Source organism: Mustelus asterias, chromosome X (assembly GCF_964213995.1).
Source record: "Mustelus asterias chromosome X, sMusAst1.hap1.1, whole genome shotgun sequence".
In the NCBI taxonomy this organism is placed as follows: domain Eukaryota; kingdom Metazoa; phylum Chordata; class Chondrichthyes; order Carcharhiniformes; family Triakidae; genus Mustelus; species Mustelus asterias.
The window spans coordinates 17,316,712-17,378,133 of NC_135834.1; the positions used below are offsets into that span (position 1 = coordinate 17,316,712).

The 61,422-nt window shown below is 44.8% G+C and overlaps 1 protein-coding gene across 1 annotated transcript; it reads right to left on the reverse strand.

Annotated features, from left to right (window-relative positions):
• Positions 1-12,905: 12,905 nt before the first annotated feature.
• Positions 12,906-58,042, reverse strand: LOC144481863 (immunoglobulin lambda-1 light chain-like). Its single transcript, XM_078201010.1, has 4 exons — positions 57,912-58,042; positions 19,586-19,699; positions 19,333-19,449; positions 12,906-13,275 (listed from the first exon to the last, which is right to left on the reverse strand). Exons 1-4 carry the CDS (start codon positions 58,040-58,042, stop codon positions 12,906-12,908), a joined length of 732 nt encoding a protein of 243 aa, XP_078057136.1.
• Between the last annotated feature and the right edge of the window lie 3,380 nt (positions 58,043-61,422).

The window sequence follows — 61,422 nt, forward strand, 5'->3', positions numbered from 1 at the left end:
AAACTCATGCCGCGGCGACATCTGGTAAATGCAGCTTTGCTGCTACAGATCCATGTCAGCCTTCAGAAGCTGAGAAATACCTGGCAATCTTGCCATCTTCTGCTTATGTGTCGACGTATCTGCCACAGCTTCCGTGAACTGACACGAATGGATTTGACCCCGGATTAAACCAATGTCAGTAACCACTAACTTCGCTGTATTCGAGTTTCGAGGTGGTGTGTGTTCTGGAAACTATTTGATTGCTGCATTGAAAGTCAATTTCTCTGCCGCATTTGGAAGGCTACTGCGCCGGTCCAGCATTTGGCTGCATTTCTTAATGTCCTTTCATAGAGATAGAGGTGTAATGTGTTGGCGGCATGTTCACTTGACTACTCATTTGGTGTTCCATATGAATTCTGGTGCGCAAGTGAAGAGTATATTTTTAGCTACACAACGGGAGCTTGCCCCTTTATGGCCTCTCTTTCAGTATTTGGAGCTTTGAACCCGCCCAACCATTCGTAATGACGTGCCCTGTCTCTTTGCCACCCGACTCAAACGTCTCTCTATTCACGCGCTGCAGGACGTCCATGCAGAACATCTCCAATCCGGTGCTCGGCCTGTCTCTGCGTTAAATCTCTCCTTTTCACCGGGAATTCCTCAATTTCCAGCAGTTATAAATCATAGATTAGATCATAGATCATTGATCCCCTAAAGTGCAGAAGGAGGCCTTTCGGCCCATCGAGTCTGCACCGACCACATTTCCACCCAGGCCCTATTCCCGTAACCCCACATATTTACCCTACTAATCCCCCTAAGACTCGGGTCAATTTAGCATGGCTAATCAGCCTGACCCGCACATCTTTGGACTGTGGGAGGAAACCGGAGCACCCAGAGAAAACCCACGTCGACACGGGGAGAACGTGCAAACGCCACACAGACAGTGACCCGAGGCCGGAATTCAACCCGGGACGCTGGTGTGGTGAGGCAGTAGTGCTTACCACTGTGCCACCGTTCTCGAAATTAAAAATAAACACACAAGAGTTCAATGATCGTAGAGGCCCAGCTGAGGATCATGGTGCCACAGATATGACTCCAACTTGAGGATATTCACTTATGAATGTGCAGGGCTCATACATGCTTCACCAGCGCCTTCCCAAAGAGGGCAATACAACTTTGACTGCCAATACGTCAGCCAGGCCAACTCTCTGTGGGACGTCCTCTTAAATCACCGCATTTAAGGCTAAAAGATCAATATTTTGCGCTGAAATGACCAGTCATTGAAAGGGAGATTCAGGTGACGGATCCAGTTTCAGCATTGCAGGCAGTGAGTCCAGCACAGATTTTCTGACCTACTCTGCTATAACAATCCAGCTTTTCACGTCTTGTGTCGAATATTTCCCCAAGAAACCCCTCTGACCGCTGACAACTTGGAACAACACATCATGGGTCACACCAGTCAGCCTGGACGTACCATTACTTCAGCCGTGTGTTAGGTTGCTCGTCCTCTCTGCTGTTTAGGCATTACTCTTTTTGAAACTAATCCTGATTGCAATTTCATTGTGACAGCAGACATGCGCTCAGCGCTACGGTCCTCGCCCACATTGCCTAAATTTCATGACATGTCAGCCCTTGATTAAAAGTGCTTGAAGAATCAATTAGTAACTGCAATGCCGCTGCCAGGCCACAAAGTTTAGTTTCGGCCAATGGGGCATGAGCAATGGGGAAAATCCTGGTCCAATTTCATTTCCAACGCCCACTCAAAAGAGCGCTGGTGTAATCTGAGTTGTTCGTTAGTTAATCTCTGAGATTAGGATCACGCACCTCCTGGGTCTGCTGAAAAACTGGTGTGTTAATATCGGGGTGAGGGCATTTGCTTATCCAGAGTTGTATCGAGGAATTGCCCCAGTCCTCCAACCGGCGAACGCACAAGCAAATCTACACAGATGGGAAGGTTGGAGCGACTGCTGTTCTATCCCCAATGTCTCTAAGTAGGAAAATACTCAAACGGGGAATTAGAAGAGCAAAAAGGGGTCACGAAATGTTCTTGGCAGACAGGATTAAGGAGAATCCCAAGGCATTTTATTCATACGTTAGGAACAAAAGGGTTGTTAGGGAAAGAATTGGACCTCTCAGGGACAAAAGTGGGGACTTATGCTTGGAGCCCAAAGAAGGAGGGGAGATCCTAAATGAATACTTTGCGTCGGTATTCACAAAGGAGAGGGATGTGTTGACTGGGAGTGTCTCGGAGGGGAGTGTTGAACCGTTGGATAAAATCTCCATTACAAAGGAGGAGGTGTTAGGTTTGTTAGAGAATATAAAGACTGACAAATCCCCAGGGCCTGATGGAATCTATCCAAGGCTGCTCAGGGAGACGAGAGGTGAAATCGTTGGGCCTCTGACGCAAATCTTTGTCTCGTCACTGGACACAGGTGAGGTCCCAGAGGATTGGAGGATAGCCAATGTGGTCCCGTTATTTAAGAAGGGTAGGAAGGATAACCCGGGTAATTATAGGCCGGTGAGCTTGACGTCCGTGGTGGGGAAGTTGTTGGAGAAGGTTCTGAGAGATAGGATGTATGCGCATTTAGAAAGGAATAAACTCATTAACGATAGTCAGCATGGTTTTGTGAGAGGGAGGTCATGCCTCACTAACCTGGTGGTGTTTTTTGAAGAAGTGACCAAAATGGTTGACGAAGGAAGGGCCGTGGATGTTGTCTGTATGGACTTTAGTAAAGCGTTTGACAAAGTCCCTCATGGTAGGCTAGTGAAAAAGGTTGGATCCCATGGGATAAAGGGGGAGGTGGCTAGATGGGTGGAGAACTGGCTTGGTCATAGTAGACAGAGGGTGGTAGTGGAAGGGTCTTTTTCCGGCTGGAGGCCTGTGACTAGTGGTGTACCGCAGGGCTCTGTATTGCGACCTCTGCTGTTTGTGATTTATATAAATGATCTGGAAGAAGGAGTAACTGGGGTGATCAGTAAGTGTGCGGACGACACAAAACTGGCAGGACTTGCAGATAGTGAGGAACATTGTCAGAGGCTACAGAAGGATATAGATAGGCTGGACATTTGGGCAAAGAAATGGCAGATGGAGTTCAATTCTGATAAATGCGAAGTGATGCATTTTGGTGGGAATAATGTAGGGAGGAGCTACACGATAAATGGAAGAACCATAAAGGGTGTAGAGACGCAGAGGGACCTGGGTGTGCAAGTCCACAGATCTTTGAAGGTGACGTCACAGGTGGAGAAGGTGGTGAAGAAGGCATATGGCATGCTTGCCTTTATAGGACGGGGCATAGAGTATAAGAGTTGGGGTCTCATGTTGCAGATGTATAGAACGTTGGTTCGGCCGCAATTGGAATACTGCGTCCAGTTCTGGTCGCCACATTACCAGAAGGACGTGGAGGCTTTGGAGAGAGTACAGAGGAGGTTTACCAGGATGTTGCCTGGTATGGAGGGGCTTGGTTATGAGGAGAGATTGGGGAAACTGGGGTTGTTCTCCCTGGAAAGACGGAGGATGAGGGGAGACTTAATAGAGGTGTATAAAATTATGAAAGGCATAGATAGGGTGAACGGTGGGAAGCTTTTCCCCGGGTCGGTGGTGACGTTCACGAGGGGTCATAGGTTCAAGGTGAAGGGGGGGAGGTTTAACACAGATATCAGAAGGACATATTTCACACAGAGGGTCGTGGGGGCCTGGAATGTGTTGCCGGGCAAGGTGGTGGAGGCGGACACACTGGGAACGTTTAAGACTTATCTAGACAGCTATATGAACGGAGTGGGAACGGAGGGATACAAAAGAGTGGTCTAGTCTGGACCAGGGAGCGGCGCGGGCTAATTGTTCCTTGTTTCTCGTTTCAAGGCTTCATTCTATGATCATCTTGCTGGTGCCAGTACAGAGCGAGACTGCGGATAGTTGGGAACCTGTCTCGGGGGCCGGGAATTCATATGGTGTACGTGGAAGTGGAAATGACTAGGGTTGGGAAGCATTTCCCGATCAGGGCCATTGTGATCTCCTGGACTCGTTTCGATCGCCTCAGGGGGTCGGAGAGGAATTTCCCAGATTTTATTTCCCCATATTGGCCCTGGGGTTTTTCACTCTGGGTTTTCGCCTCTCCCTGGAGATCACATAGTCTGGAATGGGGGGGTGGGGGTGAGTTAATAGGTTGTAGTGAACAAAGCATCGTAGCTGTGAGGGACAGCTCGGTGGATAGGATATTGGTATGTAGATAGGCTGGAAAATTGGGCGGGGATCCTGGATTCAGGATTCAATCCTGGACCGGGGAGCGGCGCGGGCTTGGAGGGCCGAAGGGCCTGTTCCTGTGCTGTAATTGTTCTTTGTTTGTTCTTTGTCTCTAAGTGAGCATCCAAAACGTCCACATCCTGATTCACCCACAACTCCACAACAATCATTCTCCTGCTCCAACGGGTTACATCGTATGTTTCTCATTTCGGTGACAGAGCCACAAGGAGTAGAGGCCATTCACCTGTATGGCTTGCAGTCAGGTTTGTCATTTTGCTTAACCCTGCCCTTGGATCGTGCGATCCAGTTGATGATCGGTAACACACCTGCCTGATTTATGCGTGAAGTTGAAACACGCTGCAGGAAAAAGGCATTCACCTGCTCGAGTTCTCTACACGGCTGCTCGTTATACCTGTTGAAATAAAAACATATCCACACCATAGGCAGACCATTCACCTGTTCCGTCTGTGGTAGGGGCATTCACCCACTCCGTTCCAAAAAGTCATCTAAAGGGCTTTGTTACCTTGTAAACATATTGGACTATAAAAAGATGGAGGAACTTGTAAGGTCATTCCTCTTGCAGAGAGCATCTCAGGGGTTCCTTATCAGTTTGAATATTTCAATCAAGGTCCACTTTATGTCCCTTCGGCAATCATAGCTTTGGAATTATTTCAGGAACTGGGGGTAAGTCAGCGGGTATCTCACCTCGCGGTTCCTGAAAGACTGCTTTAAGACAAAAAAGCTGATGGAAAACTCTCATCTTACCTGTATGGATACAGCTCGAGAAATACTCGACCCACAGTGGGAGCAGTGACTGCCATCGACAAGATGCACTTCAGGAACCTAGCATGGCTCCTCGAGCAACACGTCCCAAACCCACGATTGCTATCATGTTGAAGGACAAGGGCAGATGACAGACGGGAACACCACTACCTGGAAGGACACCTCCAGCACAGTCACTATCCTGACTATGAAATATATGTCGCCTGGTCAAATTCCTGGAACTTCCTTCCTCGCAGCACTCTGGGTGCCAGAAAAACACAGGATCGGAAGTGGGTCAATGACATCGCTCATCAAGACTTTCTGAATGGCAATTTAGGCTGTGCAATGAATGTTGCCCAGCCAGAGACGCACACAATCCCAGAAAACAATCATTAGCGTGTCTCACTGTCTTTACTGCCAAATTGACCCTTGAAACTTAATTCCAATGACTGCACGTGTGAACATTTTTCCTCCACGCCTTTTTCTATTCTATGCTTTGTTCTATTTTACACTGTTTTGCGCTCGTTTCTGTTGTGTGTTTTCCAAGTCTCCTTTCATGTTCTGTCATGACGGAGTGACCTATGACAGCAGCGGGAGAACCTACCGTGCATTGAGACAACGCTGTCTTTTAGAGTGGTCATGGATATTCTATATATCATCACCGGAAAAAGTCAACAGATCTGATGGATTTGATGTATTTCAGAATTTATCAAATGAGGGCAAAAAGAATTGATTAAGAATGGAAACGTAGAGTACAAGATTAAGTTTGCGGATAACTTTTCAACTGACTGTAAATGCTTCTATAGGAAGGTGAAGAGAAAAAGATCGGTAAACTCAAATGGAGGCCACTTCGGTTTAGTGACAGAGAATTTATAATGGGGAATAAAAGATTGTTTACCAACAAAAAACGTAGTTTTGTTCTGTCTTCTAAGAACATAAGAACATAAGAAATAGGAGCAGGAGTAGGCCATCTAGCCCCTCGAGCCTGCCCCGCCATTCAATAAGATCATGGCTGATCTGAAGTTGGTCAGTTCCACTTACCCGCCTGATCCCTCTCACCCCTAATTCCCTTACCGATCAGGAATCCATCTATCCGTGATTTAAACATATTCAACGAGGTAGCCTCCACCACTTCAGTGGGCAGAGAATTCCAGAGATTCACCACCCTCTGAGAGAAGAAGTTCCTCCTCAACTCTGTCCTAAACTGACCCCCCCCCCCCTTTATTTTGAGGCTGTGCCCTCTAGTTCTAGCTTCCTTTCTAAGTGGAAATAATCTCTCCACCTCTACCCTGTCCAGCCCCTTCATTATCTTATAGGTCTCTATAAGATCCCCCCTCAGCCTTCTAAATTCCAACGAGTACAAACCCAATCTGCTCAGTCTCTCCTCATAATCAACACCCCTCATCTCTGGTATCAACCTGGTGAACCTTCTCTGCACTCCCTCCAAGGCCAATATATCCTTCCGTAAATAAGGGTACCAATACTGCGCACAGTATTCCAGCTGCGGCCTCACCAATGCCCTGTACAGATGCAGCAAGACATCTCTGCTTTTATATTCTATCCCTCTTGCGATATAGGCCAACATCCCATTTGCCTTCTCAATGGGTTACGCAAATAAAATGCCGGAAATGTTGGGGAATACAATGTTTACTGACACGGTGGAACTGCAGGAAACCTGCATTGTTCGGGAAAGTGTGTTGGGGAAATTTTTGGGATTGAAGGCCTAACAATCTCCAGAGCCAGATAATCAACATTCCAGGCTACTTAAAGAAGTGATCCTATAAATAATGGATGCATTGCTGGTCATCATCCAAAATTCTATTCACTCCAGAACAGTTACTAAGGATTGGTGGTTTGCTATTGTAACCCCAATAATTTTTTAAAAAATAGGTCGAGGAAAAACAACGACTTATAGGCCAGTCAGGCTGAAATCGCTAGTGGGGATCATGCTAATGTAAATTATAAATAGTTACTAGCGGAGCATTAGGAATACAATGGCGGCATCGGCAGGGTCAGCATGGATTTATGAAAGGGAAATCATGCTTGACAAATCTACAGGAATTATTCGAGAATGTAACCAGGGGAATCATTGAAGGAAGCCAGTGGATGCGGTTTATTTGGACCTCAGCATGCTCTCGACAAAGTGCCATATTCGAGAAGAGTGCGTACAGTTAAAGTACATGGGATTGGGAGTAATGCATTGGGATCGATAGAAAACTCTTGACAGACAGGAAGCAAAGAGTAGGAAGACACTGACATGACAGGGAGTGACTAATGTGGTAAACAAGGATCGGTGCTAGGACGAAGTCATTCACAGGGTATATTCATGATTTAGATGAGGGAATTAAATGCAATATCTCACATTTACAGGTAACACAAGGCTGGAGCTAAGCTGTGAAGAAGACGTCGAGATAATTCACGGTGGTTTGGGCAAGTTGAGTGAATGGGCAAATGCATGGTAGACGCAGCACCATGTGGATAAGTGTGAGGTTATCCACTTTGGCAGCAACAACAGGAAGGCAGATTATCATCCGAATGGACATTTTGAGATGGGAATGTGCAGCGAGACATTGGCGTCCTTGTGCACCAGTCGGTGAAAGTAATCATCTTGGTGCAGCGGGCAGTGAAGGAGGCAAAAGGTGTCTTCTCATTGATAGCGATGGGATTCAGTATCGGAGCAGAAATCTCATGCTGCAGTTGTGCCGGGCCTTGGTGAGACCACATCTGGAATAAGGCAGCAGTTCTGGTCTCCTTGTTTGGGCATGTATGTTTCTGTTATGGAAGCGGTGCAGCAAACGTTTAACAGACTGATTCCTGGGATGGCAAGACTAACATATAAGGCGAATTGAGTCGGTCAGAATTATATTCACTGGAGTTCAGGAGACTGAGGGGGAATCTCAGAGAGACCTATAGAATAATACAGGACTAGAGAGGGTAGATGCAAGAACGATGTTCCCATTGCGGGGCAGTCCTGGAGGATCGTTGTTTTTTCAGAGTAAACATTGATCTCTGCAACCATAAAATGTTTCCGAATTAAACTGTTACATGACAATGGAAATGACAACAACGTTCCCAATACACGGAAATGCTTCCAACTCCAGTTGTGCTGGGAGCAAATACGATTCAAAAGTTACAGTTTCTGTTCTGCTCGATGAGTGAGAATAAAGAGTTCTGTGACATGTTGCGAACACTGTCAAATTACGCCCTCTGCTGTTGGGATATATGTTAACGAATTGATTTTCTTGCTGAACGGAAAATAATTAAAAACTGTGGCCAATGCGAAACTACAGTAAAATCGTCGTGCAGGAACCGAACATTAACGGCATTGAAGTGTTTCCAACCTCTGTGAGAAGATTAAAAATTTAAATTTGAGATGAAAAAATCGATTATCGAAAACTAAAGAACACCATACTAAAATGAGTACAGAAAAATATGGCCAACGCCGGTAGCACACAAAGAGAAGCATATAAAATTAAACAATGGGATATATTTGAGTGCTGCATAACAAACTGCACACGTGGAACTGTCCTGGAACTCCAACTGTCAGGGAGATCAGGCGTTTTATCAGGGGACGTAGCAGAGAGAATATTCAGGACATCCATCCAGCAGGTAGGTCATGGACTGTATCATGGAATGTACCAAACAGAATGTCCTGGAACTTCACCAGATTTTTGCAGGTTACAAAAGAATTGTTGAAATGATGGGAAGAGATAGGGGGCTGTGAAGATTGTGTCTTATTCATGAAACCCAATTTTTGGAATGGCAATATGGTGATATCAGATCATTGAGGTATTATGGAGGATGGGAAGCAAAAGTTAGAAACATAGAAACATGGAAGAACTACAGCACAAAACTGGCCCTTTGGCCCCACAAGTTGTGCCGAACACATCCCTACCTTCTAGGCCTACCTATAACCCTCCATCCTATTAAGTCCCATGTACACATCCAGGAGTCTCTTAAAAGACCCTATTGAGTTTGCCTCCACCACCACTGACGGCAGCCGATTCCACTCGCCCACCACCCTCTGTGTGAAAAACTTCCCCCGAACATCTCCCCTGTACCTACCCCCCAGCACCTTAAACCTGTGTCCTCTCGCAGCAGCCATTTCCACCCTGGGAAAAGCCTCTGAGAGTCCACCCGATCTATGCCTCTCAACATCTTATATATCTCTATGAGGTCTCCTCTCATCCGACGTCTCTCCAAGGAGAAAAGACCGAGCTCCCTCAGCCTATCCTCATACGGCATGCCACTCAATCCAAGCAACATCCTTGTAAATCTCCTCTGCACCCTTTCAATCTTTTCCACATCCTTCCTGTAATGAGGCGACCAGAACTGAGCACAGTACTCCAAGTGGGGTCTGACGAGGGTCTTATATAGCTGCATCATTATCCCCGGACTCCTAAACTCAATCCCTTGATTGATAAAGGCCAGCACACCATACGCCTTCTTAACCACCTCCTCCACCTGCGGGGCCGATTTTAGAGTCCTATGGACCCGGACCCCAAGGTCCTTCTGATCCTCTACAGTACTAAGAGTCTTTCCCTTTATATTGTACTCCTTCATCCCATTTGACCTGCCAAAATGGACCACTACGCATTTATCTGGGTTGAAGTCCATCTGCCACTTCTCCGCCCAGTCTTGCATGCTATCTATGCCCCTCTGTAACTTCTGACATCCCTCCAGACTGTCCACAACCCCACCAACGTTCGTGTCGTCGGCAAACGTACCAACCCATCCCTCCACTTGCTCATCCAGGTCATTTATGAAAATGACAAACAGCAAGGGTCCCAGAACAGATCCCTGGGGCACACCACTGGTGACCGACCTCCATTTAGAAGAAGACCCATCTATACCCACTCTCTGCTTCCTTTGGGCAAGCCAGTTCTGGATCCACAGGGCAGCAGCCCCTTGGATCCCATGCCCTCTCACTTTTTCTAGAAGCCTTGCATGGGGGCCCTTATCGAACGCCTTGCTAAAATCCATATAAACCACATCTACCGCTTTCCCTTCGTCAATGTGTTTAGTCACATTTTCGAAGAACTCCACCAGGCTCGTAAGGCACGATCTGCCTTTGACAAAGCCATGCTGAGTATTCTTGAGCATACTAAACCTCTCTAAATGCTCATAAAACTTGTCCCTCAGGATCTTCTCCATCAGCTTACCAACCACTGAGGTTAGACTCACCGGTCAGTAATTTCCTGGGCTATCCCTATTCCCCTTCTTGGAAATAGGAACCACATCCGCAATCCTCCAATCCTCCAGCACCTCTCCCGTCTCCATCGACGACGCAAAGATCATCGCTAGAGGCTCTGCAATCTCTTCCCTCGCCTCCAACAGTAACCTGGGGTTACGGACCCGGCGACTTATCTATCTTGATGCCATTCAAAGATTCCAGCACAACCTCTTTGTTAAAGTCTACATAATCAATCTTTTCAGTCCACCGCAAGCCCGCAGTACATCACCCAGATCCTTCTCCTCTGTGAAAACCGAGGCAAAATACTCACTAAGCACATCTGCCATTTCTACTGGTTCTGTGCAGATTTTCCCGCCTTCACCTTCTATCGGCCCTATTCCTTCACGTCTCATCCTTTTACTCTTCACATATTTATAGACCGCCTTAGGGTTTTCCTTAATCCTACCTGCCAAGGCCTTCTCGTGACCCCTTCTGGCTCTCCTAATTTCCTTCTTTAGTCCCTTCCTACAAGCCGTATACTCATCTAGATCCCGATCTTCGCCAAGGTCTCTGAACCTTTTGTATGCTTTCCTTTTCTTCTCGACTCGGTCCCGCACAGCTTTCGTGCACCACGGTTCCTTTAACCTACCAACTCCTCCCTGTCTGCTCGAAACGTTGTCCTGTAGAACTCTAGACAGACATTACTTGAAAAACTGCCACCTCTCTTCAGTACATTTCCCCGAGAATACCTCCTTCCAATGTATTCCTCTAATTTGCTGCCTTATGTCTTCATATTTCCCCTTACTCCACATAAACGCTTTCCTAGCTTGCCTGATCCTCTCTTTTTCCAATAAAAGCATAAAGGAGATAGAGTTATGATCGCTTTCCCCAAGATGCTCTCCCACTGAGAGATCTGACACCTGTCCAGGTTCATTGGTCAGTATCAGATCAAGTACAGCCTCTCCTCTTGTAGGCTTGTCCACATGCTGTGTCAGGAAACCCTCCTGAACACACTTAACGAACTCCTCCCTATCCAATCCCCTTACCCTCGGGATATTCCAATCTATCTTTGGGAAATTAAAGTCTCCCATCACAACAACTCTGCTATTATTGCAACTCTCCAGGATCTGTTTCCCTATCTGCTCCTCCACCTCCCTGTTACTATTGGGCGGCCTATAGAAAACTCCCAGCAAAGTGATCGACCCTTTCCCACTCCGAACTTCCACCCACCGAGAATTCTGGAAAGATTTACCAGGATCCATGTTTCACTAAATGCTTGAAGCGGATAAAGCGGTAAACACGACGGGGACTCAATATCTTTAACCGTTTGCATAAAGACGCAGACACAGGTGGATTATTGTCTCTGATCTCTGAAGGGTGGATAGCTTCACATTAACATCCAGAATATTTAATGTCAGTTTTAAGGCAATAACGAATGAAGGATAGGGAAGATAGATACAAACTGAGGGTCTACATAAATGGTTAGTGCAAAGTAAATGAATTAATTGCAAAATAAATTTAGTATAGTTGGTTGAGAAAAGTGGCACATTCAAATGTTTAAGACAGTGGAGAGAAAAAGAAAACGGTCTCTGAGCTCAGAAACATGTTAATGTTTCAGACAGATCTGACTAAGACCAAGGAATCAAGGTCAATATCGCCTTATGGCTGGATCCACACAACGTTTGCATGAAAATTTGGCAACTTGGCAACATTTCGACATCTGATTGATGCGTACAAATTATTTGAAGGAGATTCATTGTATGATTTCACTGGGACCAGATAAGCTGCTTTCACAGTACTGACGTTGTCACTATTGTTCCTTCCGTGTTGTGCCCATTCTATTCCATAACAACATTCCCAGAATAATTTCCATTTGCTCATTTGAAATTCAGGGTTTTATCTTAACGTTATGGCATTCGCGAGGACACTTTGCCTCATTTATTTCGAGCTTGTTTATCTTTAACCCCAAGGCAGTGAAGCACGAATGCTACCTCCATTAAAGATTGAAGCTGTGAGAAATGGTGGATTTTAATCACAGAGGTGCCATTCCCTTGAGTGGCAACGGGGGAGGTGGAGCCGTGGAGTCGTGGAGATGTGACAGGCCCTAGACTAAGAACGGGAGCGGGATGATTGGAGTATACGGGGTCGCTCTGATACCTCTGCGAAGCAGTACCCTCAACAAATTCTAAACTTATTTCCATCTTTCGTGGACGTAACAATGGTTAGGTTTCCCACTGTTTTCTAAAACCAGCTGATGATTCTGTGTGTATAACACCATGTTAAGAAGAAAAACACGAAAATGTCGATAATCGTTCCCCACAACGAGTAGGAATCTATACACAGCCCATCAGTTTTACGATAGAAGTGTTAAGAAATCAGAATATTTCCAAGAACCGTAAAGCACACATATAATTCTGCTAAAGGTGATGAATATCGATACTGGCATTTTAAACATTTCCAGTTAAATACAGTTTAGTCAATCGAACTCCATTCGTTTTCAAAATACAGTTACAATTCGCATGCTTAGAAATAAGCAATCATCAGCGCCTTGGTAACACCGTGGAACATTCTGACTTTGTTGTTGCAACAAAAAAATCAAAAGCAAATCAAAAGTTTACAATGTCACTAATACCCATCAGGGAAGAAGAAATTCCTCGTCAGTCTGATGCGACTCATCAAATCTGCCGAGATTACCGCTATGCTTCACTTTAAATTTGAACTCCGGTGTTATTGCTTTGAACAAACAAACAGTCCTTAGAGACCACAAGTCTCCAAGCTGATGGATGTGTGGACCAGCGTGTCCTGAGACTTGTATCTGAAAAGACACGAGTAATGTTCATTCGAGTTCCATGCCCCGATAGGAAGATTCAAGTAGCTGCTCACGCTGTCGCTGTTGTCGCTCTCAAGATGAGGTAGGTTTGCATACACTCCGCTCTGTGTCTCACTCCCCCGCACTTTCCACAGGATGACCCCGAAAGCTGGATAGAAGCCGCGGATCAGACAGCTCAGCGTCACTGTTTCAGCTGAAGTCACTTCTTGGCGTGAAGGCGGAAACAATTCCAGTGATGGCGCCTGCCGTTGACGGTGTGTAACAGCCTGTACCTGGATGTCAGTAAAGCTCATTCTAGAATGCGTCATCACAATAACATAACGTTATGGTTATCACAGAAACAGAAGACGATGAAACACAAAATGTAGTTGCCATCAGTACTTCCCGCCAGCTTTTCAAACATTTATTGATCTTTCCTCACAGAACTGTCCTTTCCCATTCGCTGCATAATGTTTTCTCCCACTGCTGTTTGTAATATTTATTAATGATCTGGATGAGGGTCTCGTTGGGTGGATTAGCAAATTTGCTGATGACACCAAAGTCGGTGGTGTGGTAGACAGTGAGGAAGGGTGTCGTAGTTTGCAGGAAGACTTAGACAGGTTGCAAAGTTGGGCCGAGAGGTGGCGGATGGAGTTTAATGCGGAGAAGTGTGAGGTAATTCACTTTGGTAGGAATAACAGATGTGTTGAGTATAGGGCTAACGGGAGGACTTTGAATAGTGTGGAGGAGCAGAGGGATCTAGGTGTATGTGTGCATAGATCCCTGAAAGTTGGGAATCAAGTAGATAAGGTTGTTAAGAAGGCATATGGTGTCTTGGCGTTTATTGGTAGGGGGATTGAATTTAGGAGTCGTAGCGTTATGTTGCAACTGTACACAACTCTGGTGCGGCCGCACTTGGAGTACTGTGTGCAGTTCTGGTCCCCACATTACAGGAAGGATGTGGAGGCTTTGGAGAGGGTGCAGAGGAGGTTTACCAGGATGTTGCCTGGTATGGAGGGGAGATCCTATGAGGAGAGGCTGAGGGATTTGGGATTGTTTTCGCTGGAAAGGCGGCGGCTAAGAGGGGATCTTATTGAAACATATAAGATGATTAGAGGTTTAGATAGGGTGGATAGTGATAGCCTTTTTCCTCTGATGGAGAAATCCAGCACGAGGGGGCATGGCTTTAAATTGAGGGGGGGTAGTTATAGAACCGATGTCAGGGGTAGGTTCTTTACCCAGAGGGTGGTGAGGGATTGGAATGCCCTGCCAGCATCAGTTGTAAATGCGCCTAGTTTGGGGGCGTTTAAGAGATCCGTAGATAGGTTCATGGACGAAAAGAAATTGGTTTAGGTTGGAGGGTCACAGTTTTTTTTTTAACTGGTCGGTGCAACATCGTGGGCCGAAGGGCCTGTTCTGCGCTGTAATGTTCTATGTTCTATGTTCAAACATATATCCATCCCCATTTGAAAACTGGTAATGAATCGGCTTCTACTGTCCTCATAGTCAGTGCACTCCACGTCATAACAACTCGTTGCATCAAGTATCTCCTCAAGACTGCTGTTTCTTTTTTCAGTGAACATAAACATTTCTTGTGTGATAACAAACTTTTCTCTCGGTGGTAATTGTATTTGCCTTATCTACGCTATGAGTCATTTACACTCTAAAAATGGGCAATGAATTGACTTGTGAGGCTGGAACTAGAATTTCATATTAGTTTTTACAGCCAGGTCCCAAACCCACAAACCTCTGCCTCCACCGCTACAGAGCTACCACTGAGCCATAGCTGTGACAACAGAAATGATACCGAGTTGGAATGTAACAGCTCACTAGATAGACATTGATATGACACTCGTTATTCCAGTAGAATAATATAACTGAATTGCAGAATTCACTCCCTGCCCCGTACTATCGTGAAATTTGTAATATAATTAGCCCTCGTTTATTTTTGTAGATACTGATTGATAGCGTTGAGTGCTTCCTTATCTCTGATAAACACGATCCGCATTTTGATTTAATATTTTACCACGGAGGTCTATGTGTTCACTTTACTTATGCCCAAAATATGGCGCCAAAATGTAGGTCTGCAAAGCCAATAAAAATCGAAAATTCAAATCCTTAGACTTGCTGAAAAATGGCCGGATCTTCTCGGCCGTTCACGCCGACAGAGTTCTCTCGTCCCGTTGCAGGGACCGGAGATTTGGCTAAGCACCAAATTCTCCATCCTCGTTTGCAGAGGCGGCCAGGTGTGAACGGCTGGAAAATGTCTGTTCCATAATGCTTAATTTCGAACATTTTCTTGGTATTCAGATGTTCAAATATACAGGTTGCCAATAAATGAAATAAATTCTGTCAATGTTTGATTTCAAATAACTGCATTTGCTCAGAATTCAAGATTCTATTGCTTCAATCGTTTTCGCTATGTTTGGTTCGCTTTGAATTGAAATCAGTGCGTTAATTCTGGAACAGACAGTCGTTGAATGTACTGTGAAGTATTGGTTATAAATCCTGTACCCACATACAGTAAATACCCGCTCACACTGCTGCCAGCAGGCTCCAGAGCAAAAACTTGCATCATTTACTGAGCATAATTTAACGACGATTTGTAGAGCGATTGTTGCATGATGGATCTCTCAAACGTTAAGGTCTTCAAAGTTTTGGTTGGAGGTCTTCAAAGTTTTGGTTGGAGGTCTTCAAAGTTTTGGTTGGAGGTCTTCAAAGTTTTGGTTGGGGAACATGTGGCAAATAGTGACCACAATTCTGTTAGCTTTAGGATAGTGGTGGAAAAGGATGAGTGGTGTCCCAAGGGTAAGGTGTTGGATTGAGGGAAGGCTAACTTTATTGGGATCAGGCAGAAATTGGCAGCTCTTGATTGGGAGAGGCTGTTTGAGGGTAAATCCACATCTGGTATGTGGCAGTCTTTTAAGGAACGGTTGTTAGGGCTACAGGACAAGCATGTGCCTGTAAAAAAGAAGGATAGGAAGGGTAGGATTAGAGAGCCGTGGATAACCAGGGAAATTGAGGGACTGGTCAAAAAGAAAAGAGAGGCGTATGTTAGGTCCAAGCAGCTAAAAACGGAGGGAGCTCTGGAGGAGTACAATGAAAGTAGGAAAGTACTCAAACGGGGAATTAGAAGAGCAAAAAGGGGTCACGAAATGTTCTTGGCAGACAGGATTAAGGAGAATCCCAAGGCATTTTATTCATACGTTAGGAACAAAAGGGTTGTCAGAGAAATAATCGGACCTCTCAGGGACAAAAGTGGGGACTTATGCTTGGAGCCCAAAGAAGTAGGGGAGATCCTAAATGAATACTTTGCGTCGGTATTCACAAAGGAGAGGAATGTGTTGACTGGGAGTGTCTCTGAGGGGAGTGTTGAACCGTTGGAGAAAATCTCCATTACAAAGGAGGAAGTGTTAGGTTTGTTAGAGAATATAAAGACTGACAAATCCCCAGGGCCTGATGGAATCTATCCAAGGCTGCTCAGGGAGACGAGAGGTGAAATCGTTGGGCCTCTGACGCAAATCTTTGTCTCGTCACTGGACGCAGGTGAGGTCCCAGAGGATTGGAGGATAGCCAATGTGGTCCCGTTATTTAAGAAGGGTAGGAAGGATAACCCGGGTAATTATACGCCGGTGAGCTTGACGTCCGTGGTGGGGAAGTTGTTGGAGAAGATTCTTAGAGATAGGATGTATGCGCATTTAGAAAGGAATAAACTCATTAACGATAGTCAGCATGGTTTTGTGAGAGGGAGGTCATGCCTCACTAACCTGGTGGTGTTTTTTGAAGAAGTGACCAAAATGGTTGACGAAGGAAGGGCCGTGGATGTTGTCTATATGGACTTTAGTAAAGCGTTTGACAAAGTCCCTCATGGTAGGCTGGTGAAAAAGGTTGGATCCCATGGGATAAAGGGGGAGGTGGCTAGATGGGTGGAGAACTGGCTTGGTCATAGAAGACAGAGGGTGGTAGTGGAAGGGTCTTTTTCCGGCTGGAGGCCTGTGACTAGTGGTGTACCGCAGGGCTCTGTATTGGGACCTCTGCTGTTTGTGATTTATATAAATGATCTGGAAGAAGGAGTAACTGGGGTGATCAGTAAGTTTGCGGACGACACAAAACTGGCAGGACTTGCAGATAGTGAGGAACATTGTCAGAGGCTACAGAAGGATATAGATAGGCTGGAAATTTGGGCAAGGAAATGGCAGATGGAGTTCAATCCTGATAAATGCGAAGTGATGCATTTTGTTGGGAATAATGTAGGGAGGAGCTACACGATAAATGGAAGAACCATAAAGGGTGTAGAGACGCCGAGGGACCTGGGTGTGCAAGTCCACAGATCTTTGAAGGTGACGTCACAGGTGGAGAAGGTGGTGAAGAACGCATATGGCATGCTTGCCTTTATAGGACGGGGCATAGAGTATAAGAGTTGGGGTCTGATGTTGCAGATGTATAGAACGTTGGTTCGGCCGCATTTGGAATACTGCGTCCCGTTCTGGTCGCCACACTACCAGAAGGACGTGGAGGCTTTGGAGAGAGTACAGAGGAGGTTTACCAGGATGTTGCCTGGTATGGAGGGGCTTGGTTATGAGGAGAGATTGGGGAAACTGGGGTTGTTCTCCTTGGAAAGACGGAGGATGAGGGGAGACTTAATAGAGGTGTATAAAATTATGAAAGGCATAGATAGGGTGAACGGTGGGAAGCTTTTCCCCGGGTCGGTGGTGACGTTCACGAGGGGTCATAGGTTCAAGGTGAAGGGGGGGAGGTTTAACACAGATATCAGGAGGACATATTTTACACAGAGGGTCGTGGGGGCCTGGAATGTGTTGGAGGCGGACACACTGGGAACGTTTAAGACTTATCTAGACAGCTATATGAACGGTGTGGGAATGGAGGGATACAAAAGAGTGGTCTAGTTTGGACCAGGGAGCGGCGCGGGCTAACTATTCCTTGTTTCTCGTTTCAAGGCTTCATTCTATGATCATCTTGCTGGTGCCAGTACAGAGCGAGACTGCGGATAGTTGGGAACCTGTCTCGGGGGCAGGGAATTCATATGGTGTTCGTGGAAGTGGAAATGACTAGGGTTGGGAAGCATTTTCCCATCAGGGCCAGTGTGATCTCCTGGACTCGTTTCGATCGCCTCAGGGGGTCGGAGAGGAATTTCCCAGATTTTTTTTCCCCATATTGGCCCTGGGGTTTTCACTCTGGGTTTTCGCCTCTCCCTGGAGATCACATGGTCTGGAATGGGGGGGGTGGGGTGAGTTAATAGGTTGTGATGAACAAAGCATCGTAGCTGTGAGGGACAGCTCGGTGGATAGGATATTGGTATGTAGATAGGCTGGAAAATTGGGCGGGGATCCTGGATTCAGGATTCAATCCTGGACCGGGGAGCGGCGCGGGCTTGGAGGGCCGAAGGGCCTGCTCCTGTGCTGTATTGTTCTTTGTTCTTTGTTAAGAAAATAAACATCCTGTGACAGCAAGCATCACTCAATGATACAATAACATTCCCGAAAAACGTGTTTCACACAGCAATATAAATTATTTCCTCGTTATTTATTATTACTGGGCAGTGTTGTCATTATGAGGAAATAATTTACATTGCTGTGTGAAACACCTTTTTCGGGAATGTTATTGTATCATTGAGTGATGCTTGCTGTCACAGGATGTTTATTTTCTTAATTGATTAGCACCAATAAACATTACCCAGTAATAATAAATACACAATAGAATCAATAAACATCACCCAGTAATAATAAATACACAATAGAATCAATAAACATCACCCAGTAATAATAAATACACAGTAGAATCAATAAACATCACCCAGTAATAATCAATTGAGATTCGGGTCAATTAACATCGCCAAGTAATAATAAATGGAGATTAGCATCAAGAAACATCACCTAGTAATAATTAATAGAGATTATGGTCAATAAACATTACCTACTATCAATGAATTTATCTCAGTAATAATCCCCGTGGGGGTAAAAAGTCGTAACGGGTATTGACGCCAAACTAGCGGTAATGTGACTGATTATCGGATGCTGTGTCTCAAGTGAGGCTTAACTGATAGAGTCCATTAATATAAGAACCATTGGTTCATGATCAGAAGAAGTCGAAATTGCCTGGGGTTTGTCACAAACCTGACAATAATTCAACATGGGGCACTTGCCCCGTTGTCAGCTGAACGATCACTGAGCCTATCTTTTTTCCTCAACCGATAAAATGATAGTTGCTGAATGTTATAAAGTGTAAAAGGACATGTCAATGCTGTCATGGCGTAATTGCAAGTTATGGTCTCTTGGGTATGATAAAATTATGAAATATAAAATATGCTCTCAATACAAATAATTCCTTAGTATTGACTTACCTAATACGTACAACTCTTTACCATTATAAAAAAAGACACCAGAATCATCAATCGAGCAGTAATAGACAGCCGAGTCCTTCACCTCCACTTGGTTGATGGTGAGGAAAGACTTCTTCTGCGCATCGTCGCTGAAATGGGCGAAGCGATCTGAGACATTGAGCCACTTTGCAGTGTTCCTTCAGGAGCGGTGCTTTTATGGGTCAGGATCCCCGGTGTATGCCTGAACCAGTGGAGCCATCCGTCCCAGATATCTATGTTCTTTACCGAGCAACGTAAGGTGACGGACCATCCTGGGACGCCAGAGGCAGTTTCCGGTTGGAGCAGTTCGGGAAACGGACAGACACCTGTTGGAACGGAGTAAAAGTGATGAGTTCAGGTCTGTGATAAAGGATGAGAACAATATAAGTGCATTCATCAATACACTTGTGAAGTTTTACTACAAATTCAGTTTAAGATTTCTACTCACTGGAGAAAGATATAAACAAGAGCATCATCATATCCACCGTGACCATGGTTACACTGAGACACGGGCACTGATTGACAAACTGTTGATGGGCCTGGGCTTCTGGCTGTCTACACAAAGGTGAGGACTAGATGTTGACTATCTATACCTTAAATCCTTATTGGTTGTTAGTAACACGTCTTCAACAATGCAAATTATTTTGATAGGAAGAAGTCTCGATAACTGACTGACGTCCGTCGACACTTACAAACATAGATTTCTGCCGATTTAAGAAAAAAATGCAGTCCAAATTGTGAGAATCCAACACAGGTAATAAATATTAGGATCCCTAACCCCTCCCCCCCCCCAATCTCCCCGACCACCCCCGCCATTGCCTCCCTTGTAAATGCCCCACAATGTTTATATTCACATGATCAACCTACTGTTCATCTAAGTTGCACTTTATGCTCTCCTATGTAAAATCAGTGAGTGTAACTTGTTAATTTGTATCGACTGCAGAGCTGGAGGAGCATGAATCCCCGGCGCTGAGGCTCCTCCAGTACAAACTCTGAACCTCCTCGTACCATAGAAGCCCTCGCCTTTAGCTGCTACAGATTGGTTTTACAAACTCGTTGTTTACTCTGTGTCCTGGAAATTGCGTTTTCTATTGTGAGATGAGCGCCTTCTCTGTTCGAGTGAAAAAATCTAAATGCCGCTCCTGTACTGTTCACATTAGCACAAAATGTTTTGGTGCAGAAACAATGCTGCTTGTGTTTGAACTAATTGTTCTCTGAACTGAGTTAACCCACCAACAATTAGAAAATGAAAAATTGAATCATTCAGTAGAGATGCCTGAGCTCCAATCTAACAGCTGAATTGTTTGTAGTTTGTAAGTTTGCCCAACTTTCCCGTCCAGAGAATTGATTCACAAAATGATACAATGCAGCAGGAATACGGTCCTGATGTATTTCTGGTGTTGGCCACTTGACATATCTTTTTAATTTACGCATTTACCTTGCTCTTTCTTTGTATACCTGCACAAGTTCCCTTCCAAGATATTTTTCGTTTAATACCACATCTGCTTCGAACAAGTTTACATGGAGTAAATTCCAGATCATAACAAACATCCCCCCAATGGATAAAAGAACAAGAATCAGTTAGCGCACTATTTCTGAGGCCTTGACATCCACCCCTAAAGCGTAATGCCCAGAATTGACCTGAATACCACAACTGTGATCCAACTCGTATTCTATCACGTTTTAATTTAGATTACTATTTTGTGTCAAATAAGTATTCACTTTTAAATCTTTTTTTTTCTTTTATCAGCCTTCTCAATCGTCTTTTCACCTTCAGGAATGTGTTCACTTTTACCCTCTAATCTGAAGGAAAGAAATCATTCGCTATTGCTCTCTGCTTTTTGTCCTTTTTCCGGTCTGTGTGCAGTCTGATCCCAGCTGCTTCAATTTCGAAACAAATTGAATATTTAATCTCAGTAACGATGCCTGCAGAGATGGTGTGACGATCAGGAAACATCGATTCTGTCACTAAGAGTGGAAAGTTGCGGGTACAGGTATTTTTTGTTTCGCCATCTTCTGCTTGAATTAAACACTTTGTGATAACACACATACATCTTCCGAAACATATTTGCAATGCAGAGTAGAATTCTTCGGTACAGCCAGCAACTGTGGTGGGGAATAATCCCTATTGTAATGTTTATTCAAACCAAGTAAATTGAAAAAAACAGGAGAACCCGGAGGGAACCCACGCAGACATGAGGAGAATGTGCAAACTCCACAAAGACAGTGACCCAAGACGGGAATTGAACCCGGGCCCCTGGCGAGGTGAGGTGCCATGTTCCCATCTAAGCAGAAGAAGTTACAGCAAAACAGCATTGTGGAGGTAAAATCATCGGGAAGGTAAAATAGTCAAAGGGGCTCATTTAGGTTTGTAAACGATGCCACAATGTGCTCTTTCGGTACAAGGTTTGGTGCAAATAGCAACAAATTGGCTTCGAATTTGCAGAGAAAACGCTGACACCCTGATTCAGGTTGCCATGCGGCATACAGTTGTGTCCGTCTTTCTGGCGCAATTGGTCAGCGCGTTCAGCTGTTCACCGGAAGGTTGGTGATTTGAAACCACAGTCAGAAGCCTCACAACACCAGGTTAAAGTCCAACAGGTTTATTTGGTAGCACAAGCCATCGCTTTCGGAGCGCTGCTCCTTCATCAGGTAAGTGGGACTCCCAATTACCTGATTGTGAGACTTCTTACTGTGTTTACCCCAGTCCAACGCCGGCATCTCCACATCATGATTTGAAACCATCCAGAGACTGAGCTTTCGCTGTTTTTTTTTCCGCATTAGCATTCATTGCCACACATTTTTCTTTGTCACCCAGTCCTTGGGCAACACTAAAAATATCTCTCATGTGTTTCCAGCTCTGCTGTTAACCGGTATTTCCGACAATATTAAGGCATGGAATATATGTCGCAAACATCTATGCAACAATTGATATATTTCAAATACCATTAAACTTAATAACTGAACGCGAAACCTAACTCCTGGTAAATCTTGGGTTTCAATTTCATTTTCCCGCCCACTCCCCTTCATTCCAGGATAAACCCGAAATCTGTCTATCCCAGCCTGAAATGTGGTAAATGATGGAGCTAATCTCATTCCGAACCTCCTGCTAGAAACATTGGAGAATAGAGGAATGAAAGGGGATCTCATTCAAACGACTATAATTATGACAGGGCTTGACTGACTCGATACAAGGATGTGGTTTGCTCTGGCGGCAAGGTGGGGCCTGGTAGGAGGGTTCTAGAACAAAAGTTCATAGTCGCATGAAACGGATCACCATTTAGGGCTGCAATATGGAAAAGTGTCTTTGCACAGTGGGTGGTGAACCTGTGGAATTCTCCATCACATGAGGTTCTGGAAGCCTTGTTTGTGCATAGGCACTCTAATGAGGTTACAAACGTCAGCAACTTATAAATGTTAATGCTCAAGGAAATTTGCGTGTGCCGATTTCCGGCTGGACATTTGTGAGTAGCGTTGACAAGTGATGCAAATTCAAGTTGGCAGCTTTTGTGTAGACGTGTAAACGGTTGTGAAACGCTTGATTTATGTCAACCTGCACTAAACACCTTTGCTTCAACATTATATGGGGGCTCAGATTTAATGCAGCATAATGTATATTATGCATTTTCACAGGAGGAACCAGCAGAGAAAATGTAAATATATATTGCTGGGAAGAGTTGACGGGATTGTGGAAATAGACGATTTTTCCCCCCTAACGTTCAAGCTGGCACAAGTATTCCTTCTATTTTCGACCAGGAGTTAGTTCCAGCTCCTCCTAATTCATGTGGTGCACGAGAGCAAGAAACTGGCATTCCCTACCAGGAATTGAACCTTGGTTGCGGCGGAGAGAGTGCCGAATCCTAACCACTAGATTACCATCGAAGATGCGATCAAGCGTTTTAATCTGACTGATCCATTGCAGCATTTCTCAAACACCCGAGAAACGTTTGTCGGACAAATGTCATGTTTAAATAGAACACGAGTGAGCCCCTTCACCCAATCAAACACCGATTGCTGTGTTCTGGAACACGAAATCGACAGTGAGGTGAAATAGTCCCACCAGCTTCTCATGTGTAACTTCCAAGTTCCAAAACTCATCAACCTCATCATTGTTGATCCTGTGAAATTTATAAGCTAAAACGTGGGATACATTCATCACTGAAAAGTACTGACACACGACAAATTTGAAATTCCTACTTTCCATCTCAGAATTTTACAGTTCTAAAATCAACATTCTCGTGAAAGTTTAACGTTGTCTTCATTCCATTGATAATTGCCGACTTGCTGTGTAGTTTATGTTATGATAAGACCTGTTTTTTATAATAGAAACAATAGGTGGTGGAGATGCTCAGCTGGTTTGGCAGCATCTGTGGACACGCACCAAATTTTAAACACTTCAATGCTTTATCTATTTTTGAAGTGTAGCAATTATTGAGTTTGAAAAGCTGCAAAAATATATTTTTTTTAACTAATTCATCTCCAAGTGTTGTTGTTAATGTTGCAGCATTAAATAATCTCACAGTAGATGTGACATTTACACTCCCCAAGTTTTGAATGGTAATCTGCAAATCCATTAATGACGAAAGAGATAAAATTTCGGACAAATATCATTTTATGGTGCTTATCTTAAATCGATTTCACTGCCTGGTGGCTAAGGTTTTCAACTGAATTGTACTTCCAGAAAACAAGGTTCTAAAGTTCAATCAGACTGCATGGCTAGGCCGGTCACTTTGGTCATGAGCAGAGTTTCTGTAGTGTAGCGATTATCATCTTCATTTCTTACACGCAGGTTCCCCGATTCGAAATGGGGTAGAAACATCATCAACATCATCATCTAAGCTCTCTGATTCAAGTTTGCTGTTAAATGTTAATTGAATTTACACTCGATCAAAATTTCACCTTTTATTAAAAATACAATCGCACGATGGTATATTGGTTAGCACTGCTGCCTCACAGCGCCAGAAACGCGGGTTGAAGTCCAGCCCTGGGTGACTGTCTGTGCGGAGTTTGCACATTCTCCCCATATCTGCGTGGGTTTCCTTATGGTTATCAAGTTTGCTCCCTCAGTGCAAAGGTGTGCAGATTAGGTGATTGGCCATGCTAAATTGTCCCTTTGTGTTCAAGGACGCGTAGGTCAGATGGATTAGTTATGGTAAATGTCTGGGTTGAAGGGGAAAGGGTGGGGAGATGGCCCGGGTAAGATACACTGTCAGAGAGTCGGTGCAGAATCGATGGGCCGAATGGCCACCTTCTGCACTTCAGGGATTCTGTGATTAAAACTGCAAATGATTTCAGCTGGCAGTGGGTGTTTAGAAAGTGTGGAGCTTGAATATTGCTGTTTTTCTGGATTTCCCTGTCTCATTCACTGTGGGGCGCGAGAAGAGAGAATACTTAATATGTATGTTTTATAGCAAAAATTCTATGGATTTCTAATGGATTAGATGCAGATACATGTTCAATCCAACAACACATTTGATATGAATGTATTATGTATAATGATACATATCGTGTTCAGACTAAACAAAACATTTAGGTCGTAATATGGGAAACAATTGAGGCACCAGAGATTGGAGATTTTTCTTCTTTCATAAATCCCGTTTAATAACCTGGAACTATGTGACACTGAATACTGACGGGGAGAAAACATGAAAAGCTCTGCCCCGAAAGGTTTCGAACCTACAATTGTTTACTTCATAGCTGATCACACTGAGACTGACTGGAAATTTCATGTCCAGTCATGAGGAAGTTCTAGTTCTTTGAGTGGACTCCTTGATGTCAAGGGCAGCCAGCCTCACCTCACCTCTGGTGCTCAGCTCTTTTGACCATAATTAATGTCTTTAAATATTTGAGCAGGGTAATTCTAAGTAAATGTGCCTTGATACACTGTCGATGTTCAAGAGTCGACTGCTGGTAATTGACCGGGATGAATTTGTCCTGATTTTACGTACCAATCATACTTAGCCGATTTTCCAAATTGTCAGGTCCATGCGAGTTTTGTAAATGTTCTCGAACAGCTTGGCTCGGGGCGCAGCAAGTTCTGAATCACAATTTTGCAGTTGAATTGCCGGAATATTGCCAACGCCCAGAGCTTTTGTATTTTCCAATGCCTTCAACACTTTACTTGAATGGGTGAAACGCACTGTCCTTTTCAGTGTTTACACCACTCTCTGTCTCTGTCTATCTGTCTGCATAATTGTCTCGGACGATCAGTCTATCAATCTGACTTGCCTGTGTCTCTTTCTCTGTCTTCTCTATTGCTCTTAGTTCCTTGTGTTCTCTCACTCTGTCTGCATAACCAAGGTTCACTGAGATGAGTCGGTTGTTCTTGGAGGAGAGATTCAGTGGGATGAATATGTTCTCTCTGGTGATGTTATTGAAGACTGACGTGAGGAGACATTTATTGATTCGAAGTTTTGCATATTTTGTATTCCTGTAGTCCAGAAGCCTGTCGATCCTCCGTTGATGAGGTTACTGAATGCCGAGATGGACAAATTGTGGATGAAGGGCTATTAGGATCGCACTTGGAATTGGTATTGGGACAGGGAATCCGCCATGATGCTCTTAAGTGGTGGAGGAGGCTCAATATGACAAATGACCGACTGAAGTGAATTTGTTCACTGGCAACAGCAGCTCAGATCACAGTCGCTCCTGTTGGCAACTTTAATCAGTGATCCAAGGCAATGAATGTAGGGTAGCGAAATTTTGTAGAAAATTTGTTCAGTTGATTTTTTCTAAACGTCATGAAATAGCTTTGGTCGGATATGTTATCGCTCAGATTTGATGCAGCAGAACATTTCATTATTCATTTTGACAGGAGGAACCAGCAGGGGGAATGTAAATATACATTGCTGTGAGTTATTGGGTAGTTTTTGGAACTAGATTGATAAAGGAAGTGATTGTAAAAAATGTTCACCCCTTCAGGAAACTCAACCACAGTGACGCACAAAGGTGAGAAAACAGACGCCCACACCGAGAGTGACAGTGGTCTGGCTGGAAGCAAAGACAGCAGACCACTACCTGAGGGGGTATAGCTCAATGGCAGAGCATTCGATTGCAGATTGATCGGTCTTTGGTTCCAATCCAAGTGCCCCCTTCTGCGAAGTGTTTTCACTTTTACATGTCCTTCATTGACTGGAAAGCAATTTCTGATGTCCGTTGATCGCGAAAGGTGCTATATAAATAGAAGTCTGTCTTTCTCTTACTATATTCAATCCCAGTTTTCTTGTTACTGACCTCCGTCAGTGAAAACATTATTTCCCTATCTCCTCTACCAAACGCCCTATTCTCATGTCCTTCAGTCTGCAGGTACAACAGGTGATCAAGAAGGCAAATGGGATGTTGGCCTATATTGCGAGGGGGATAGAATATAAAAGCAGGGATGTCTTGATGCACCTGTACAGGGCATTGGTGAGGCCGCAGCTGGAATACTGTGTGCAGTATTGGTCCCCTTATATGAGGAAGGATATATTGGCATTGGAGGGAGTGCAGAGAAGGTTCACCAGGTTGATACCGGAGATGAGGGGTTTGGATTATGAGGAGAGGCTGAGGAGATTGGGTTTGTACTCGTTGGAGTTTAGAAGGATGAGGGGGGATCTTATGGAGACTTATAAGATAATGCGGGGGCTGGATAGGGTGGAGGCGGAGAGATTCTTTCCACTTAGTAAGGAAGTTAAAACTAGAGGACACAGCCTCAAAATAAAGGGGGGTCGGTTTAAGACAGAGTTGAGGAGGAACTTCTTCTCCCAGAGGGTGGTGAATCTCTGGAATTCTCTGCCCACTGAGGTGGTGGAGGCTACCTCGCTGAATATGTTTAAAGCGCGGATGGACGGATTCCTGAGCGGTAAGGGAATTAAGGGTTATGGGGATCAGGCGGGTAAGTGGTACTGATCCACGTCAGATCAGCCATGATCTTATTGAATGGCGGGGCAGGCTCGAGGGGCTAGATGGCCTACTCCTGCTCCTATTTCTTATGTTCTTATAGAAAGGGGTAACCATTACATCACAGCGACACTGTGGGAGAAACATAGCCAAAGGGACTTGTTTAGACTTGCAAACGTTATGATCATGGATCAGGTTTTTCATAAAGGGAATTGGAATCGCATTTGCACAGAACTTTCTGACAGCCTGCTTTAGGATATCATATGGAATCCAGGTGCCTAAATCGCTGTGGTGCAATTTGTTGGAGCATTCGGCTGTAAACTGAAAGTTGATGTTTTGTGACGGAGAGCGGAGCTCTCTTTGTTCTCTCCCATTCATTGCCACACAATTCAAAAGATTCACAAACCTTTGAGTGAAATGATTTCTCCTCATCTCAGTCCTAAATGATCAGCCCTTATCCAGAGACTGTGTCCACGTGATTTAGATTTTCCGCATGGCGGAATCAATCTCTCAGCGTCCATTCTGTCAAACCCTCGCAGAATTGTGTTGGTTTAACTGAGATCACCTCTCATCCTTCGAAACGCCAATGAATTTCATCCTAATTTACACATTTACACCATCATCACAGGAGAAATCCCTCACCCAAGGGATGCCATCACTGTATTGTCATCAATATCATCGTGGAATATCATAGAATACCTACAGTACAGAAGGAGGCCATTCGGCCCATCGAGTCTGCACCGACCATAATCCCACCCAAACCTTATTCCCGCAGCTTCACGCATTTTACCTTGTTAATCCCCCTGACACTAAGAATCAATTTAGCATGGCCAATCCACCTAACCCGCACATCTTTGGAGTGTGGGAGGAAACCGGAGCACCCGGCGGAAACCCACGCAGACACGGGGAGAACGTGCAAACTCCACACAGACAGTGACCCGAGGCCGGAATTGAACCCGAGTCCCTGGCGCATAGCCCCACTTAGTTGCCCTGGTAGTGCGCCTGACACTAAGGGTCAATTTAACATGGCCAGTCAACCTAACTCGCACATCTTTGGACTGTGGGTGGAAACCGGAGCACCCGGAGGGAACCCACGCAGACACCAGGAGAATGTACAAACTCCACAAAGACAGTGACCCAAGACGGGATTTGAACCCGGATCCCTGGCGAGGTGAGGTAGCAGTGCTGACCACTGTGCCACTGTGCCGCCCATATTGGCTTTGCCGTGAAGGATAAACATATCATTCACTTTCCTCATTGGGTTCTGCACGTGCATGGTGACTTTCTGTGCTCCTTGTACAACCAGGTCTTTTTGAACATCAACACTTATCACTTTCCCTCCTTTAAAACATAATCTGCTCGGTATTCTTACGAAAGAATGAATTTCTTTGCACACTACACTCTGCCATTTGTGTCTCACTCACCAAACCTGACTCTATCTCGTTCCAGCTTCCTTCTGTCCTCCCCGTAGCTTAACATTCTGTCTAACATACAAAAAAAACTAATTACAGGCACCAATAAGAAACGAACTCGGGGCACCTGGTCTGCAAGATCAATGTTGCAACAATGGGACTATGGAGCCAACTGCAAGCAAACACGTACAACAAATCGACTGTAATCAATGGAACCAAGTTGGAAAATCTTGGAGAATCCTGTTCATACATCAGAATGTGGAGATGCCGGCGTTGGACTGGGGTGAACACAGTAAGAAGTCTCACAGCACCAGGTTAAAGTCCAACAGGTTTATTTGGTAGCAAATACCATAAGCTTTCGGAGCGCTGCCCCTTCGTCAGATGGAGTGGTTATCTGTTCTCAAACAGTGCAAACAGACACAGAAATCAAATTACAGAATACTGATTAGAATGCAAATCTCTACAGCCAGCCAGGTCTTAAATGTACAGACAATGTGGGTGGAGGGAGCATTCAACACAGGTTAAAGAGATGTGTATTGTCTCCAGACAGAACAGCCAGTGAAATTCTGCAAGCCAAGGAGGCAAGCTGTGGGGGTTACTGATAATGTGACATAAATCCAACATCCCGGTTTAGGCCGTCCTCATGTGTGCGGAACTTGGCTATCAGTTTCTGCTCAGCGACTCTGCGCTGTCGTGTATCGTGAAGGCCGCCTTGGAGAACGCTTACCTGAAGATCCAAGGCTGAATGCCCGTGACTGCTGAAGTGCTCCCCCACAGGAAGAGAACAGTCTTGCCTGGTGATTGTCGAGCGGTGTTCATTCATCCGTTGTCTTAGCGTCTGCATGGTTTCCCCAATGTACCATGCCTCAGGACATCCTTTCTTGCAGCGTATCAGGTAGACAACGTTGGCCGAGTTGCAAGAGTAGGTGCCGTGTACCTGGTAGATGGTGTTCTCACGTGAGATGATGGCATCCGTGTCGATGATCCGGCACATCTTGCAGAGGTTGCTGTGGCAGGGTTGTGTGGTGTCATGGTCACTGTTCTCCTGAAGGCTGGGTAGTTTGCTGCGGACAATGGTCTGTTTGAGGTTGCGTGGTTGTTTGAAGGCAAGAAGTGGGGGTGTGGGGATGGCCTTGGCGAGATGTTCGTCTTCATCAATGACATGTTGAAGGCTCCGGAGGAGATGCCGTAGCTTCTCCGCTCCGGGGAAGTACTGGACGACGAAGGGTACTCTGTCCACCATGTCCCGTGTTTGTCTTCTGAGGAGGTCGGTGCGGTTTTTCGCTGTGGCGCGTCGGAACTGTTGATCGATGAGCCGAGCGCCATATCCTGTTCTTATGAGGGCATCCTTCAGCGTCTGGAGGTGTCTGTTGCGATCCTCCTCATCCGAGCAGATCCTGTGTATTCGGAGGGCTTGTCCGGAGGGGATGGCTTCTGTTACGTGTTTAGGGTGGAAACTGGAGAAGTGGAGCATCATGAGGTTATCCATGGGCTTGCGGTACAGTGAGGTGCTGAGGTGACCGTCCTTAATGGAGATGCGTGTGTCCAAGAATGCAACCGATTCCAGAGAGTAGTCCATGGTGAGTCTGATGGTGGGATGGAGCTTGTTGATGTCATCATATAGTTGTTTCAGTGATTGCTCACCATGACTCCAAAGGAAGAAAATGTCATCGATGTATCTAGTGTATAGCATCGGTTGAAGGTCCTGTGCGGTGAAGAAGTCTTGTTCGAACCTGTGCATGAAGATGTTGGCATATTGAGGTGCGAATTTTGTCCCCATACACCATGCATACATCAGAAAGCAGGGATTTCCTCTTCGTTGCACTGAGTCTTGGGTTCTTCATCTCTCTGAGAGGTTGCCTAGTCCGCTGATATGAAGATCGGCAAAGTGTGATTTTGAGTCTGACCTTATATTCAGTTAAAATTCAACATTCAAGGTGAACTACAGAGCTTCCTTCAAACTGATATTTAGCAATGTTTCTGCCTGGTTTCGAAGCGAGGACCATTTGCACGCAAACCAAACGTGATAATCAATACACTGCAGGAATCATGCTGCCACGCCCTGTTTTGCTGAATATAATTGGGCTGAAAACGTTATCAAAGCGGCAGAGATTTTGACCTAAGATTAAAATTATAAAATAGCGGCTCATTAGCAACCATTGGACACTCCAAACATGTGTGAACTACCTTCCTGCAATTCGTCTCAATCATGATCTGCCTCTTTCACCGAACATTTTGCAGAATATCATTCAAAAGCTGAGAAGTTTGCACATGTTACATAGCTGTAAGATCATGCGTTCAGTTACTGTTCAACCGCAAACGGTGACAATATAATTTATTTCATACTTAGCTGAGTGAGTTTTAATAATGTTGCTGCTAGGATTCCAACCGGGGACTTTTTCTTTGTGAGGTGAATCTGTTCCCCACTCCCCGACAGAAACTCTGCGCCCTGATGACCCAAATATTTTATTGAAGACAGTTTCCCTTGTCCAGTGACTAGAAGAGTTGGATTTGGATTCTTCATACTGTTTTCATAATATATACTTTCTAAAATGTCTTTATGCAATTGATTTCAAAAGCAGTTTATTCTGATCAAACACATCCTCATTATTTCTTTCACTCAACAAAACAATCTAATTCCACGTGGTCTACGAACTGGAAAGCTGAGTTCAATTTCCAGTCTCTGGAGGAGGGGTTCATAATCCCACCATTGCCAAATTTTCAATGGAGGCAGATCAGAATTGGGACTAATTTCCGGAATATAGTTCACACATATGTGAAGTGCCCCTTGCCTGTTAATGAGCTGTTATTTTATAATCAAAATATTAGATCAAATTCTCTGCCGCAATGTTAACGTTTTCAGTCCAATTTCAGGGGCAGGTCTCCTTCCGGACACTTTAGAAATTTCCTTTGGGTGAACAAGAGGCAACTCCCTTCTTCCGAAGGCAGCTCAGAGTCAACCACATTGCTGTGGCTCTGGAGTCACAAGTAGTCTAGACAGGGTAAGGATGGCGGATTCCCTTCTCTAAATGACACAGTGAACCAGATGGTTTTTTTTCGACAATTGACAATGGTTTCATACTCATCAGTAGATGCTTGATTCCAGACATTTTTTATTGAATTCAAATTCTGACGGGATTCGATCCTGGGTTGCCACAACATTACATCTGATCCTGAATTAATAGGCTAACGATAACACTAGGCCATCGCTTCATAAGGAGGAATAGAATCGGAGGCCAGAAAGGGGGACGGGGCCTGTGACGACTGTGTGGAGTTGTTAGCCAATGCCAAAAAGTTCAGCCCCAAACAATATTAGCTACGATTTGATTTTTTGACAGCAGAGCCTTCACAACCAATGCACTACAATGTGTAGATAAACTATTTGATAAGAACGTTTTGAGTGCAACTGTCACATTTTTTTCAACAAGTTGATTCAGATTTCCAACAGAGAGATCATATGAGCAATGTATATATCAAATGGTGCAGTGAGGTTTCTATAACTGTGTGATCGCTTGTGGAACAGTTTATTCTTCAGCCTTTCCCCTGCTTGTGAACGAACAGATAAACAACAGATGGACGATTATGAGAAAGGAATTATCTAAATATTTCACGGTGTAAAATTCTCCATTCCCAGACAGCTGGAATTATTTCCACCAAGAGGGGGAGTTAGATAGTCAATGTGGATCACAGGGAACTCTTGGACTGTCACTAAACAAATCAGTCAATCTGCTACCCATACGCCCATCTTTGCAATTCTGAAGCTCGATGTTGGTCCTCAAGTTTAAGTTAAGTTTATTTATTCATCACAAGTAGGTTTACACTAACACTAAGTGTACAGAAGGCTAAATTCTCCTTCTGTGTACCCAAACAGGCGCCAGAGTGTGGCAACTGGGAGATTTTCACAATAACTTCATTGCAGTGTGAATATAAGACTACTTGTGACTAATAAATCAACTTTAAGTAATAGAAGGCTCTAACTATTACAAGGGAGAGTCAATTGATAACGAATTAACCTTGTGTCAATAATATCTCTAGATCGATAAAATTGCACTCACAAACACAGAAAGGCATGACGTAAAAGATCTGATGCTGAGGAAGGGGGACGTGGCACATCTTCAATTATCACCAATGATACAAAGGATTTAACGTGTGTTTGGAATGCAGGTTGCAGAGGTGATTAAGATTAATTTCGAACTGGTCTCCAGAAGACAATATCAGTGATTAATGTGAGGTTAACTGTCCGGTTTCATGGAATCTAAACCTCGATTTTGCTGAATAGCAGCTGTGTAATATTTGCAATCATTCTGTTTCTGATATGTCTCATGTATCAACTGAAGGATCAACCTTATTCCCATAATCCCCACTAAATTCACACTTACAAGCAGATCGGAATGTTGAAATTGTCGGCTGGCATTACTTAACAGAAATCTTCGTCAAGATTTTAATTCACTTTAGATCAGTAACACTGTGTGATCCAATATTCTTCTTTTCGTGAACCTGCTTGGGCACATTTGTTGGCATTGGGTAACATCGTCCAAAATGAATGCAAAGTTTTTTCATAAACATGTATTTTGCAAGATGAGTTTAAATCATCTTGTTTGCTCAGTGATTGTGATTAATGTCAGTCAGCACATAGTTTAATTGTCTCACTGGGGTATTCCTCACTCTAAATAGGGAATATTTTCAATGGGTGTAGCAATGTTTAACTGAGAGTGGTCTCCAGAACAGACAGCGATCATTGAATCTCCGAGTCAGTGCAACCATGTTCTGGACTTTTCCACTTGAGCTTCATATTCTTTGGGTACTTTGGGATATCCAAATGATTTACCACCCGCTCCTCGCTGCAATTGGTGTCTCTGGTGACCGTTATTTCACAGCATTTATCACCCGTTCCATGAGATGTAGTTATTAATAGCATTCTGTAACCTTCTTGGTCTGTAACTACGAATCCATTGGAACATTTCATGTAACATTTGATCACTATCAGACTCAGAAACAGTTTACAACAGCTACAATGCATGGCCACTATTATTTTGTTTTAGATTTGATTAAATTCGGAGATCACCACACAAAACGCTTTCAACGTCCAGTTCCCTTTCATGGGAAGATGCAGATTGCTTTCTGCACTAAATCGCAGTATGAATCAGGAACATGTATGGTTAGAAACATTTCAAAGCTGACTTATGTAGTTAATGATGCTGATCTGTGAAAACTGGTGCTGGCAGGCAGATAGATCACAAATACACTCTGATATATGAAGCAATGTCCAATACAATTCATCTTTTCCCACTCTGCCTCATGATTACGTGATCTATACCTCAGGACAGAAATGGAACTTAAATGCTTGTTCCAGTAAAATGGTTATTTCAGTTGCGGTGCATTGTTGAACCTCGAGGGGCTTTATCAAAGTTTTTCGACTTACACATATTAGGAGAGCTTGAAATAAATGACCAACTCTAACAGGGGGACAAAACATCAGATTGCATGAGAAGATAGAGTTGATTAGGTGGCAAGTGGACTCTGATTGCTGGAGGTTTAAACTTATAAAGAAATTTCCAGGAGCTGACCCTGGAGAGATCCCATGGCAACACCATATATTTTGGCCTTGATTGTATTGCTCCCTCACCCAAACGAGTTGCTAAATTCACCATTTCATCTAGTACAGACACAGTTATCCATTGTGCACATGGAACACCATACCAGGGGGCAGCACGGTGGCACAGTGGTTAACACTGCTGCCTCACAGCGCGAGGGACCCAGGTTTGATTCCCGACTTGGGTCATTGTCTGTGTGGAGTTTGCACGTTTTCTCCATGTCTGTGCGGGTTTCCTCCAAGTGCGCTGATTTCGCCCCATAGTCCAAAGATGTGCTGGTTAGGTTTCGGAGCACAAGCTTTCGGAGTGTCCCTCCTTCTTCAGGTGAGTGAGGAGTTGAGTTCACAAACAGGGCATACATAGACACAGACTCAGTTTACAAGATTTTGCTTGGAATGCGAGTCTTTACAGGTAATCAAGTCTTAAAGGTACAGGCAATGTGAGAGGAGAAAGGGTTAAGCACAGGTTAAAGAGGTGTGTATTGTCTCCAGCCAGGACAGTTAGTGAGATTTTGCAAGCCCAGGCAAGTTGTGGGGGTTACAGATAGTGTGACATGAACCCAAGATCCCGGTTGAGGCCATCCTCATGTGTGCGGAACTTGTGTGCGACAGTTCCGACGCGCGACAGTTCCGACGCGCCACAGTGAAAAATTGCACCGACCTCCTCAGAAGACAAGCATGGAACACAGCGAAGAGTACCCTTCGTCGTCCAGTACTTCCCCGGAGCGGAGAAGCTACGACATCTTCTCCAGAGCCTTCAACATGTCATCGATGAAGACGAACATCTCATCAAGGCCATCGCCACACCTCCACTTCTTGCCTTCAAACAACCACACAACCTCAAACAGACCATTGTCCGCAGCAAACTACCCAGCCTTCAGGAGAACAGTGACCACGACACCACACAACCCTGCCACAGCAACCTCTGCAAGACGTGCCGGATCATTTACATGGATGCCATCATCTCACGTGAGAACACCATCCACCAGGTACACGGTACCTACTCTTGCGACTCGACCAACGTTGTCTACCTGATATGCTGCAGGAAAGGATGCCCCAAGACATTGTACATTGGGGAGACCATGCAGATGCTACGACAACGGATGAATGAACACCGCTCGACAATCACCAGGCAGGAGTGTTCTCTTCCTGTCGGGGAACACTTCAACATTCACGGGCATGCAGCCTCTGATCTTCGGGTTCTCCAAGGCGGCCTTCACGACAAACGGCAACGCAGAATCGCTGAGCAGAAACTGAGAGCCAAGTTCCGCACACATGAGGGCGGCCTCAAACGGGATCTTGGGTTCATGTCACACTATCTGTAACCCCCACGACTTGCCTGGGCTTGCAAAACCTCACTAACTGTCCTGGCTGGAGACAATACACATCTCTTTAACCTGTGCTTAACCCTCTCACCACTTACATTGTCTGTACCTTTAAGACTTGATTACCTGTAAAGACTCGCATTCCAACCATCATCTTGTAAATTGAGTTTGTGTCTATATAATGCCCTATTTGTGAACACCAGGGAGACTAAAGGACAATTTAGTTTGGCCAATCAACCTCTCCTTTGCATCTTAGGAATGTGGGAGGAAACCAGAGCACCAGGAGGAAACCCACGCACACACGGGGAGAACGTGCAAACTCCACACAGACAATCTCCCAAGGCTGGAATATGATCCAGGGTCCCTGGTGTTATGAGGCAGCAGTTCAAACCCCTGTCCTAACCACTGTGCCACTCATAAAACTTTACAAGCGACATCAAATGTTGGAGTGGCGATCAGTTTGGACATTAGCTTTCATATTTTGCTCAATTACCATTTCATTATCACTGATCCAAAGGTGAGGTTCACATTGAATTTAATGATTTGTTCCACTGTTCCTGAATGTTGGATCACAGAACATGAAGGTGGTATGATTCTTGACGGATGTCACATTTGCCAGAAGTTGTATCAATGTGTTGGATTATAGGAGTGATCATGTGTGGTTGTAATTGCAAGAGCCGTTGTAAAGGCTGCAGCTGTAGAAGTGAGAATAATTTTGAACTTGTGGGTACAACTGATGTGAGGATGATTGGCTTCAGAAAGGAAATGTATTTCCATTAGCACAGATTAATTATCTTGTTTAAATAAAAAGAAGAACTATATTAAACATACTCTTGGTTGACACGACTGATTGCGGCCTGAGAAGTTATTTTCCCTTTATGGATATTCTGGAAAAATATCTCATACTTGTCGAATAATGAAACGACCATTTGGAACTGAAATGCTGAGCATTTCCTTCCCTGAATCCAATTGACCATCAATGCTTACAATTTCAATATAGTTAAGAGTTTTAGTAGTTAGCATTCGGACAATCATGTTACAAATGGATAAGTGGATATGACGTACAAGTAGAGTTCCAGTAGATAACCTGCCACAGTGTAACTGGATGGTGGAGCATGTTCAAAGGGCTGCTGCATGGCCTAGACTAGCCCAAGTAATATTGCCCATGTGTATGGGACTCACATTTCAACTAACTGCTCATTTACTCCTAACATAAAACCCACAAGTAACATTCACATATTCACTGAGCTGTGATAACCACAATAATTCACATTACATATACATACCAAATCTTTCTCTTTCTCAAACACACAGGCGTATTTATTCACTTCCCATCTATTCATGGAATACATGAGGGTAAGTGGCTGCGAGGCTTTGTGAAATCTGAAGCTGGGAGTGAACGCACTGTTCACCTCACAAACACTTGATAACTCTCTCTCCTTCACACAATCCCTTTCTCTCTATAACAGCCAACGTATATTTCTCTCCCACACACGAACCCTCTCTCAACCACACAATCTCTATCACACGCACAATATTGCTATCTCTCAAATGTTCTCGCTTTCACACACAATCAGTCTCTGAAACACACACATGGGCCGAGATTCTCCAACCTCTCAGACGCTGGTGGGAGGTGGCGCGTTGTTTGCTAGGGGCGGGAATCTCTGTCCCCACCACTGTCAATGGTAATCCCATTGACGTCTCCCCACACCAGCAGAGGATGACATGCTGGCACAAGGCAGGAAATGCACATCATATCTGTTGGCTTATTTTATTTCTTGCTCCGTCAGTTCAGTGCTTTAACCTCTGTCTCCAACTGCAACAGAGGTTACAAGTGAAGTCATTCTATTCTAAGTCTGGATTCAGTAAAAATGCTGTAGCTGTTCCCCCAGAAGCCTGACAGACCGTTGCTCCTATTCTTAGTCTGAAATATGAGTTCATTGTGTCTCTCTTCCTTTCAGTGAACTTATTGACGATTCTCATCCTGTCTCGAGGAAGGTGTGGGCTTTCCAAATATGTCACACGTTACCTCATTTCCATGTCAGCAGTAGACCTACTGATCGTTATCATTGACTTCATCTTGAGGCAAATTGCTATCTCTTTTATTGACCAATTTCTGTTAATTGCTCACATTAAAGTATGTAATATCCATGCCGTCCTGCTTTACGCGGTCACTGATTGTTCTGTATGGTTCACTGTCACTTTCACCTTTGATCGATTCGTGGCCATTACTTGCCAGAAACTGAAAATAAAATACTGCACAGAGAAAACGGCAGCTGTGGTTCTCGGAACAGCGAGTGTGTTGTTCAGTAGAAAGAACACTTTCTGGTACTTCATGTGTAAGGGTACATATTATTTGAGCAATAGTCCTTGGTTTTGTTATGTAACTCATGCTGTTGCCGAATCAAGAACATGGGCAGCAGTTGAAATTCTACATTATATTTTAACCCCGTTTGTTCCTTTCTTGTTGATTCTGCTCCTCAATGTTTCAACCATTAAACACATTCTAGTCTTGAGCAATGTCCACAGGAGACTTTGGAGCCACAGGAGTGGGTCAAAGTGACCCAGTGATAGAGAAGAGAAGGAATTCCATTACCTTATTGTTTGTTGTATCGGGAAATTTTGTTTTGTTATGGTCAGTTTTCCTGATCTATTCTTTTTGTGGCCGATTAGAAAAAATTCAAAATAATCCATTTATATGTTCCCGGATTTGTGCAGGAACTGGGATTTATGCTCCAACTCCTGAGTTGTTGCACCAACAAATTCATTTATACCATAACCCAAACACAATGCGTTGGGAGTGGGCAGCGGTGTGAGAGGGAGCTGAGTGAGAACTGAGGGGCTTTGGCTCATCGGGCTTAGGCAGAAAGGGCGAGCAGGGGTGAGTTTCTTATTTTTTTATTTATTTCTAATTTACTCTTCTCTGTGTACCTTGGAAGAAAGGGTGAAATATGAGTGTTAAGCCAGTGTGGTGCTCGCAGTGCAGTATGTGGGAGGTCCTGGAGGCACCTGGCCTCCTGGACATGCACATCTGTGAGGGGTGTGTCGAGCTGCGGTTCCTGAGGGCCCGTGTTAGGGAGCTGGAACTGCAGCTTCACGATCTTAGGCAGGTGAGGGAGAATGAGGAGGTGATAGACAAGAGCTATCATCAGGTGGTCACACCAGGGACACGGGAGGAGGCCAAGTGGGTGACAGCCAGGGAGGGTAAAACACGGGTGATTGAGAGCACCCCGGTGGAAGTGCCCCTACATAACAAGTACTCCTGTCTGACTACTGTTGGGGGGGACAGCCCATCTGGGGGAAGCAGCAGTGGCCGTGTCTCCGGGGTGGAGTCCGGCCCTGTAACTCAGAGGGCTAAGGAAAGGAGGAGGAAGGCGGTATTAATCGGGGACTCGACAGTCAGGGGGACGGACAGGGGATTTTGCGAAGGCAGGCAGGAGTCTCGCATGGTGGTCTGCCTCCCTGGGGCTGGGATCCAGGATGTCGCTGGGCGAGTCCCAGAAATCCTGAGGTGGGAGGGAGAGGAGCCGGAGGTAGCGGTATATATTGGTACCGCTGATGTGGGTAAGAAGGGGGAAGGGAACATGAAAAAAGGGTATAGGGAATTAGGGAGACAGCTGAGAAGGAGGAAAGCAAAGGTAGTAATCTCGGGATTGCTGCCTGTGCCACGGGAAGGTGAGGAAAGGAATGGAGTGAGGTGGAGGATGAATGTGTGGCTGAGGGAATGGTGCAGGGGGCAGGGATTCAGGTTCCTGGACCATTGGGACCTCTTTAGGGGCAGGTGTGACCTGTATACTAAAAACGGGTGGCACTTGAATCCCAGGGGGACCAATATCCTGGCAGAAAGGTTGGCTAAGGCTACTGGGGAGAGTTTAAACTAGATAGGTTGGGGGGAGGGGATCAAAGCGACGTGACTGAGAGTGAGGAAGGTAGCTCGCAAACAGAGAAGGGTTATAGGCAGTGCAAGAGGGCAGGTGGACTGGGAACAGAGAAGGGGAGAGGTCAGACCATAGGATTGAGAGGTGTCTACTCTAATGCCAGGAGTATAGTGAATAAACAACTAGCTAAAGGAGGAGAGGGCTTGGGGGATGTTAGTAGCGCTTCAACAGACCGGGTCCAGATAAAGGCTGGCATAAAGACACTTTGCCTGAATGCACGAAGCATTCGAAACAAAGTAAATGAGTTGATGGCACAAATCCATACAAATGAATATGATCTAGTGTCCATCACAGAAACGTGGTTGCAGGGTGACCGGGACTGGGAACTGAATATACAGGGTTATCAGGCATTTAGGAAGGATAGACAGGTAGAAAAAGGAGGTGGGGTAGCTTTGTTAATAAAGGATAATATCAGGACGGTAGTGAGAGACGACATAGGCTCTAAGGAGCAAAACGTGGAATCGTTGTGGGTGGAGATAAGGAATAGTAGGGGGAGAAAGACACTGGTAGGCGTGGTCTATAGGCCCCCAAATAATAACTTAGAGGTGGGGAGGGCGATAAACAAGCAAATAATGGATGCGTGCAAAAGTGGAACGGCAATAATCATGGGGGATTTTAACCTACATATTGATTGGTCGACTCAAATTGGACGTGGAGGGCTTGAGGAAGAGTTCTTGGAATGCTGTCGGGATTGTTTCATTGAACAGTATGTTACAGAACCTACGAGAGAGCGAGCTATCTTGGATCTGGTTCTGTGCAATGAGACAGATAGGATTAAGGATCTTCTTGTGAAGGATCCTCTTGGGATGAGTGATCATAATATGGTGGAATTTCTGATACAGATGGAGGGTGAGAAAGTAGGGTCCCAAACCAGTGTCCTCTGCTTGAACAGAGGGGAGTACGATAGGATGAGGGTGGAATTGGCTAATGTAGACTGGGCGAGCAGACTGGTAGGTAGGACAGCTGAGGAACAGTGGAGGATTTTTAAGGAGATTTTTTTAAGTACTCAGCAAAAATATATTCCGGTGATAAAGAAGGACTGTAAGAAAAAGGATAACCGGACGTGGATCACGAAGGAAATAAAGGAGAGTATTAAAATAAAATCAGATGCGTACAGAGTGGCCAAAAATAGTGGAGAATTAGTGGATTGGGAAAGCTTTCAAGAAAAACAAAGAACGACTAAGAAAGCGATTAAGAAAGGAAAGATAGATTATGAAACTAAACTAGCTCAAAATATAAAAAATGATAGTAAAAGTTTTTACAAGTATATAAAAAGGAATAGAGTGGCTAGAGTGAATGTTGGACCCTTGGAAGATGAGAGGGGGGATTTAATAGTGGAAAACGAGGAAATGGCTGAGACTTTAAATAAGTTCTTTGTGTCGGTCTTTATGGTGGAAGACACAAATAGTTTGCCGAATATTTGAGATCGAGAGTTGGTGGGAGGGGAGGTCCTTAATACAATTACTGTTACTAAGGAGGTGGTGCTTGGTAGACTAATAGGACTGAAGGTAGACAAGTCCCCGGGCCCGGATGGAATGCATCCCAGGGTACTGAAAGAAATGGCTGAGGTAATAGCAGATGCGTTAGTAGTAATTTATCAAAATTCGCTGGACTCTGGGGTAGTGCCGGCTGACTGGAAAACAGCTACTGTTACGCCGCTGTTTAAAAAAGGAAGTAGTCAAAAGGCGGGTAACTACAGGCCGGTTAGCTTAACGTCCGTAGTTGGGAAGATGCTCGAGTCCATTATTAAAGAGGAAATAACAGAGCACCTGAATAAGAATGGTTCGATCAAGCAGACGCAGCATGGATTCATGAAGGGAAAGTCGTGTTTGACGAATCTACTGGACTTTTATGAAGATGTCACTAGTGCGGTTGACAGAGGGGAACCGGTGGAAGTGGTGTTTTTAGATTTCCAGAAGGCGTTCGATAAGGTGCCTCACAAAAGGTTGCTGCAGAAGATTGGGGTACACGGAGTTAGGGGTAAGGTGTTGGCGTGGATTGGGGATTGGCTATCTAACAGGAAGCAGAGAGTTGGGATAAATAGGTGCTTTTCTGGTTGGCAGTTGGTGACCAGTGGCGTGCCGCAGGGATCGGTGCTGGGGCCTCAATTGTTTACCATTTACATAGATGATCTGGAGGAGGGGACTGAATCTAGGGTATTCAAGTTTGCTGATGACACGAAGGTGAGTGGGAAAGCGAATTGTGTGGAGGACGCGGAAAGTCTGCAGAGAGATTTGGATAGGCTGAGTGAGTGGGCGAGGATCTGGCAGATGGAATATAACGTTGGCAAATGTGAGGTTATCCACTTTGGAAGAAATAATAGTAAATTGGAATATTATTTAAATGGAGAAAAATTACATCGTGCGACTGTGCAGAGGGACCTGGGGGTCCTTGTGCACGAATCGCAAAAACTCAGTCTGCAGGTGCAGCAGGTGATCAAGAAGGCGAATGGAATGTTGGCCTTTATCGCGAGGGGGATAGAATATAAAAGCAGGGAGGTCTTGCTGCAACTGTACAAGGCACTGGTGAGGCCGCAACTAGAGTACTGTGTGCAGTTTTGGTCCCCTTATTTGCGAAAGGATATATTGGCCATGGAGGGAGTGCAGAGAAGGTTCACCAGGTTGATACCGGAGATGAGGGGTGTAGCTTATGAGGAGAGATTAAACAGATTGGGTCTGTCCTCGTTGGAGTTTAGAAGGATGAGGGGTGATCTTATAGAGACATATAAGATAATGAAGGGGCTGGATAGGGTAGAGGTGGAGAGATTCTTTCCACTTAGAAGGGAAACCAGAACTAGAGGGCACAGCCTCAAAATAAGGGGGGGCCCGGTTCAGAACAGAGTTGAGGGGGAACTTCTTCTCTCAGAGGGTAGTGAATCTCTGGAGTTCTCTGCCCATTGAAGTGGTGGAGGCTTCCTCGTTGAATATGTTTAAATCACGGGTAGATAGTTTTCTGATCGATATGGGAATTAGGGGATATGGGGAGCAGGCGGGTAAGTGGAACTGATTCGCTTCAGATCAGCCATGATCTTGTTGAATGGCGGGGCAGGCTCGAAGGGCCAGATGGCCTACTCCTGCTCCTATTTCTTATGTTCTTATGTTCAATTCAGAGAGAATCTGAAGAATTTGGTGAAACTTCCATTGACTGGAATTTTGCAATTTATTAAACTTTGATCCGACATTGAGTCACCACAGCTTGCTCATCTTGTGTTCTGAATAAAACTACCTTGCAGTGAGACTCACACAGTGACGTCACTTTTCCGTTTATCAACCAGATTAAGCAATGGACACGAATAGTAAACTTTGAAAAAGAAAGTCCAAAACTTTTACACTAGATTTCAGTCATTAGATCCTCTAATTCAGCATGGACTGGACACACTGAGTTCCAGTGCAGATTCTCCTGTTAATTTGGGAGGGAGGTTACTGACTGCAGCATTTTACTTCAGCTCTAACCCATCTCCATGCTCCAACAGAAAGAGAGAACTCTGTCCTAGCCTCAGCACTACCCACCATCCACCCAACTCCTCTCCGAACTCCCCAACACCCAGCCCAAACCACACCTTCCACCATCCACTCCCATTCACCATCTACCAGAACGCTTCCCCAAACTAAATAATGGGGGGAGGGTTCAGTTGTATGGAGAATTAGGAAATCAAAGGGAAAGGAGAGGGTAGGGGTTCAGGTTAATGATGAGGACTTTCAACTAGTTAAAGGAGCCGAGGGCTCAGGAGAGGTTAGCAAAGTTTCCAGACCACGTAATAGAACAGAGAGTAGAGAAGGTGGGAGGAATCTAACCTCAAGCAGAGTAAAAAAGGTGACAAGCATGAGAAGGAAGGTGGACAACACAGTGCAAGGAGATGGTCTGGGGAAGGGACAGAGCATGCAAACAAAGGATTGCACTAACAAATCGGGTCCAACTAAGAAAGACTAACATAAAGACACTTTACCTGAATGCAAGTAGCGTTCGAAACAAAGTGAATGAGTTGACGGCACAAATCAGTACAAATGTGTATAATCTAGTGGCCATTAAAGAAACGTGGTTGCAGGGTGACCAGGACTGGGAACTAAATATCCAGGGGTATCAGACAATTCGGAAGGAGAGACAGGAAGGAAATGGAGGTGGGGTAGCTCTGTTAATTAAGGATATCAGGGCAGTAGTGAGAGACGATTATAGGCTCTCAGGAGCAAAATGTGGAATCAATGTGGGTGGAGATAAGGAATAGTAAGGGGAAAAAGTCACTGGTGGGTGTAGTCTATAGGCCCCCAAATAATAACTTCAAGGTGGGGCGGGCTATAAACAAATAAATAACAGATGCATGTAAAAATGGAACAGTAATAATCACGGGGGATTTTAACCTCCATATTGATTGGTCAACTCAAGTCGGATGCGGTGCACTTGAGGAAGAGTTCTTAGAGTGCTGTCAGAACCTACGAGGGAGCAAGCCATCTTGGATCTGGTCCTTTGTAATGAGACAGGTAAAATTAATGATCTCCTTGTGAGGGATCCTCTTGGAATGAGTGATCACAATATGGTTCAATTTCTAATACAGATGGAGGGTGAGAAAGTAGGGTCCCAAACCAGTGTCCTCTGCTTGAACAAGGGGGATTACAATAGGATGAGGGCGGAGTTGGCTAATGTAGACTGGGAACACAGACTAATTGGTGAGACCGTTGAGGAACAGTGGAGGATTTTAAAGGAGATTTTTCTCAGTACTCAGCAAAAATATATTCCAGTGAAAAAGAAGGAATGTAAGAAAAGGGATAGCCAGCCGTGGATAACTAAGGAAATAAAGGAGAGTATCAAATTAAAAATCAATGCATACAGAGTGGCCTAAATTAGTGGGGAACTAGAAGATTGGGAAGGATTTAAAAAACAATAAAGAACTACTAAGCAAGCAATAAAGAAAGGCAAGATAGATTATGAAAGTAAACGAGCACAAAATATAAAAACTGATAGTAAAAGTTTTTACAAATATGTAAAACAGAAAAGAGTGGCAAAACTAAATGTTGGTCCCTCAGGAGATGAGAAGGGGGATTTAATAATAGGAAACGAGGAAATGGCCGAGGCCTTAGACAAGTTTTTTGTGTTGGTCTTCACAGTGGAGGACACAAATAGCTTACCAATAATTGACGGTCATGGGATTGCAGGGGGTGAGGACCTTAAAACGATCACTATTAATAAAGAGGTAGTGCTGGGTAGGCTCATGGGACTAAAGGTCGACATGTCCCCTGGTCCGGATGGAATGCATCCCAGGGTACTAAAAGAAACGGCAGAAGAAATAGCAAATGCATTAGTTGTAATTTATCAAAAATCACTGGACTCTGGGGAGGTGCCAGCTGATTGTAAAACACCGAATGTAACGCCACTGTTTAAAAAAGGAGGTAGACAAAAGCCAGGTAACAACAGGCCGGTTAGCTTCACATCCGTAGTTAGGAAAATGCTGTAGTCTATCATTAAGGAAGAAATAGCAGGACACCTGGAAAAGAATGGGTCAATCAAGCAGATGCAGCATGGATTCATGAAGGGAAAGTCGAGCTTGACTAATTTACTGGAATTTTTTGAGGATATAACGAGTGCGGTTGACAGAGGGGAACTGATGGATGTGGTGTATTTAGATTTCCAGAAGACATTCGATAAAGTGCCTCACAAAAGGTTGCTGCATAAGGTACACGGAGTTGGGGGTAAAATGTTAGCGTGGATTGAGGATTGGCTATCTAACAGAAAGCAGAGAGTCGGAATAAATGGGTGCTTTTCCGGTTGGCAATCAGTGACTAGTGGCGTGCCGCAGGGATCGGTGCTGGGGCCTCAACTATTTACCATATACAAAGACGATCTGGAGGAGGGGACCGAGTGTAGGGTAACAAAGTTTGCGGATGACACAAAGATGAGTGGGAAAGCAAATTGCGTGGAGGACACAGAGTCTGCAGAGAGATTTGGATAGGCTAAGTGAGTGGGCAAGGATCTGGCAGATGGAGTATAACGTTCGTCAGTGTGAGGTTATCCACTTTGGAAGGAATAATAGTAAAATGGACTGTTATTTAAACGGTGAAAAATTACAACATGCTACTGTGCAGAGGGACCTGGGGGTCCTTGTGCGTGAATCACAAAAACTCAGTTTGCAGGTGCAGCAGGTAATCAAGAAGGCAAATGGAAAGTTGGCCTTTATCGCGAGAGGGATGGAGTATAAAAGCAGGGAGGTCATGCTGCAACTGTACAGGGTACTGGTGAGGCCGCACTTAGAGTACTGTGTACAATTTTGGTCCCCTTATTTAAGGAAGGATATATTAGCTTTGGAGGGGGTATAGAGAAGGTTCACCAGGTTGATTCCAGTGATGAGGGGGTTAGCTTATGAGGAGAGATTGAGTCGACTGGGCCTGTGCTCATTGGAGTTTAGAAGGCTGAGGGGAGATCTTATAGAGACATATAAGATAATGAAGGGGCTAGACAGGGGAGAAGCAGCGAGGTTATTTCCACTTACAATGGAAACAAGAACTAGGGGGCACAACCTCAAAATACGAGGGAGTCAATTTAGAACAGAGTTGAGGAGGAACTTCTTCTCCCAGGGGGTAGTGAATCTTTGGAACTCTCTGCCCAATGAAGCAGTAGAGGCTACCTCGCTAAATGTGTTTAAGTCACAGATAGAGAGATTTTTAACCATTAAGGGAATTAAGGGTTATGGGGAGCGGGCGGGTAAGTGGAACTGAACCCACTATCAGATCAGCCATGATCTTATTGAATGGCGGAGCAGGTTTGAGGGCCTAGATAGCCTACTCCTGCTCCTATTTCTTATGTTCTTATGTAACTCCAACCAACCCCACTCCTCCCACCATTAACTCCGACTCCCCACCTTTCACCATCCACCCAACTAATCCCCCAAACTCCCACCATCCAAACCAAATCACACCTCCCACCATCTACCCCAACTCCTCCCCCAAACCCCCACCATCCCACTCAACACCACAGCTCGCACCATCCGCTCCAACTCCCCACTCTTCACCATCCACCCATCCAAAACCTCCACTGCCACGCCCATCCCCAACACGTTCCTGGTGACTTCACACTTGGAAACTTTAAGCTGACTATTCCGGCCTCAACTTTTAATGACAAAGGTTTTCCAATGGAAAGATTATGTCCCATTATCATGCAGCAAATGCAATTTCACTTTGAAGGCAGCGTTTTCAGAATGGAAATGTTGTACTCTTCCTTTCAACAATTTGTGCATTCAAAAAACAAATAATAAAGAAAACTACATCACAGGAACAGATCCTTCGGCCCTCCAAGCCTGCACCGACCATGCTGGCCATCTGAACTCAACCCTTCCGGGGACCATATCCCTCCAATACCAATGTATTTGTCAAGACGCCTCTTAAAACTCACTATCATATCTGCTTCCACTACCTCCCTGGCAGCAAGTTCCAGGCACCCACCACCCTGTGTAAAAAACGTGCCTCGTGCATCTCCTTTAAACCTTGCCCCTCACACCTTAAACCTATGTGCCCTCGTAATTGACTCTTCCACACTGGGAAAAAGCTTCCGACTATCCAATGTCCACCATACTCTTGTGGACTTCTATCAGGTCGCCTGTCAACCTTCATCGTTCCAGTGGGAACAAACTAAGTTTCGCCAACCTCTCCTCATAACTAAATGCCCTCCATACCAGGCAACATCCTGGTAAATCTTGTGTACCCTCCCTAAAGCCTCCGCATCATTCTGATAGTGTGGTGACCAGAATAGAACACTATATTCCAAGTGTGGCCTAACTAAGAGTCTGGGAAGGGTTTTTTAAGCGCGCGAAGAATACAACATAGGCTGCAGTATACAGTGGGCAGCATCGGGAGTGGGCAGCGGAGTGTGTGGGAAGCAGAGTGAGCTATAAGGGCTTTGGCTCACAGGGCTTAGGCAGAAAGGGCGAGGCAGGGGTGAGTTTAATTCATTTTTGCTGTTTCTACCTGGTACTGGCAAGGTATCTAGAGGGGATGGGTGTGCAGGCAGTGCTATGTTCCTCTTGCACTATGTTTGAGGTGAGGGACGACGACAGTGTCCCTGCTGATTACATCTGTGGGAAGTGCACCCATCTGCAGCTCCTCCAAAACCGTGTTAGGGAACTGGAGCTGGAGTTGGATGAACTTAGGATCATTAGGGACGCAGAGGTGGCCATAGACAGAAGCTTTAGGGATACAGTTACTCCGAGGAATGAAAACAGATGGGTGACGGTGAGAGGGGCTGGGAGGAAGCAGTCCGTGCAGGGATCCCCGGTGGTCGTTCCCCTTAGCAACAAGTATTCCGCTTTGGATACGGTTGAGGGGGATGACATACCAGTGGTGAGCCGCAGTGAGAGGATCTCCAGCACTGTGTCCGTCTCTGTGGCTCGGGAGGGTAAGGGGCAGAGCGGGAGGGCAATAGTTATTGGGGACTCGTTAGTTAGAGGGATAGATAGGAGGTTCTGTGGCAGCAAAAGAGACTCACAGATGGTATGTTGCCTACCGGATGCCAAGGTCCGTGACGTCTCGGACGGTGTTTTCCGGATTCTGAAGGGGGAGGGGAAACAGTCACAAGTCGTGGTACACATTGGTACCAACGACATATGTAAGAGAAGGGACGGGGATTTAAAGCAGGAATTTCGGGAGATGGGCTGGAAGCTGAGAGCCAAGACAAAACATGTGGTCATCTCTGGGAAGTTGCCGGTGCCACGTGATAGCGAGTTGAGGAACAGGGAGAGAGTGCAGTTAAACATGTGGTTGCAAGGATGGTGTAGGAGGGAGGGTTTCAGATACGTGGATAATTGGAACACATTCTGGGGAAGGTGGGACCTGTACAAACACGACGGGGTGCACCTGAACCAGAGGGGCACCAATATCCTAGGAGGGAAATTTGCTACGGCTCTTCAGGGGGGTTTAAACTAATTTGTCAGGGGAGTGGGAAAAGGTTTTGTAGTCCAGAGGTCAGGAGGGTGGTGAGGTATTGGGGAAGGTATCAGGGTCAAGGGTGGGTACCGGTCGACAGGAAGGTGGGTTGAAGTGTGTCTACTTCAATGCAAGGAGCATCCGGAACAAGGTAGATGAACTTGGGGCGTGGATTGGTACTTGGGACTACGATGTTGTGGCCATTACGGAGACGTGGGTAGAACAAGGACAGGAATGTTGTTGGACGTTCCGGGGTATAGATGTTTCACTAAGTGTAGGGAAGCTGGTAAAAGAGGTGGAGGAGTGGCACTGTTAATCAAGGATAGTTTAACGGCTGCGGAAAGGCACTTCGAGGGGGATCTGCACACTGAGGTAATATGGGCTGAGGTTAGAAATAGGAAAGGAGCGGTCACGTTGTTAGGAGTTTACTATAGGCCCCCAAATAGTAATAGAGATGTGGAGGAAGAAATTGCTAAGCAGATTATGGATATGTGTGGGGGTCGCAGCGTAGTTGTCATGGGGGACTTTAACTTTCCAAATATTGATTGGAACCTTTGTAGGTCAAATAGTTCGGATGGGCAGTTTTTGTGCAGTGTGTGCAGGAGGGTTTCCTGACACAATATGTGGATAGGCCGACAAGAGGTGAGGCCACATTGGATTTGGTACTGGGAAATGAACCGGGCCAAGTGTTAGATTTGGTTGTGGGAGAGCACTTTGGAGATAGTGACCACAATTCGGTGTCTTTTGTTATTGCAATGGAGAGGGATAGGGCCGTACGGCAGGGCAAGGTTTACAATTGGGGGAGAGGTAATTGTGATGCGATTAGGCAAGAATTAGGGGGCATAAGTTGGGAACAGAAACTGTCAGGGAAAGGAACTAATGAAAAGTGGAACTTTTTCAAGAAACAAATACTGGATGTCCTTGATAGGTATGTCCCTGTCAGGCAGGGAGGAAATGGCCGAGTGAGGGAACCATGGTTCACGAAGGAGGTGGAATGTCTTGTGAAAAGGAAGAGGGAAGCTTATGTAGGGATGAGGAAACAAGGTTCAGATGGCTCGATTGAGGGTTACAAGTTAGCAAGGAATGAACTGAAAAAGGGGCTTACGAGAGCTAGGAGGGGACACGAGAAGTCCTTGGCGGGTCGGATCAAGGAAATCCCCAAGGCTTTTTCCTCTTATGTGAGGAATAAAAGAATGACCAGGGTGAGGTTAGGGCCGGTCAAGGACAGTAGTGGGAACTTGTGTATGGAGTCAGTAGAGATAGGCGAGGTGATGAATGAATACTTTTCTTCAGTGTTCACCAAGGAGAGGGGCCATGTTTTTGAGGAAGAGAAGGTGCTACAGGCTAATAGGCTGGAGGAAATAGATGTTCGGAGGGAGGATGTCCTGGCAGTTTTGAATAAACTGAAGGTCGATAAGTCCCCTGGGCCTGATGAAATATATCCTAGGATGCTTTGGGAGGCAAGGGATGAGATTGCAGAGCCTTTGGCTTTGATCTTTGGGTCCTCGCTGTCCACGGGGATGGTGCCAGAGGACTGGAGAATGGCAAATGTTGTTCCTCTGTTTAAGAAAGGGAATAGAAATGACCCTGGTAATTATAGACCGGTTAGTCTTACTTCGGTTGTTGGTAAATTGATGGAAAAGGTCCTTAGGGATGGGATGTACGACCATTTAGAAAGATGCAGATTAATCCGGGATAGTCAGCACGGATTCATGAAGGGCAAGTCGTGCCTCACAAATTTGATTGTATTTTTTGAGGAGGTAACTAAGTGTGTTGATGAAGGTAGGGCAGTTGATGTCATATACATGGATTTTAGTAAGGCGTTTGATAAGGTCCCCCATGGTCGGCTTATGATGAAAGTGAGGAGGTGTGGGATCGAGGGAAAGTTGGCCGATTGGATAGGTAACTGGCTGTCTGATCGAAGACAGAGGGTGGTGGTCGATGGAAAATTTTCGGATTGGAGGCAGGTTGCTAGCAGAGTGCCACAGGGATCAGTGCTTGGTCCTCTGCTCTTTGTGATTTTTATTAATGACTTAGAGGAGGGGGCTGAAGGGTGGATCAGTAAATTTGCTGATGACACCAAGATTGGTGGAGTAGTGGATGAGGTGGAGGGCTGTTGTAGACTGCTAAGAGACATAGATAGGATGCAAAGCTGGGCTGAAAAATGGCAAATGGAGTTTAACCCTGATAAATGTGAGGTGATTCATTTTGGTCGGACTAATTTAACTGTGGATTACAGGGTCAAAGGTAGGGTTCTGAAGACTGTGGAGGAACAGAGAGATCTTGGGGTCCATATCCACAGATCTCTAAAGGTTGCCACTCAAGTGGATAGAGCTGTGAAGAAAGCCTTTGGTGTGTTAGCTTTTATTAACAGGGGGTTGGAGTTTAAGTGCCGTGGGGTTATGCTGCAACTGTACAGGACCCTGGTGAGACCACATTTGGAATATTGTGTGCAGTTCTGGTCACCTCACTATAAGAAGGATGTGGAAGCGCTGGAAAGAGTGCAGAGGAGATTTGCCAGGATGCTGCCTGGTTTGGAGGGTAGGTCTTATGAGGAAAGGTTGAGGGAGCTCGGGCTGTTCTCTCTGGAGCGGAGGAGGCTGAGGGGAGACTTAATCGAGGTTTATAAAATGATGAAGGGGATAGATAGAGTGAACGTTCAAAGACTATTTCCTCGGGTGGATGGAGCTATTACAAGGGGGCATAACTATAGGGTTCGTGGTGGGAGATATAGGAAGGATAACAGAGGTAGGTTCTTTACGCAGAGAGTGGTTTGGGTGTGGAATGGACTGCCTGCAGTGATAGTGGAGTCAGACACTTTAGGAACATTTAAACGGTTATTGGATAGGCATATGGAGCACACCAGGATGATAGGGAGTGGGATAGCTTGATCTTGGTTTCAGATAAAGCTTGGCACAACATCGTGGGCCGAAGGGCCTGTTCTGTGCTGTACTGTTCAATGATTTCTATGATTTCTATGTTCTATGTTCTCTAAAGCTGCAACATGTCTTAGCAATTTTTAAACTCAATGCCCCAGTCGATGAAGGCAAGCATGCCATCTGCCTTCTTGACTTCCTTCTCCACCTGCATTGCCACTTAGTGGCCTGTGTACCCGTACACCCAGATCCCTCTGCCTATCAATACTCTTTAGGGTTCTGCCATTTACTGTATATTTCCCATGTGTATTTGACCTTCCGAAATGCATTACCTCACATTTGCCTGAATTAAACTCCGTGTCCCATCAGTCCACCCAAGATTCCAACCGATCTATATCCCGCTGTATCCTCTGACAGTCCTCATCGCTATCCGCAATTCCACCAACCTTTGTGTCATCTGCAAACTTACTCATCAAACCAGTTACATTTTCCTCCAAATCATTTATATATCATGGTCCCGGCACCAGTCCCGTAGGAATACCGTGAGACAAAGCCCTATATTCAGAAATGCACCCTTCCAATGCTATCCTCTATGACTAAGCCAGTTCTGTATCCATCTCGCCAGCTCACCTCTGATCCCGTGCAACTTCACCTTCTGTACCGGTCTGCCATGAGGGACCTTGTCTAAAGGCCTTACTGGAGTCCATGTAGACAACATCCACTGCCCTACCCTCATCAATCATCTTCATCACTGCATTCAGCAATGCTTCTTGTACAACTTGCTAATAACTGAGATAAGTGGCCAGTAAATCATTCTGAAACGCCCATGGAATTTGCAATATGTGATACAAGTCAAAGTGATTCAGGGCACTAAATGTCTGAGAGTGGAAAATTAAGATAAACAAATACACTTTTAATATACCCAGACCAGAATACAGGCAGGATTGGACTGGATTTGTGAAGGGACCACGAACAAAGATGGTTGAATTATGGAAAACTGAGAGAAAGAGTCATATCGGCCCAATTATAATTGAATAATATTTACCGAAGTATGTGATAAAAAGACAACTCATTAAAGCATTGAAAATAGAATGCAATTAAATAACTAGTTGTAAACATTCAATTGTATCAGTAGGAATGCAACTGGTAAATTCACAACCCTCGGGCAATATTGCCCTTTGAATTCCAGTTTTAAAGATATGGTGGCCGGTGCTTTCATTTAACCTAAAACAAATCTCCTCAGACATGTTTCACTATCGTGCGGTTAAAGTGATCTAATGGCTCCCTCTGCTGGCGACTCACAGCTGTGAGTCTCAGTCACTCAATGTCTGCGCTTGTGAACGGGTTGCTGACGTGTGAATATTGAACCATATTGCCAGGAGTTTAAGCTTGCAGCAGGAGTTCAGCTGGTGCACTTGCCCTTTTTATTAGCAGGCACTGTACATGAACTCTGCTCCTCATTCAGCATGTGAAATACTACCTGGAGATTGAAGTTGGGATTATATTAGACTGTACATTCGGTGCAGTTATCAGACACGAATCCCATTTGGAATGGGAGTGGGTAAACCTTTCTGCACTCTGTAATTCCTCTGCCAGACAATGCAATGCTTATTCTTACACAGTGGACCTTGCGAAAAAAAATTTTTTTAAGTTTTCCGAGATAATTGCCTCAATTTCACACATTCTTTGAATATTGAAAACACAAACAAATTATGGCAAAGACTTAATTTTTTTAATCTTTACATTCTTTACTCATATTGTATCCATGCTGAAGCAGAAAAGAGCTGTACAAATCGTTCCCATTTTTCAGCTCTTGGTCCACAATTTTACAGGTTACGGTGATACAGCGTGAAGGGGGTTCGTAGCCACACTAATGATCACATCCAGTAAAAAAGTGTTAAAATATGCAGTTTAGCAAACATATTCTGCACACCGCTGCAAAAGAGGACATAAGGGCACAAATCTGTGGGCTGCTATTTCTCAGGCAGAAACATCACAGATGTTAACCTTCACAGATTGTAAACCAACATGAAGCTGCTTGTAGAACTAAATGATGTAAAGATAACACAGGGAGATGACATGGTTGACGGCCGGAACACAGGGGTCTGGGTATCTATAGAGGTCTCCCTAACCTGAGAGTTTTCATCAACAGAAGGAATCATTGGCATGACACATTTCTCCCTGGAACTACCCATGTTCATAGCCAAGGGCTTGTTCTCCATCTGTTTTAGCTTTGCCTATTCCAGCTCTGATGAAATATCATTTAGCTGGAATATTAACTCTGTTTCTCGCTCCACAGACGCTGCCAATATGGTTTCACTCATAGAAACATGGAAATTAGAAGCAGGAATAGGCCATTTGGCCCTGCTCCATCATTCATTTTGATCATGGCTCATCATTAAATTCAATATCCTGATTTCCCCTTCCCCCATATCCCTTGATCGCTTTGGCCCCAAGGGCTCTAACTCATTAATTCTTGAAATCAGACGTTTTGGCCTCAACTACATTCTGTCATAATTAATTCCCCACATTCACCACCCTCGGGGTGAAGAAATTTCTCCTCAACTCACTTCAAATAGGTTCTGTGAAGGGGAGGTCGGGTTTTTCAAGGAAGTGACGATGATTGGTGAGGGTAGGGCAGTGGATGTTGTCTACATGGGCTTCAGTAAGGCCTTTGACAAGGTCCCTCATTGCAGACTGATACAGAGGGGAAAGTAGCACGGGATCAGAGGTGAGCTGACAAGATGGATACCATAGAACCATAGAAAATTACAGCTCAGAAACAGGCCTTTTGGCCCTTCTTGTCTGTGCCGAACCATTTTTTGCCTAGTCCCACTGACCTGCACTTGGACCATATCCCTCCACACCCCTCTCATCCATGAACCCGTCCAAGTTTTTCTTAAATGTTAAAAGCATTTACCACTTTATCCGGCAGCTCATTCCACACTCCCACCACTCTCTGCGTGAAGAAGCCCCCCCTAATATTCCCTTTAAAGTTTTCTCCTTTCACCCTTAACCCATGCCCTCTGTTTTTTTTCTCCCCTAGCCTCAGTGGAAACTGACAGCATACAGAACTGGCTCGGTCAGAGAAGACAGAGGATAGCAGTGGAAGGGTGCATTTCTGAATGGAGGGCTGTGACAAGTGGCATTCCTCAGGGATCAGTGCTAGGCCCTTTGCTGCTTGTAATATATTTAAATGATTTGGAGGAAAATGTAACTGGTTTGATTAGCAACTTTGCGGATGACACAAAGGTTTGTTGAATTGCGGATAGTGATGAGTACAGTCAGAGGATACAGCAGGATATAGATTAGTTGGAGACTTGAGCGGACAGATGGGTTTGGAGTTTAAGCCGGACAAATGTGAAGTATTGCATTTTGGAAGGTCTAATACAGATGGGAAATGTACGGTAAATGGCAGAACCCTTAAGAGTATTGATAGGCAGTGGGATCTGGGTGCACAGGTCACTGAAAGTGGCAATGCAGGTGGAGAAGGTAGTCAAGAAGGCATACGGCATGCTTGCCTTCATCGGCCAGGGCTTTGAGTTCAAAAATTGGCAAGTCATGTTGCAGTTTTATAGAACCCTAGTTAGGCCGCACTTGGAATATAGTGTTCAATTCTGGTCGCCACACTACCAGAAGGATGTGGAGGCTTTGGAGAGGGTACACAAAAGATTTACCAGGTTGTTGCCTGGTATGGAGGGCATTAGCTATAAGGAGAGGTTGGATAAACTTGGTTTGTTCTCACTGGAACGACGTAGGCTGAGGGGGCCACTTGATAGAAGTCTACAAGATTATGAGGAGCATGGACAGAGTGGATAGTCAGAAGCTTTTTCCCAGGGTGGAAGAGTCAATTACTAGGGGGCATAGGTTTAAGGTGCGAGGGGCAAGGTTTAAAGGAGATGTACAAGGCAAGTTTTATTTTACACAGAGGGTGGTGGGTGCCTGGAACTCGCTGCTGGGGCAGGTAGTGAAAGCAGATATGATAGTGACTTTTAAGGGGCTTCTTGACAAATACATGAATAGGATGGAAAAAGAGGGATATGGTCCCCAGAAGAGTAGGGGGTTTTAGTTCAGTTGGGCAGCATGGTTGGTGCAGGCTTGGAGGGCCGAAGGGCCTTCCTATGTTGTACTTTTCTTTGTTTACCCTTTATCCTCAAACTATAACCGTTAGTTCTGGACTTCCCCTCCATTGGGAACATTCTTCCTGAATCGATCCTGTCTAACCCTGTTAGAATTTTATAAATTTCTATGAGATCCCCTCTCACTCTTCGAAACTCCAGTGAATATAACCCTAACTGACTTCATCTCTCCTCATATGACAGACCTGCCATCCCAGGAATCAGTCTGGTAAACCTTCGCTGTACTCCCTCTATAGCAAGGACATCCTTCCTCAGATGAGGACGCCAAAACTGCACACAATACTCCAGGTATGGCCTTAGCAACACCCTATACAATTGCAGCAAAATATCCCTATCTGTATACTCAAATCCTCTTGCAATGAAGGCCAACATACCACTTGCCTTCTTTACTGCCTGCTGTACCTGTACACTTACTTTCAGCGACTGTTGCACGAGGTCAGCAATGTCTCACTGAGTATCCACCTCTCTCAATTGACACACATTCAAGTAATAATCTGTCTTCCTACTATTGCTACCAAAGTGGTTAACCTGACATTTATCCACATTACACTGCATCTGCCATGCAGATGCTCACACACTCAGCCTGTCACAATCACGCTGAAGCATCTCTGCATCCTCCTCACAGCTCACCCTCCCACCCAACTTTGTATCATCTGCAAATTTGGAGATAATACATTCAGTTCCCTCTTCCAAATCTTGAATATATAATGTGAACAGTTGGGGTCCTCGCATAGATCCCTGCGGAACTCCACTAGTCACTGTCTGCCAATCAGAAAAAGACCCACTTATGCCAACTCTTTGCTTCCTATCTGCTCACCAGTTTTCTATCCATCTCAAGACATTACCTGCAATCCCATGTTCTTTAACTTTACATAGTTATGTGAGACCTTGTAGAAAGCCTTCTGAAAGTCTCAATAAACCACATCCACTGGTTCTCCTCGGTCAACTCTACGAGTCACATCCTCAAAAAATTTCAATAGATTCATCAAGCATGATTTCCGTTTTGTAAATCCATGTTGACTTTGTCTGATTACACCATTGCCTTCCAAATGACGAGTTATGAAATCCGTGATAATAGACTCCAGCAACTTCCCCAGTACCGACGTTAAGCTCACTGGTCTATAGTTCCCTGTTTTCTCTCTACCTCCCTTTTTGAATAGCGGGCTTACATTAGCTACCCTCCAATCTGTAGGAAATATTCCAGAGTCCAGAGAATTTTGGAGAATAACCACCAATGGATCTACTATTTTCAGGGTCACTTCTTTAAGTACTCTGGGATGAAGATTATCTGAACCTGGAGATTTATCCACCTTCAATCTCATCAATTTTCCCAGAACCATTTCTCTACTAAGGCTGATTTCCTTCAACTCCTCACTAAAACATGTGTCTCTCAGCACTTCTGGTACATTATTCATGCCTTCCTTTGTGAAGACTGAAGCAAAGTACAAATTTAATTCCACAGCCATTTCTTTATTCCCCGTTAGGAATTCTCCTGTTTCTGAGTGTAAGGAGCCTACATTCGATTTTGTCAATCTTTTTCTCTTTACATATCTATAGAAACTTTTACATTCAGTTTTTATGTTTCCCACGAGCTTACTTTCATACTCTATTTTCCCCTTCTTAATCAATTCCTTGGTCCTCCTTTGCTGAATTTTAAACTGCTCTAATCCTCAGGCCTACTGCTTTTTTTGTCAATTTGTATATTTCTTCCTTGAATCTGATACTACCTCTAATTTCTGTTGTCAGCCATGGTTTGGCCACAATTCCCTTACAACTCTTATGCCGAACAGGAATAAACAACTTCTGGAATTCACCTATTCAATCTTTAAATGCCTGCCATTGCTGTCCACTGTCTTTCCTTTCAGTAATGTTTCCCAGTCCGTCATAGCCAATTCATGCCTCAAACCACCATAGTTACTTTTATTGAGATTCAGGACCCTGGTCTCAGAATCCACTACATCCTTATCCACATTGACAAATAATTCTACCATATTATGGTCACTCATCCCCAAGGGTTCTTTCACAACTAGATTGTCAACTAATCCTTACTCATTACACAACACGCAGTCCAAGATGTTGGTTACTCAATGTATTGCTACAGAAAACCATCCTGTATGAACTCCAGAAATTCCTCCTCTATTGTTCTGTAACTAATTTGACTCTCACAATCTATATGCAGATTAAAGTCGCCCACAATCACAGATGTTCCCTGAACCCTTTCTGCCAGTTTTGCTGCAGTCTCTATTCTCTTCAGTCTAATCCTTCCACAATTATTCCCCCCTGTTGGCCCTCAGTCATACACAAGGTCACCATTGAATTCCATTGGTCTGTGTGTTGTAACCATATGTCTCCCTTATAAATCTCTCTCCGTCCCAGCTACCAACTTCAAAACTGCCAAATTGCATCGAAATATTACATGCTACATCGAAGTTATTCATGACTAGGGTAAGATTTTACAAAGAAATACTTTGCAACTTGTGGATACAGATACACTCCTCATCCGATTACTCTCCTGGCCAGATTGGCCAATGGTAAGCACAATGTTCCAGATCCTTCAGGTGGCCAGTCCCACTTGGGTCTCCATTGTTGTTGCTATCTCTGCTATCCACCACCTGGTGTGTAGCTGTCTGGTTCTCCATCTTGGCGGAGGGGGGGGGGGCGGTTACTCGTACTTTGTCTTCCTGCAGAAAGCTTAAATATTCACCCCTTTCTGCTAGTTTTGCTGTAGTGTATGTTCTCATAGATTTAATTCTTCCACAATGTGAACACCTTGGTGGGACATCAGCCCCTGGAAATATTTATAGCACTTCCCACACTCTGAGCATATATAAGGTCCCACGTCAGTGTGAGCACGTTGATGGGACTTCAGCTCACTGGAACGTTTGAAACACATCCCGCAATATGGGCATTTAAAAGGTCTTTCATTAGAGTGAACATTTTGACGGGACATCAGATCCCCAGAGGTTTTGAAGCACTTCTCACAGTTAGGATATTTAAAAGGTCTCTGATCGGTGTGAACACCTTGATGGAACTTCAGTTCCCTTGAATTTTTAAAGCACTTCTCACAGTGCGGGCAGTTAAAAGGTATCTCATCTCTGTGAATTAGTTTATGGGTCATCAGTTTCCCAGAACTCTTAAAACCCTTCCCACAGTGAGGGCAGCTGAAAGGTCTCTCCTCAGTGTGAACTAGTTGATGGGAAATCAGGTTCCCAGGACGTTTAAAACACTTGTCACAATCTGGGCATTTAAAAGGTTTCTCATCAGTGTGAATTCGCTGGTGTGATCGTAAGTTGGATGACTGAGTAAATCCTTTCCCACATTTGGAGCAGGTGTACGGTCTCTCCCCAGTGTGAATGTACCTGTGCTTCAACAGGTTAGGTAACCGACCGAATACCTTCCCACACTCGGAGCAGGTGAACTGTCTTTCCCCACTGTGATTGTACCGATTAGTTTCAAGGTCAGGTGGGGAGTCGGATCCCTTCCCACAATCCTCCGGCTCCAACAGCTTCTTCCCGTTGTGACTGCATTTATGTTCTGACAGGTCTGATGATTGGCTGAATCCTCGTCCACACACAGAACATGTGTACGCTTTCTCCCCACTGTGAACGGTGCTTTTTTCTTCCATGTTCAAAATCCAATGATACTCAGGTTGCTATGAACAGGGCAGTTCTGTCAAATCCTGGTGATTTCTGGCTTCATTTCCCAGACCGCAATCTGGAAAAACAAGATGTCAGAGCCCACAAAAACACAAAGGCAAGTTGGGAAATTGAACTGAATGAATGTTAATTTGTCAGGTCAGCATGAGGAAAATGTGAGAATGAAAACTGCTCAATTGTTATAAACACCAAACTGGTTCACGAATGTCCCTCAGGGGGTGACCCAGCCTGAACCTACCCAAACATTTGGCATCTATGAGACCAGAGAGACAGAGTGAGCTAGCAGTGGCAGGTCTGAGGGAAACAGATTGCATATATCTACAACACAACCAGAAATTTGACAGAAACTCCTGAGCCCTCAACCTTCACCACCTGGAAGGTTTATTTGAACACCATTACCTCCAAGGCACACACCATCTCAACTTGTCTGACATTCAGCAGGGCGTTAGCAGAAAATTCCTCCATTTAAATACTGGGCAGACTGAAGCCATTGACACAGCTACAAACTGCACTCCCAAGACAGTGACGCGATCTCTCTAACAGGGAGCCCAACTGTTCAAAACTTTGGTATCATATTTGATCCCAATATGTGCTTCCATCCACATATCGACATCATCTCTAAGACGGCCGATTTCCACCTCAGGAACATTAACCAACTCTACCCCAGTCTCAGCTGATCTGCTGCTGAAACTCCCATCCATCCTTTTGTTACCTCTCGACTTAAACTATCCTAACACATTCCCATCAGCCTCCCACATTCAACCTCGCTGCAATCTTGAGGTCATCCTAAACGCTGTTGCCCGTGTGATTACTCACATCAAGTTTTGTTTACCGTCACCCCTGTGCACACCAACCTGCAATTCATTCTGGTTAACAACCACCAAAATCTTAAATTTCACATCCTTCTTGTCAAATCCCTGTACAATCTCACTCCTTTACCTCTGTAATCTCCTCCAGCCACATACCCTCAGATGTCTACACTCACTTAATTCCAGCCTCTTGAACATTGCTGATTTTAATCGGTCCGCCATTGGATTAGAACATTAGAACATTACAGCACAGTATAGGCCCTTCGGCCCTCGATGTTGCGCCGACCAGTGAAACCAACCTAAAGCCCATCTAACCTACACTATTCCAATATCATCTATATGTTTATCCAATGACCATTTAAATGCTCTTAATGTTGGCGAGTCCACTACTGCTGCAGGCAGGACATTCCACGCCCTTACTACTCTCTGAGTAAAGAACATACCTCTGACATCTGTCCTATATCTATCACCCCTCAATTTAAAGCTATGCCCCCTCGTGCTAGCTATCACCATCCGAGGAAAAAGGCTCTCACTATCCACCCTACCTAATCCTCTGATCATCTTGTATGCCTCTATTAAGTCACCTCTTAACCTTCTTCTCTCTAACGAAAACAACCTCAAGTCCCTCAGCCTTTCCTCATAAGACCTTCCCACCATACCAGGCAACATCCTAGTAAACCTCCTCTGCACCCTTTCCAATGCTTCCACATCCTTCCTATAATGTTGTGACCAGAACTGTACGCAATACTCCAAGTGCGGCCGCACTAGAGTTTTGTACAGCTGCAACATGATCTCCTGGCTCCGAAACTCAATCCCTCTACCAATAAAAGCTAACACTCCGTACGCCTTCTTAACAGCCCTATCAACCTGGGTGCCAACTTTCAGGGATCCATGCACATGAACACCGAGATCTCTCTGTTCATCCACACTACCAAGTATCTTACCATTAGCCCAGTACTTTGTAATCCTGTTCCTTCTTCCAAAGTGAATCACCTCACACTTTTCCGCATTGAACTCCAATTGCCACCTCTCAGCCCAGCTCTGCAGCTTATCTATGTCCCTCTGTAACTTGTTTCAGAATGCATCATAGGAATATACATCCTGCTTTTATCAAATTTCTGCTATTTTCGACACAGATGTATGGTAACTCATTTAAAAGTAGTGTATAGAGAAATTGTGGTCTCAGTAGGCATGATACTACACAGCTTACTTTATTGAACTGTAATGTTAGTTCAAATCACACAACAGCAATTTGAAAATCAGTTTTTGGAGAAGTCTTTAGCTGGTCTGGTCAACTATATATATATATGTGTGTGTGGTCATTCCCACATAGACTCTTAACTGCCCACTGACATGAACTTGAAAGCCACTAAGTTTTATCAAACTACTTGCAGTTCATAAATGAGGCCCAAACACCATCATCTCAGGACAGTTCGGGATTGGCTGGCCATGCCAGCGATACCTGTATTCTAAGAATGAAACAAAGCACACTAATGGTTTCATCACTTAATCTGACACTCATATCAATCAGCTCAGACACATGCGCTGAAAACT

Coding starts and splice junctions, on each gene's coding strand:
- LOC144481863 (XM_078201010.1), bottom strand. CDS start 58,042: ATGGAGAACCAGACAGCTACACACCAGGTGGTGGATAGCAGAGATAGC. Junction 19,450..19,585: donor CCGTCACCTTACGTTGCTCG/GTAAAGAACATA, acceptor CGCCCATTTCAG/CGACGATGCGCAGAAGAAGT. Junction 13,276..19,332: donor TTTTATAATGGTAAAGAGTT/GTACGTATTAGG, acceptor GACGCATTCTAG/AATGAGCTTTACTGACATCC.